The 70,187-nt window shown below is 45.7% G+C and overlaps 4 protein-coding genes and 1 long non-coding RNA gene across 8 annotated transcripts; 1 reads left to right on the forward strand and 4 right to left on the reverse strand.

Annotated features, from left to right (window-relative positions):
* Positions 1-925: 925 nt before the first annotated feature.
* Positions 926-16,233, reverse strand: si:ch211-51a6.2 (neurotrypsin). Of its 2 annotated transcripts, none has more exons than XM_047029552.1 (14): positions 15,751-16,233; positions 14,586-14,625; positions 10,155-10,397; positions 8,457-8,595; positions 8,105-8,283; positions 6,933-7,080; positions 5,979-6,157; positions 5,754-5,895; positions 5,356-5,570; positions 4,824-4,965; positions 4,377-4,655; positions 4,092-4,214; positions 3,601-3,881; positions 926-3,154 (listed from the first exon to the last, which is right to left on the reverse strand). In XM_047029552.1, exons 1-14 carry the CDS (start codon positions 15,832-15,834, stop codon positions 2,835-2,837), a joined length of 2,514 nt encoding a protein of 837 aa, XP_046885508.1. In that variant the 5' UTR covers positions 15,835-16,233; the 3' UTR covers positions 926-2,834. The 2 variants fall into 2 exon arrangements, with proteins under 2 accessions (XP_046885508.1, XP_046885509.1); XM_047029553.1 differs by having other exon boundaries at positions 15,760-16,232.
* A 2,165-nt stretch (positions 16,234-18,398) lies between these two features.
* Positions 18,399-20,444, reverse strand: chchd1 (coiled-coil-helix-coiled-coil-helix domain containing 1). Its single transcript, XM_047029289.1, has 3 exons — positions 20,054-20,444; positions 19,349-19,467; positions 18,399-18,810 (listed from the first exon to the last, which is right to left on the reverse strand). The coding sequence occupies exons 1-3, from the start codon at positions 20,190-20,192 to the stop codon at positions 18,697-18,699; spliced, it is 372 nt and encodes a 123-aa protein (XP_046885245.1). The 5' UTR covers positions 20,193-20,444; the 3' UTR covers positions 18,399-18,696.
* Positions 20,445-25,331: 4,887 nt separating this feature from the next.
* Positions 25,332-28,905, forward strand: LOC124473952. Its single transcript, XR_006956762.1, has 3 exons — positions 25,332-26,196; positions 27,022-27,196; positions 28,136-28,905. It is a non-coding gene; the product is annotated as an uncharacterized LOC124473952 (long non-coding RNA).
* Positions 28,906-32,631: 3,726 nt separating this feature from the next.
* On the reverse strand, positions 32,632-52,708 carry fbxw4 (F-box and WD repeat domain containing 4). 3 transcript variants are annotated; one of them, XM_047029726.1, is made up of 9 exons: positions 52,335-52,708; positions 51,333-51,428; positions 50,581-50,717; positions 50,310-50,442; positions 49,797-49,882; positions 40,552-40,617; positions 34,683-34,823; positions 32,979-33,120; positions 32,632-32,826 (listed from the first exon to the last, which is right to left on the reverse strand). In XM_047029726.1, the coding sequence occupies exons 2-9, from the start codon at positions 51,342-51,344 to the stop codon at positions 32,695-32,697; spliced, it is 849 nt and encodes a 282-aa protein (XP_046885682.1). In that variant the 5' UTR covers positions 51,345-51,428; positions 52,335-52,708; the 3' UTR covers positions 32,632-32,694. The 3 variants fall into 3 exon arrangements, with proteins under 3 accessions (XP_046885682.1, XP_046885680.1, XP_046885681.1); XM_047029724.1 differs by having other exon boundaries at positions 32,636-32,826; positions 50,581-50,766; XM_047029725.1 differs by lacking the exons at positions 32,632-32,826; positions 32,979-33,120; positions 34,683-34,823 and adding an exon at positions 36,012-38,684 and having other exon boundaries at positions 50,581-50,766.
* Positions 52,709-58,028: 5,320 nt separating this feature from the next.
* Positions 58,029-63,125, reverse strand: fgf8a (fibroblast growth factor 8a). Its single transcript, XM_047029608.1, has 5 exons — positions 63,094-63,125; positions 62,966-63,002; positions 61,758-61,938; positions 60,210-60,316; positions 58,029-58,368 (listed from the first exon to the last, which is right to left on the reverse strand). The coding sequence occupies exons 1-5, from the start codon at positions 63,123-63,125 to the stop codon at positions 58,084-58,086; spliced, it is 642 nt and encodes a 213-aa protein (XP_046885564.1). The 3' UTR covers positions 58,029-58,083.
* Between the last annotated feature and the right edge of the window lie 7,062 nt (positions 63,126-70,187).

A 70,187-nucleotide genomic window follows, 5' to 3' on the forward strand; every position in this document is an offset into this window, starting at 1 on the left:
CGGCTCTGCGGATACCTTCCAAATATTCAGAACACATTGCACTAAGTTGTAAAGCTGTCAATTATTATCCATACACTGTAGCCCAAACAATTTTTTTATGCCAAGACACTAAGGGCAGCAATAAGTGTCACTGGAAAGAGTTGTAATTCTTATTACATGTGCCAAAGTGGATGGAAGTATTTTGACCGAGCTCCTCTTGTTTTCAACAATCTAATTAAATATTTGAAGAGTGGATGAGGACACAAGAGCTAACAACCATCTGGAGTTAAATGCACCACAATTAGGTCTCAGAAGTTGGTAGAAGTTGTTTTTACACAAGATTGATGATCTTGTTAAATGGCTTAACACAGTGGTTGAGCCTGTACAATTATTCTCTATCATTGATTTTCTCCTGGTAGCTGTCTGCACCTCAATTGATAGTTTGTTTTTGTGCTGGCCTCAAATCAGATACCGTACCCGACTTGACAATTAACTTCAGATTTCTCAATGATCCTTTTTGCCATCAAGATAAGAAGCCAATGTCTTTAAAGACACAATTTTTCCACTACTTTAATTAAACAATAAATGATAAAGGTCAAATTATGTAGTGTTTGTCAGACTGCTGAATGACAATATGCCACAGCATCTTAACAAATGTGCTTGTTTTTCAAGACATGTGTACAATTTTAAAATTGAAATATTGAATAAATGTAATGACTTTTGCCTGAAGCACTCAGTGACCTACTGCAGTGGGGGTGCATGTCATAATGTAATGTTAGAATAATCCTCCTAAAAGCATGACTTAATTTCCCATGTCCTGAAGCTCCAGTAGCACTCTATCAATGCCAAGATGTCCATGAGGAGAGAGGGCTGTAGGAAAATAGCCCTTTGTACACGAAGGTCTCTTATGGGTACTGTATGTCTCAAACAGGGGAGGGATACTTTACTCCACACAATATAAGACTGAGAAACATCAACGCTGATATTTTATGGCACCACTCATAAAAACAATTTCAGTTATATACATCATATACTTACAGTGCAAGAGTATGTGGTGAGATACTGTATGTATGGATTAGTATTCTGGAAACTGATTCAAACCCTTTGTCAAAAAAGAATTCCACCTTACTTACATCCGTCTTTCTTAATAGGTCAGGGGTTATACAATATGGCACAATTGAAAAGAGCTTAAACTCACTCATTAAGACCACGTCTAAAACACTTCATTTTAAATAAACAGAAAACTATTATAATCTTGAACAATGCCACCCAGATCTTTAGGGCGTTCTCGGATCACATCCTTATTTTTTGTCCAAAATATTGTGTGACGAAGCAACTGTCATTTAAGACTGAACACAAAACATTGTTTTTGACAAAATCTAATTAAAAGCTCAAAGACAATCTGTCGAACAATACATTTTGAATTCATGTAAAGAAAACATTCCACAGGTGTTATCATGTTAGCTAATCATTTTATGTAAAGGTGAGCGCTGACCTGAATGAACTGTCCAAAGTCAGATTTTGGAATCAGTGTTTTGCGTAATGCAGTCTGATGCCAAGGACCTATGAATTAACTATCTAGAACAGGCACAGGTCTGGTCGTCATAACATGTTCAAGTTTCAAATCCCCTCGTGGAATGTGAGCAGGTGAAACTATAAGCAAAGGTTTCTTTTGCAATGTAGAGCTTTGTAAATCTGTAGGTTAAACAAGAATGATAAGAAGATTGCATTAACCACTGGTAATTGCATTGCAAATGATAAGTAAACGATTCATTCTACAGGGCTCTCAAGTTTCACGCATTTGCCATGAGACTCATTTCAACCATTTCTCACGCAACACCTTGTTTATCTCACGCAATTCAACCATTTCTCACACTGAGAAGTAAGGGATAACTTGTCCCGCTATATACAATTAATGGACGAGGCACAGACATATTGAGGGAAGATTTCTGCCGAGTTGATAGTTGTCTCGAGTTATACAGAGTTAAATGCCACCTACCAGCCAATTGGAAACATCCCCCACCCCCATCGCCGGAATTTCTTTACCCAAACGTTGACAAGTATGGTAAACTCACGGCAAACTACTGATCGAACTTGAGAGCCCTGATTCTACTATCATGTGATTTAGACTGGGAAGCTGACAGGATACACACAAATGTCCACACACACACCGGTTTCTTGTAATACTGAAAGGAGAAACTGGTAACCAGTAGGCAGACACACATACGTTATAAGTATTGTAAGCCACATAATTGTGCATATACAGTAGCCTACTGGGCCACGCTTTACATCCAAGCCAGTGGTGTTGTACCAAGAACAGCTTGATTTTTGGTTTCAATTGCAAGTCACGCATACTAAGCATGCACACCTGGAATGTTCCTGAAACAATACAATGTAAGCAACATCTGTATACACTTTCCATATACAATCTTGTACCCAACATCACTCCACTTAACTCCTCAAGACATCAACTCATAATAATCTCCCAATTGAAACCATTCATTGGCTTTGGCCTGCGCAAAAATACTGTCTTTAGATACAGTGCAGCCGTGTTCAAGTGTAATCAAATGGCATGCATTCTAGTGCAATGTCATTCATATACAGTCATTATTTCCGTTAGGCCTCTTACATTTGAAACTTTGGTGGCTCAAATGCAGTGGAAAATTCCCTCTACTGAGAACATGAACAACACCACATACAGTACAAGCTTCCCCAAGTGAGGGCAAATAAAAGAAACAACTGAACATGAGAGCTCAGTTGGATGTGCAACTTTGGGATAAGGTCCAGTAACAGATACCGGGATGCCCTCCCCCTTTCCTCCCATCCTCGACAACACTGATTATCCAATGGCAACGTCAGTTCTTGCTGGGGTTGTTGGTGACCTGCTCTATCCATCGTGTGAACCTGCTGACCCTCGTGTACACCCCTGGAAACGAGGGGTCACCACAGCCGTGACCCCAGGAGATGACCCCCGTTAGGACCCAGCGGCCTCCTTCTCCCTGGCAGACCAGCGGACCCCCACTGTCGCCCTGGCAACTGTCCACACGTCGGCGGTCTGACAGGCTTCCGGCACACAGCATGCGGCTGGTGAAGCGCTCTCCGTAGCGCTTCTTACACTTCCAAGATGGCAGCAGAGGAACCCAGGCCTGCAGCAGGGTACGAGAGTATTCTGAATCTAAAAGAGAAGAGAAAGAGAGGCTGAGGTATTGACAGAGGTAAATAAAGAGGTGGGTGTTTGTGTGGGGCTTGGCGGGGGGGGGGGGGGGGGGGGGGGGGGGGGTGCAAGAAGAAAGATACACAAGAGAGATGAGTAGAATCTAAAACAGGTTGAAATATCAGTACATTCTTTGCAGATAAAAACGTGAAAGAATCCAAATAAATGTGCATAAATTCTATAATTCCCCCAGGGCTGTGCCAACAGAGTGACTAGCACCTGTGATGCCCCACCCGGTGATAATGCAGACAGCCAGTGACTAGTACCTGTGATGCCCCACCCAGTGATAATGCAGACAGCCAGTGACTAGTACCTGTGATGCCCCACCCAGTGATAATGCAGACAGCCAGTGACTAGTACCTGTGATGCCCCACCCAGTGATAATGCAGGGAGCCAGTGACTAGTACCTGTGATGCCCCACCCGGTGATAATGCAGGCAGGCGGCCTCTTGCCCCACTTGTTTCCTGATGCCGGCAGGCAGGCTGCATTGGTGTGTGGATTGAATGACACACAGTTGCCTTCAGTGCCTCTCAGGCGCAGCAGGGCTATATCATACTCCCAGCCCTGGCTGTGGTATTTCCTATGGATGACGATGCGCTCCGGAGACAAGCTACGTTCAAAGTCATCGCGCTCCTCTGTGTGGTAGTCCCCCAAGCGCAATACGTAGCGCGAGGGGTCATGGCCAAACCTGAGGGGGGAAAAGATGGTGGATAAAGAAAGGAAATACAGGAGTTAAAGGACAGGAATTAAATAGTAGTGTATATGAACAGAATACTCCCAAAATGACCAAATAAATATGCACTGCATAACCAATTAAATCAGATTTTCGGTTTTCAAGACGTTTCCATCATGATGGATGTAGTTCCGTCATGAAACACTAGGTGTTCCCCTCTCCCACCTCTTGAAGCAGTGAGCAGCTGTGAGAACCCAGCAGGAGTTAATGAGGGTGGCACCGCACAACGGATGGTTCCCTTTCGACTGGGACTTGAGCCACAGAGACACCTGCCACGGCCAGTCTCCCCTAACAGGGTCGACGCACACAGGAGAGGAAGGAGGATCGTTTTAGAAGTGACGTACCGTATGATGTCAACTGACAACGTTCAGGGTTGTGTGTGTCTTCGTGTGGGCTCATCTCTCTCTGTGTATGTGTGTGTGTGTGTTTTTTTAATCCAGTATGTCTTACCTGAGGGACTTGTCCCCCCCTATGATTCTCCTCCTCCGCCGCTGTGTGTTGGGCCTCAAGCCGCAGGTCTGTGTGACGATGGCGCCGTCGCCCACCGTCTCAGGGACATAGTCGCAGATGACCCCCGCGTCCTCACTGTGCCTGCAGTCGTGGGCGTCCTGGCCCTCCGCAGCACACTCTCCCAGGGACGTCTCGGCCCCAGAGCACCTCACATTGTCCATGTGGATTGGCCCCTGGCCCTCTCCGAAATAAGCCATGGAGCGTGCCTTGGATACACCACTGAGGAACAGACATCATTGGGACCATTTAGGAGCCGATATCAGACACAACACTGACTCGCTCAAAGCCCCAGACATGTCGCCCTGTAAAGACGGTGGTTTGGCTGTGACATACGATAGGAGGTATTCTTATTGACGAGAGGGAGTGTGTGTGTGTGTCTATATTTACATGAAGCCCAGCTGTCTGCAGACCACGGCGGCGTTGATGTCATTCCAGCCGTCATCACAGACGCTCCCCCACTGGCCGTTCAGGAACACCTCCACTCTGCCCTCCTTCCTGCTCTCGCCCGCTACCAGGCGCACCAGAGGACCTGGGCATGCGCAATAACAAACACAACCCTTCAGGAACAATGGGAAATATTTTATTTCCTCAAATGTGTCAGAGTCAGGTTAATTAGGATGTAAAAACCCCAAACAAGTTTTTGAGGTGGGTTAAGTTTGTAAATAACTTCATGGGAAAGATTACGCAACCCTAACTCTACCAAGGTTTTTGCTATTGCACCTCTATTGTAGCACTGTGGGTACTGTATGTTAATCCACACAGCACTGTACTATTCCAATTGAAAATGTCTTATGATGTTGTAATTGAGATATGTCGTTGCCACACGTGTTATACACTCTTGCATGTGGCTTTGGAAATGAATCTATGGAACGTGTCATCGGGAGGTCCGATAGGGGAGCGAGCGGTGGGCCGTACCAACCTGTAGACGGGGGCAGCCCTCGTATCTCGTTGGTCTCCCCCCCCCTCTCGCAGCGCACCCCGACGTCCTCGCTGTGGGAGCAGTCGTGGCGGCCCCACTCGGCGTGGCTGCAGGCCAGCAGGGTCCCCTCTGTGCCCTGACACTGCACCTCGTCCAGCAGGATCATCCCTGCGCCCTCGCCGTACACCCCGTCTGGGGCCACCTCCGCCCGCCCTCTGATGGACGAGACATGACATCACCGCTCACGTGGCAACAGTCGTACACGTTCTCTTTGGCGCAGGGAGGGCCCGCAGTCCTGCCTTTTGACTTGAACTGTGTTTATTGTAACTCGCTGTTAACCAGGGTTGTGGCGGGGTTTGTGTGTGACTGTAAAGCGACCTGACATTCTCTCGCCCCACCTGAAGCCTAGCTGTCGACACACCACCTTTGCGTTGGTTTCTGTCCAGTTGTCGTCACACACCGTGCCCCAGTCCCCAGAATGGTACACCTCCAAACGACCTTCCCAGGGGCTGTCGGCCCCCACCAGGCGAACCACGCCGTCTAAAAACGCAATGTCTGGGTCAGTGTGTGAGTATGTGTGTGTGTGTCATACTGGCTCTGTGTGTGTCGTGTTCCAGCCTCACCTGTGTAGGGGTTGCAGGACACACCGGCATCCTCCATGTGGTCACAGTTGTGTTGTTCCCAGTTGTTGTGGGGACATTCCTCCAGGGACAGCTCGTTGCCTGTACATTGAACCCCGTCCAGGAATATAGGCCCAGAGCCCTGGCCAAAGTGAGCCCATGTCCATGCCTTTGGTACCCCTCTGGACAGTGGACACACACACCCATACACTAAAAACACAGTATAATTCCATAAACAGAATTCATGAATCTGTTGATATTGTACATAATGCTGTGATCTCACATCAAAATGGACACTTCCCAGTCACTAAAACATGTCGTATATATCTTCTTGAACGCTCCCCAGCCCAAAATAGTCAGTGTAATGGGGACATCAATGATTCATGAATGTGTGTGAGAGTGTGTGTTTACACAGATAGCGAGAGAGAAACAGAGAGATGAAGTGAGTGTTTGTTTGTTTGTTTGTTTGTGTGTGTGTGTGTGTCTGTATCTCTGAGCTGCTAGAACTGCCCTGTGGATTACAATCTTTATCTTCCTGAGAAGCTTGGCAACCTGCTACCACAGTGTGATGACATCCGAAAGATTTGAATCAGCTGCCTCCTCTTCCCTCCCAAAGCGACCACCCCAAACACTGATCAAATATTCATGCCTTCCATCCATCTATATTATTAATACAGTTCACTCAGTGAGAATGTCACTGTGTAAATGAAATTTATTCTAGCCAGAGTGCATTCTACCCTGGAAGAGTAGCCCACAAGGAGGGTCGAGTACACAATTCTGGCAACCCTGTGTTGTATGTACACAGTCACAATGAATCCACGGATAAAGAGTGAGATTCAGGTCCAAATGAAATAATTTGATAAAATGATTATCCTAATCACATGACTCGTTTTATTTCCTGGTTTGGTCAGTAGGTAAAATTCTATTTTAAGATTGACATTTTGTATCAAGGCTTACCCCAACCCCAGCTGCCGACAGACCACTTCTGCATTGACGTCATCCCATTGGTCATCACAGATGGTCCCCCACCTCCCGTCATGGTACACCTCCACACGGCCCTCAAACTCCTCCAGTCCACCCACCAACCTCAGGGGGGCGCCGTTGCCTGAGGAAGACAGCAGACACTGACAGTTACTGGACAGGTGACTCTGAGTGCTTATGTTATGCCCTCATGGCAGCAAATGTTTGTCTCAGTTGCCACATATTGCCTCTACGAATGCACATTTAAATAACCTCACAACATAGCACGATGATAAATAAAGAAACAAAAATTCAAGCAACCTAAGGCAAGCGTGGTGACCCCTAACCCCAGCTGTGTCTGGTTCAAAGCTGCGCAGAGTCACTGGAAACTACCCCAGCTATGTCAGAGATGCGGGAAAAGAGCGAGGGGGATCTGTTATCCGAGTTGAGTATGCAAAGAGCCCAGGCAAAACACGTTGCAGGGGAGGTGATAGGATGTGTGTCTCTGTATTTTGTGTGTGTGTGTATATGTGTATGTGTGTGTGTGTGCCCCCCAGGACCCCTGTCTTGCCCCCTGGCAGGGCCTCGGGGCTCTCAGATAGCTCTCTCCCTCCTAATGTTCCAGACTAAATAATTCACTTCAGCTATGCTAAATATACCTACCCTACAGTAAGCCCGTTTTACCAGGCTCTCACACCACACTGCCCTCACGCACGTACTCAAATCCACACACATATGTACCCCCACAGACGCAGCACGCGCGTGCCTCAAGTAAAGCCTCTCTCACGCGTACAGTCTTTGTACACGCAAACAAAAACAGCACTAATCTCTCATACGCAAATCGGATAACATTTCTGCGGCCCTTTTCGGGGATGGCTTGACACGAGTGTGGTGGGAGCCATGAGAGTACGCATGCGAGGTCAGAGCGCAGCTCTCTAAAAGCTGTGGAAGGTGTGTGCGTGGCAGTGCACGTGTGTATGTGTTGACATGAGGAACGTGACGATTGGGAAGATTTGTTTCCCATTTCACCTCCTTCTACATGTCCAATACTATTAACTATATACAGATAGGATCAAGTACATATCCTCGCGGTAATTTTTTTTTGTTGCACATGTAGTAGGAGCTATTTACACCGCCCACGGCTGTTCTACTTTCTCACTCTCTCTTACCCTCAGGTACAGCGCACACCACCCCCGCCTCGTTGCCATGGTTGCAGTCACTAGTGACAAACTTCCTACTCCTGCACTCTAGAAGAGTGTTTTCGTTGCCACGACAGCCGAGGCGCTCGTAGTGGAAGAGTCCGGAACCAGGCCCAAAGTAAGAGTGCTGGAGCGCCGTGCCGATCTCTCTGAGGACGAAAGACGGAAAACGAGACAGTCAGGCAGAGAGTTCACAATCTTAAAGGTATGCTTTTTTCCCCTAACAACTTCGACAGTTGCAAAACTGTCACGGCTCACACATAAATGCATCATGCCGAGATGTACACACATATACGATTACGATGGAGGCGATAAGGCTCACCCAAAGCCAAGCTGTTTGCAGATGACGCTTGCATCGCGGTCTGTCCAGTGTGTGTCACACACTGCCCCCCACTGGCCATTTAGGTAAACCTCCAGACGGCCACTCTTAACAGACGAGCCCCCTATTAACCTGGCTGCACCTGGAGAGGAGGAGGAGGAGGAGGAGGAGGAGGAGGAGGAGGAGGAGGAGGAGGAGGAGGAGGAGGGGGAGGAGGAGGAGGAGGAGGAGGAGGAGGAGGAGGGGGAGGGGGAGGAAGAGAAAGTGGAGAGGTGAATAGAAGAGAGGAGAGAGGCAGTATTAAGCCCAGTCCCACAATGTGTATAAAGACAGTCTACACAGGATTGAACTGTCTCTCCCAGCCATCAGAAACTGACAGGAGACTGTGAGTTAACATTTTCACTTAAAAAATCAACAGCCTACCATGCTGCCAGTCTAGGCAATCATAGCCTATGATTATCCTGGATAGTTGCACAGACTGGCCTTGATTAGTGGGCTTGGTGTCTCACTGGTGTCAACACTCGACTAAATATTTCATACTTCATATCTGACAAGTAGGTAAGATGAACCCACCGCACTAGGCACACATGCAAACACACATTCAAACAAGCAAATACACACACATACACACACATACACACATAGGTAAAAGTAACCCATTTGAAAGAGAAAGCTTGGATGTAAACAGTGGCAGACAGATAATCACACGCAAACACAGATGCAGCTCAACACATTTCAACACCGTCGTGTTGCCTCAGGGCTGCCACTTACAAACACACCCACGGACGTTGTAACACACACACACCAGGTGCTGACAGGTCACTACAAAGCCAGGAGGTTGGCTAATGGACAGACAGTTACAGAGTCCCTGAGGAGGCGGGATCACAATGTCAGCAGCCTGATGGATAGGATGGAAAACACAGGCGGGAGGGCCTGAACGTTTGACAGACATGGGGCCAGGCTATACTGAGGTGCAGACAGACAGAGAGCAAACCTGACAACCATATGAGCACAAAGACAGACAGACAGACAAGCATGGAGACAGACAGACAGACAAGCACAGAGACAGACAGACAGACAGACACATGGCAGGATAGACACACACACATGTATTTAAAGAGCATTAAACACAGAGACATGGATACGTCCTGCCAGAGACAGAAATCCATACTGTGAGGAGAAACTCTAGTAAGCTTGTGTGGAGGACCCCCTCGAAGCCAAAACACTGCACCTGAAAGCACTTTAGGTTACCATACATTTTCACAGCTCTTGATTTACCGGATAGAATTACTTGAAAAAATATGAGATAAGTGTTGGTCTCAAGAATTCAATGAAATACACATGGCTATTGTGACCGCATAGTAACCCATTGTTTTGAATAGCTTGGTGTAAACAACAGGAAAATCCCCCCTTTCCATTAGGTTTGATAGGATTGGTAGCTAACAAAAGACAACAAGATCTAGGCCTGCCTGTGAAGGCCTACATTCTGAAGGCCTAGTTCATAAAGAAAGATGAACTAAAATGTGATTTGTCTGGGAGAGTATCGTTGTACATTTATTTCATTTCACAACAAAAAACTATTTATAAAGGGTTTTCACAGTAAAATAGGGACTTATAGGAATAAAACAAGTCAATACACAAATATAATGTGCACTAAGGGTTCAAAGTTAGCAGTGCCAGTGCCTACCACATAGAACTCACCCTGGTGGCAGTCACAGTGAGCCCAGCCGATGGCTCCGGAGCTCTGTCTGAAGAAGCACCAGGGGTTGGACTCTCTGTCTGGGTTCCTGCAGTAGCTGTGCTCCCCCAGCCCTCGGCCCGGGTACTGGAGGACGTAGTCTGGAAACTCGGTCCACTTAAGACAGAGCGAGCCTGAGTCGGTCTGGGACACAGAACCATTGTAGTAGCCCAGTTCTGTGAAGCCCTCTGAACAGGAGAGTGGGGCTGGAAATAAAAACAAACCCGAGTAAGGCTGTGATCTTATGGAAATGTTGTGCTGTTGGTGTTAGCTATCCGTACACAGCCTCTAGTAACAGACGTGTCACAAGAATTAACATTTTCCTTCACTATGAAGTTACAGGGTAGTGTTATGTAGGTAGAGAGAGAGAGAGAGAGAGAGAGAGCGAGAGAGAGAGAGAGAGAGAGAGAGAGAGAGAGAGAAAGAGAGAGAGAGAGAACGAAAGAGAGCGAGAGAGAGCGAGAAAGAGCGAGAGAGAACGAGAGAGCGAGAGAGCGAGAGAGAGAGAGAGACATATGTATGTGAGTGCATATTTGTTGAAATACTACCTTTTTACATTTTAACAGCACAGCAATCACCATTGAAACAAGTTGAATTAATTTTGCATTGTCTCCTTTCAAAGTTAAATTAAATATTGAAACCTATCCTCATCTCTCAAAAGGATGTGTCTGATGCCCAAAGCATACAGAAAAAAACAAAAATCAACCAGGCTTTTGATTCAAACTACTCATTCTTGACAGTCACATGAATTTACCATAAGAACATGCTGTGCTCATTGAATCATAAGGGAGGGACAACTTGCATCAGAAAGATCCTGTCTTTTTCAGATGCTTTTAACTGGATTTATCCATGCCTCTTTCATTTGGTAAGTGTCTTGGCGAGGACGTGAGTAGAGTATGATAGAAGATGTCAGAACTCTGAAGGAAATACGTCTTATATGCTGAATAAAACATCCCCCTGGCAACAATGGAACAAGTTTTAAGTTCACTTGCCATTCGTACAAGTACAGGCACACTGTCATTTACATTTAGTCATTTAGCAGACGCTCTTATCCAGAGCGACTTACAGTAAGTACAGGGACATTCCCCCGAGGCAAGTAGGGTGAAGTGCCTTGCCCAGCACGGCTGGGAATCGAACTGGCAACCTTCAGAATACTAGCCCGATTCCCTAACAACTCAGCTACCTGAGTCCCTATTCTCCAACCGACCATTCTTGGTCCAGCTCTTCTCGACTGTTTGCTAGTAGTCTAACCTATGACCCACAGGGTTCTGAATCTTAATTCCTTCTTGAATTAATATGTGAGCTAACATTCTTAATAATATCTCCTAAATAAACTTAAATCCTATGTAAAATAGGTATCCAACTTCTATGTGAATGCGCAAAGTCCAGTGCAGTGACTAGTATTCAAGGTACACTTGTGACGGGTAAAGTGACAGATACTGACAGTTGTGGAAAGGATGGAGTTGTACTAATGCAGTTGTACCGATACCTCATGAATTGTGTGTGTGTGGATGGGGGAAGGGGTACATTTAAGACACATGAATCTGGTGTGCAGATTGGGTTTTAAAGAGGGGGAGGGTCTGTGGTTTTCATGTAGAGGCAGACCTTTAATAGCTACCAGGCAAAGTTAACACCAAACCTTGTCTATAAAACACATTACCAACACACACACTTAGGAATGTGTCGGTAGGTAAACAATAAATATCATGGTTCCACACAATGTTACCAATCTTAATGTGCCAACACAAGGCTAATGATTATCACGCCAACTTATCAATATTTCTTAAAGGAACGACATTGAGCCTCTGATGTCAGTAACTGATATTATGCCTGCTATGGCGAGAGGGCTGTGTGGGATGTAGAGGAGATGGTGATGGGGAGTGAGACGTGCTAACAGCACTCTGGGAGCCAGGTGCTAAACCCTGAGGCAAGTGGAGGGAAGGAGATATGAGCTCATGGGTCCAGCCAGGACAGACACCCTCCTGTAAAGAAAGTGCATGAGTGCGTGTTCACACACACACGCACACACACACATATGAAAAAACACACACACACAGACGCACGCTTCTGTACAGCGGTGGATTAAGCAGCCTCGCGTCCTCGGAGGTGATACTGCAGCGGGTAAACATTCACACCTGTGAGTGATCGCTCGCAAATCCACACCCGTCCCACTCGCGCTCTGACCCTCCATCTGTGTTTGCTTGAGGGACTGGCTCACTGCTTTCACACCAACTGAGAGATTTAAGACTGGAGCAGCTATGCCCAGATTAATGCCAGAAAAAACCTTGCATCCTATTGCTTCTCAAGTTTCTTTAGTCTTTTCCATGCACACGCTGGGGAGAGATAAATAGAATTAAGTGTTAGAGCTGGTTTGGAAACAGCCTGCTTGTCCGGAGTTGTCTGTCCAGAGCTCGAGTTAGAAACCTTTACAAATACAGTGAAAAGCTTTTTGTGGGTCAGCGAGAGTCCCAGCCTCCCAGGTACAGTCAGCTCTTCCTTTGATGTTACATCGCTGTGGCTGTGATTGGCAGGTTCTTGTCTCGACTCCCAGCCTGCATGACTCATCAACAACAGCGTGAGCCAAACGCCTTCTACCGCCTCAGACGACTGTCTGTCCATTTCCTTTTAAACTAATAGGCATTCACTCACATTTCAATAATGTCTTTTTCATTATTCAACTGTATTATGCTACAGCACTCCCTAGGGGCATTGAGTAAAAAAATGTGTCTGACAAATGGTGAGATGTGCTTATATTTTGAGGGTACCAAACCGAACTAGGCCTCTGAGTCATCACTTAGGCTGTGTTTGTTTACTTTCAACTTGCATGCCCTCTACACGGATTTCACCTACAGTAATTCATTTCCGATGCCCCTGGCCCTCTGACTGGTGATTAATATTTGATATAGTTCACACAGCGAGATGAAGCCAGAGGCAGAAAGGTCATTGGAGTTCCGGAGGAAAGGTTACAGACCATGTTCTGAGGAACATGCCATGCAGCCACTCTCTCTTCCTTACGCAAACACACACATGCACCCATGCACGCACGCACGCACACACACACACACACACACACACACACACACACACACACACACACACACACACACACACACACACACACACACACACACACACACCACACACACAAAATTACACATGCACACCTTCAGTGTCTGGTTCCTAAGCGAAAGAAAAGCAAACATGTCGGTTAATGCTTGTAATAGGAATGCGACTATCAGTCAAACGGTTTAAGAGTAAGAAGAATATTCCACTATGCTGCTTTTTTGTTTTGTGCACATTGTATAATAAATAGCTTGAGTTCTTGATTCATGACCAAGACTCCATCAATGTAAAAAGTCCCTTTCTGCACAACAATAACAAACTTCACTATGGACAAACTCCATTTTGAGACAAAGACCAGACCAGTACACAGAGAGTGGGAGTCAACTACAGTTGTGTCCGTCAGAGACTGTAAATGCATGGCATTGTTTAAATAAAAACCCATTTCATTTGCATAAGTTAAAGCCTGAGCATGAGACAATCTAGAAGGAATCTCAAGCTGTCTCAGCATGAGTGCTCAGACCCTGCAGAGCACATGGTGCTCCAAGGCTTAACGTCCTGCCCAGGGGAGCTCGAACACCTTCCTCTGTCAAGGCATAGAGACGAAGGGCCCCCAAACCTAAAAACGGGAGGTGAGATAATGTTGTGTCTCTGAGCATATCCCTGGCAAATATTGCCATATGTAAAGTACATGATGTATGTGCTTTGTGCTGGTATGATATTACAAGCTAAGGAGACGTGTGGAATGTCATCTTTGTAACCATCCAGGACGCTGTGTGATTCCTGCTATTGGGTTTCTCTGTCTGCTGCAGCGGCCAAAGCCGCATGAATTCCAGAGCAGAGCAGTATGGGAAGATAAATTGTGTTATTTTTCTAGCCTAAAGCAGCTTGTTCAAAGCTGTTGGGCCTTTTGAATGCCAGCCCATAACATAGCGGCCTTTGGCTGGGGAAAATTTGTTTTTGGACCAAAGAAAAGATTGACATTCATTTCCAAACTTGGCCAAAAAAAGGGAGTGAAGGAGAGAAAATATGACAGGAGAGGGAGTGTAGGAGAGAGAGAATGAACGGAGAAAGATAGAAATCTATTATATCCGACTTATCCTTCAAGTGACCTGAATCCAAAATATAGTCTAATTATCTTTGATGTGATGCTTTCCCTAAGTAGACGACTTGTGCATAAGGGTGTTTTAAAGTGATTGATATAGTAGGAATTCTTACTGAAAATCTATGAATCCGGTGCCCTTCTGTACTCAGAAAAAAAATCCCAAATATTGGTAACAAATAGGAATGTAACAAAATCAGAGCAGAAAGAAGTAAATTGATTTTTTTCATACCTGCACTTTGAAGAGTATTTAAGTAGCCATCTTGGGAGTCCTGGAAGACAAATTATGAAATCTATAAGAACTGGTTGCTCTATCCGTCCTTAATGACTAAGCCTCAATGGATGCTTGGCACTGGTTATTAATGGTGCAATCAATGGAATTATGGAGGGGTGGTAATTCACTGGAGCAACTTTATGACACTAACCCAGATCCGAGCATTGAAATATAAATGGACAATTAGAATTGATCAGTAGTACTTTGATAACAATCTGCGATAAAAACTCACTTGAACTCTGGTTTAATAATCGCATGTCTGCCTATAGGTGCGCATTAGGGGGGCAGCTGGCGTTGGTGCTGAAGTGCCTGAAGCATCGAGCAATTTATCGACATGAAAAAAAAAGCCATGGAGATCGAATAATCTCCCAGTAATGACTAACATCTGAAGCAGTCTACTGCATCCGAGTGCACAAGAAAAAGGGCAAGTTAATTTTTGTAAATGTCATGCAAATGGGGAGCCAACTTATTTTTTGAGGTGAGATTTATGTATTGATGCACTGTCCGTGTATTCAAAAGGACTTGAGTTAAAACCTCCCTTCTTAAAACAGGCATTAGTCTTTGTAGACCTAGATCCAGATAACGACTGACCATTATTTATCATTTCACCATTCATTTTGACTGCATATAACGTTAGGCTACCAAAAAATGTTTATAGGCTATTATTTGTTTATCTATTACATCATAAATTGAGAGGCTAAACGCTACTCGAGAAGGATATTTTGACAGCGTTAAATTGATTTCCTTCAAATGATGATTTCACTTTCAATGATATGATATTCGTTACAACTTTCACAAGTGCCTTAAGTCGACAACCTAATGAATATAGACCGCCCAAAATGTTTTCAGGTTAAAGCCAAATCAATCTGTGACACAATTTTGTTCTTCACCTAGAGTAGCCTACATATGCTTGATGCCAAGCAACTGCAGTTAACATTGCACTGCAATTAAGCAACGCAAAGGTGAATTCACTTAATGTTGATAAATCCAGCATACATTTGTAGTCTATGTTGAATAAACATTTAACATTTCTACTACTCTGTCACGATTAAATAAGAGCAAAAACATTACGGAGTAGCCTATTCAAGAAATCCGCCCGTAGGATCATGACAGAAACACTCACATAGCCTACCTCTCCAAAACCCGACAGCAGTAAACACGATGCAATGGCCAGCAAGAATAAATCGTTCACGGCTTTCTTGTCCATGTTGAAAATGTGTCATTGCCCGCTGCTCCTTAACTGACATTGCTCATTATTGCCTCTGATTGACCGCAAAAAAAGAAGCCTTCGCTTGCGTGGGACTCAGCCCACTGTCAAATCACAGCGAGCTCACCCCACTATGACCATACAAAGTTTACGCGCTGAAGAAGACAATTACGATATTCTTAAAAATGAGTTAAAATGTTTTATCACACGACCAATTTGGCTTAAGTTGGTCCGGCTGCATGCGCACTTGGTCCGGCTGCATGCGCACGGGATCCCGATTCCTGTCTATAAATTACGAACACCTCATGAGGTAGACTCAGTGAAAGCAGACACCAGTGAGAAAGACACCACCGTCTCTCACGGTTTCCGAACAGCGCATTTGTCAGGAATACGCACGCACGCACTGGGCTGCTCCGGTAGAGAGGGGCGTAGTTCAAGCGCACGGGATGGGATAAAAGTGTAGGGCTAGTCTAGATATGAGACTATATAGACTGCATTTACAGCACCAAACACAAACAAAACTGTACTAGTCACTGATTTCACGAGACGCATATTTTTGTGGCATTTACGCAAACTGATTGGCATAACCTAAAATAAATATTAAATTGGTAACTGAAAATTGTATCACTATGAAAGATCAAATAATGTGTTTGGAGTGACATAGCCTACAATGGCATGATTGTGAAGAGTTCACTGACTGAATAGTTACAAAGCAAAGGTGTAAATTCAAATGTGTTTCGCGAGAACTTTAATTCCAAACTGCTGTCTGCGGCGGAAAATAAGGCAGTGGAAATGCGTTACGAGCGTCTGAAGCCAAGTGAAGCCACATGTTGGCTTTAGGCAAGCTATGCAGAGTCGGTTTGTGGCAACGCTTTTTAAAGGAGCAGGTAGGTTATGATTGAGTGCAGTGTATGTCAAAGGTAAGGGCGTGGTCACCATTCGTATTTGTTATCTGCAGCGAACACCTGCATAGGCTCTGAAAGTCAAAAGGTCAATTGGTAAAATGCCATATGGCCAATGACCTTGGCTTAGCCTACATGCAGGCAAATATATATTTTACGTTTGGAATACAACTTAGAGCCACTATCAGGATAGGGTACAGGGAAGACATTCAGTTTGAAGGTAGAGATCTTGTGTAGATGGAAATTGATACAGTTCCAGCATAACAATAACCGATAAACTGTTTACTTTAGCTATGCCATACAAATAAACATGAGCTGGATAAAACGACTTCTGTGATGATAAAAAAAGAAAATGCTGCCATAGGAGAGTTTGCAACGTTCCAATGAATGGCAATTTTTTTGAGATGTCAAAGATACACCATTTTTTCACATATCCTATTGACAGCTGGGTATTTTCTTAAGTTCTATTCTCGTTTTAACAAGGCATCAAAGGGCTCTCAAGAAAAGCGGAAAGGCCCTGGTCCTGATATAATCTTCAAAGGCGCTATTGAGCCCTGGGCAGCTAATTATTTTAGTGGTGTCAGACTACAGTAAATATAGTCTCATTTTGATGTATTTGGAGTTTCTACAGACATGACCAGGCATAGCTGGGTTTCAGAAGAGGTGAGGGGTCAGCCATTAGAAATGGTGTTGAATACTTTGACACCAGAGCCAAGACAGAGGATATCTGGAAGCCAAGGTCGGAATGTTGAGAAATGGAGGTCCAGTTTCTTTGTCCAATGGGCAAACAAATACATTTCAGTATTAACTATATTAGGAAACATAATTGTAATCCACCCCAACTGATACCTTCAAGTGAGTAGTTATTAAGTAGTACCTACGCCATAAGTAGTTATTTTGTACTGATTTGCAGGTCAGCATTAGTGGCTTTGGGATAGCACTTGTAGACTTTTCAGAGGAAGTGATAAGAGGGGTGAGGAAATGGGGGAAAGGCTACATTCTGTGCTATAATGAGGGGCTGAATAATACTTAACTCTGAAATACCAGAGTCCAGCAGAAGGCTTTGCTGTGGGAAACACCATAGAAAACCATTTCCTGAACAGTAGACCAAACAGAATTAAAATGTCCGCTAAAAGATTCTAATACTGATTTCTAACGTAATCGTAAAATATACTATATTTGTGTATTATTTACAAAACACTAATAACCATAGCATACCCTGTTCTTTCTGAAATGAAATTGGATTTTAACTACTGGCTGAGTGGAACCAAACTATATTTCCAAAAGCTTTTGTGCGGTACACCGAACTCAACTCAGAAATGATTATCCGGTGATACACCTCCCTGGGAAGATGCATGAAGTAAATGACATATAATTCAATTGTGGTATGAAAACGAATATCATGCTAATGACACTAATGACATTAGGACCACTGTGCTAAACTAGCATCAGATACATGGAAATCACTTTAAGGGAGTTCATTCAGGACACTGGGAAAAGCTCTCAATTTCAAACCATGACGTAACAACACGTAGGCCTAAGAGTTTTGGGTAAGGCAGGACAATATGATAAACACACAATAGTCATTGAACACTTAATGAAAATGACTGAAATAATGAAGCTAGACAAGAGAAGCTACATGAGGGTAGGGATCACTCTGGGTTACTGGCACAGGCATCTTTTTAATTGTATTATTGTACTGATGACCACTAACAAAATACTCTTAAAAGTAGCAATCACAAAAAGTGCATCTGCAGTCCAGTATATCCACTTAATTCACCCATTGATTAATCATGGTTGGCATTGCCAATGTTCGTCAGAGTGATTGAATCTGGATCCCCAAGGTGTGAGTATTTACCGGAACACCCTGGACCTCAGTTGACCACAAGGGACAAGCCGGGAACAGCACCCTACCCCACTGCTTTCAATGTCATAGTCTCTGGAGGGGTGGGGGGGGTTCTTAGATTTCAATGTCTCTGTTGGGGTTTTTCTTCAGGAGAGTTGTGGCTAGTTTAGGGGGTAGACGTCCTGACTGGCCGATGGTCTTCTGGTCCATTTTTGTTTTCATTGCAACCTAGGGGAAACAGTTGGAAAGAAACAAGGTTAGTGTGAAATTAAGGTCTTCTTGAACAAAGACATGGCTATTTTGAGTAACAACGGTGAAGAGATAAAGGTGATCGGGGTGGAAGGAAAGCTGGAAAAGTGCTACAGCTGTGAAAATGTCTAAACTACCCTGCAGTAGGAGCATATGGTAGGCAGTAGAGCATCCAAGCTTGGGAGAAAAGGAAATGAGCTCAAAAACAAGATGACCTCAGCGGATGCTGTAGCCACAGCAAAGAGTGGAAAAACGAGGAGAAAAGCAAAACAGGACGGAAGACCCTGAAGGAAACGGCGTGAGGAGAGTTTGCGTTATGACCGCTCCCTACAAATGACAGGAAGTATGTTACCCAGGCTGTCTAATTACCTTTTCCCTTGTCTGCTCGCAAAAAAATGTTTTAATAAAGGACATAGCCGTCCTGATCCAGTTGGAAACAGGGGTAGGGGAGGAACGGATGAACTATAAGCCTGAGGCATGGATTTCTTGGCAGGGGGGAGTTGTTGTGGGAACATACCTGGGCATTCTCCACACACTTGAAGAAAGCTTGTGTTTCATTTGGGCAGAGGGCATCCACAAAGTTGTTCTGTTTCCAGCAGGCCATCATGACGGACATTTCCGTGACACATGTGGCCTCTGTCAAGTCAAGTCAATTTATTTATGAAGCATGCTTAAGAACAACCAATGCAGAACAATGTGCTGTACAAAGTTGTGCTCCAATCGAAAAAGACATACCACAATGTATAACATAAAACATAAAGCAAACAAGACAGGTAAGCAAAAGTGACCCTAAACTAAAACACCACAGAATAAAAAAAAATTAAAAAAATAAGACGAGACTTAAATGTCTCAGTGGTGGGAGATGTTGTTTTCAAGGGTGGCAAAACATATGATCAGATTCTCTGTAAAAAACACCTGTTATAAATATTATATAGATTATTTGCGTTTGTCCTTCCAAAGTGGTTGCGACAGGAAAATGTGGGAATTTAATAAGCCTCAACAAATCGTTATTTAAAACAGCACCAAGTAGTAAGGGTCTCATATAAATCGCTGATTTAACGTGGACAGTAAAGTAAGGGATCTCACTTCTAGCCCATGTTATGTACTTTAGCCTACTGTACAGCTAGAGCTAGCCTAGCTATCCAATTCTGGGTGCGATTTAAGTTATACAACATAATGTTCGCTCTGCAGATTATTTCAAATAGAAGATGGAATATCTTACCTCCTTTTTTGATTTTCCGATTAGCAACCTCATCTTTCAGAACAAGCGGCTTGTTAGGTTTCAGCACAGGCTTTTTCTGGTGTCTACTCAACATCCGACTGACCTTCTGCTGAAACGCGGTCGCACCTTGCATAGACATTTTGACGCCTTGAATGACAAACAACTAGAGAAAGCTTGCACCTCGTGAAATACGGCTTTTTTGTAATAAACCCCGAAATAGGCGTAAATACCTGTAGTTATATTAACCGTATATACATTTAAAATAGTACCTCACAACACACGGATGGGGACCGCCATCTTTGACTAAAACGGTGGAGCTGTTATTTACGTCAGTCTGCGACACTAACGTAAAACGTTCGTAGTTCTTTCTTTGCTGCAGTTTCATAGGAAAACTTGTAATTGTTTTCTATATTGATAATTATTTAGGTAATGTAATCTTACCTGTAGAGTGTCACTTGTTTTGCTCAAGATCTTGTTTAAAGGTAAAGAAAAAAAAATCCAAATGGAGGCAGAAATATATCCACTCCAGTATGACATCAATGTTAGAATGTAGGGCAAGTCATAACACTGGCCTCTTTCTCTAGTCACATTCAAAGATACAAACTCAGCAGAAAACTGTGGTGACATGTTAGATCTCACCCCTCAATTCACTGACAAAGAAAACAATATGAACAATAATTAAAAGATGGCTTTCTTACTCAGGACAAATACATTACACTCTTAAATAAATACATGAATACAGTTTAAAGTTGTCTTTTCGGTCATTGTAAACAATTTAGCAACATTTGGTCTATTATTCATTAAAACACATAAATGCCCAAGTTGGCCAACCATATAACCACTTCCCTTCACAGCAGTTCAAGGAAGAATACATGACAAGTGTTGGGAATCAGCTTGAAGGGACATTTTCTTCTCATTAGTTTTATTGCGCTGTCTACTGCCATGCCTGGCAACCAACACGGCTATGTAAACTGACATGTTAGACCCTTGGGGATCAACCTCCAAACAAGTCTGGGCTTTAAGTGCTTACTTATTTGAATAATTTCAATTCCTTTATTTGCTTTAGTAATGCTGTAGCAGTGATGTTTACTTTTTCCCTCCTCCTCAAGTTTCCATAAGGGTAATATTTCAGCAGATGGGCACCTGGAGCTAAACACGCTGGCACATTCCACTGAAGCAATGTCTCATCTTGGAAACGTTCCGGTATTCTCTCTGTCTCTGCATGCTCATACCTGGAGGAGATGCACAGAGGACCTGGAGACTCGCAGCTTGATATGCAGCCAGATTTGTACTCAGTATTTCATTGTTACATACTCATGTCCACATTGTATTTTTGTTTTTGTTTTTTACTTGTGGACATGATAAAAGATCTGGTGATCAGTTTTTCAAATGAACTCCTCCAAGTTAGTCCTATGGAGATACAAAACTGTGCAGAATTGGACAATGACATCATGGTGCTATACAGACCTGTGTCAGACGAATCTAAAACACTATGTCTTGATGATTTGGCAGAAAGTGAAAGAGGATTTTGATTATAATGTGAAGGAGGCAACTGATGGCATGGCACCACTATGGGGATAAAATGACCCTGGCTGAACTTTGAACTCTGAACCATATAACCACCCTATTGCTTGACGGAGCAGCCTAAATGGCAATTACACACACCCTCAAGTGCACAGTCTGCACACAAACACAAGTGCATGCACACACACACACACACATTCCCATCATAAATCAATCTTGACATTTTCTGTGAGAACATCCTTTCAGATTTGTTGATGAAGCAGTCTACCCTTTTCTCACTTTCTCTCTTCACTAACACACAATTACACTCCTGTCAGCATGTGGGAAGTTTATTGATGAAGTCAACAATATACATGAATGAAAAACCACAAGTTATATTCAACCACTGACATGTATCAGTATAATTATCGCAATGATATTTAGATTAGCAAAGCTGGAACACTTTTGTTGTGGAACACTGGTGTTTTGTTATGGTAATGTGGCATGCATTGTTCAAACCCACAGCATTGGAAAATTTACTTTCAAACATGAACATGTCTTTGTTGTGGTTACGGGATGACAACCAACTGAACAAGCTGAACAAGATACACAAAATGAACCACAGACCAAAATAATTGAAAAACGAGACAACCATAAAAGGAAGATGTTGAAGAACATTGTCATCTCTTTTGTTCAAAGCTTCCATCATTGCTGTCAGGCGCACCGTCTCAAGGGGCTTTTTCCGTGTTGTCAGAGCCCACTTACTCCATCCCCCCCACCCCAACCCTCCCTCTGTCTAACAAGAATAGAACAGCTCTGAACTGTCAATTAGCACACTCTTGGGATGGAAACAACTAAAAGAAAGCCAGCGATGGTGACTGATAAATGATTGAAGCCTTGGGGAGTCCTCCCCTTCTGTTCACTTGCAGTGTTGCCCTGACCAACAATTCAGCTGTGGGTGAAAAAGGTAAAGAAAATCCAAAAGTTTGAGTGTTTTTTGGGCTAACTGTTATAGGGGAAAGGTTAGTAGAGGGTTGTTGAACGATGAGCTTTAGGAATGCCCACGCTGTAGATTGTGTTTGTGTTTCTGCCTGTGCAGCTGTAGAGGAACCTTTAGCCACTCCTGTCCTGTTTGGCCTTCCGCCCAGCCGCCTCTGAATCCCAGGGAGACCCTTACTGGTGACCTATCAGTGAAGAGGGGGGGGGGGGTGAGGTGTTGGGTGCGTTACCAGGGTCAACCCTGCTTTCTTAGCTCCTCACCTCACCAGTGCGTCAGAGCCAGAGGTTGAGTTCCCACAGACAAAGGTCTAAAGAAACAAGGATGATTCAACTTTCCCATCAGTCCATGATAGAACCAATCTGAAGCTGTTGTCGGATCACGTGAAATCAGCTTCTCGTGAAAGCTTTGCACCTTAACTCGGCATTTTCTTTCTCCACGTTATACGTATGTTTGAAAGATGTATGCAGTGCAAAACAACAAACGTTTGAACATGAAAAACCAAGCAGGGATCAAGTAAATGTCTGCTTAACTTCCGACAGGTGGCCTTTGTTTTCACACCCTGAGCCGACCTCCCTGTTACCAATGTGAGTTCAAGCCAGACAAAGGAGTGGGGCTCGACAGAACACCTTCCATCTTTGGATCATTTTTCACACGACTCGACAAACTACTTTGGAGGACAGCAAAGACAATCGAACATTCAAATGAAAGCAGTTGTAACAATGGAAAACGGACACTGTCTTTGTGTGAAGGGGTTTGCGTTCATGTATGCTTGTTTGCATGTATAAGTGAGGGAGGGAGGGAGGGAAGGAGGGGGGGAGGCAGGGAAGGAGGCAGGGAGGGAGGGAGGGCATGTGTCAGAGAGAGGGAGGACGAGTCAGGTGCATGGGGCCTCTGTGAGGTGAGCCAGTCCTGCTATGTGTCTGGCTGACACCAGCGGCATGTTAACCACTAATCTGATGATCCCAGGTCTTTATTTGCCCCCCCACACACACACAGAAGAAGTATGGGCCTGCAGTTGCCCAACTGCTGAAATTTAAAAATAGCAGCACATTGTTTTCCTTGTTCCCCTGAATTATGTTTGTTATGTTCAAACCCGTATGAAAGCATCTGCTTTGTAAGGATGAAGCAGATCTGGAGTTCACTGACGAGAGCGTGTGGAAAACCTGATCTGAAATGTTCCAGTTACCATGACACAAATAATTGCAAGTAGCAAGCTTGACTAACTGACTTATTAGCATGTACTACATGTTTCCCATTTGTCTACTATGACATCTTACTTCCTGTCTCGAAAGCTCCTTAGATTAGTCCACGTGAACAGAAAGATCTGCATATGGAAAATAATTCTGTAATGAAGGTACAGTAGAAATGGTGTGTAAATTAAGAGGCTGCTAAGGAGATTAAACTACATTTTCATGGCAGATAGACAAAAGGCTTCTGGGGCTAAAGGGACTCAAGCCCCTTCTGGAGATTTCAGGAGATCCTAGAACAGTATACAGTAGCATCAGGCATTTACAGTAGCTGCCATTAGCAAAGGCCAAAGTCCTGGCACAGTAAATCCACAGTAAAGTTTTAATTTAAACTGCTCAACCTCTCCAAACATTCACATAATGTTTGAGGACTTGAAGGCTTGATGCTTTAAACATATATTAATATACGTTCTAAGGCTTAAAAACATCACACAAGTTTCATAGAATATGATTTCCCAACATACAACTTAATGTTTAGATTTTAGTGTAGACTAGACTGTAGAGTCCTGAGCGTTAAGAAGCTATCCAATGTTATTTGAGAGTGTTGGGATTTCAGAGTGTGTGTTAACATCAGAGGATTGGAGTTTGGGCTTGGAGGCTGTGAAATTAACGACACAGGATTTGCCTTAACTGAGTGATCAGTTCAACTTCATCTGGCAAGACAACAAACAGATGTGGTTTGACTCTCCGCTTGGCAGACAGATCTGTTGTGAGTGTATGTGTTTGTGTGTCCTGCTCAACAGCTCTGACTAAACACACCCTGCCTGCAATCTGTCTCACTCTGATCTTTCCTTTTTTGTCTCGCCCCTCGGGTCAGAGGCCACGATACCCCCCGCCCCCCCCCCCCCCCCCCCCCCCCCGAATCCCCTGCAGCACAAACTCCTCCATACAATCTTCAATAGAATTATTCAGTCATGAATATACAGTGGAAGTCTGGATTAAAATAATAAAATGCACCACAGTTGGTTCCCTCCAGGGAATGATGTGGGTTGTCTGTGTTTTGGGACCTCATTCATATTTGATGAGAGCAGCCCAGGGTCTGGGGGGGGTGGTGATCTCAGCTGGCACAGGGGAGGAAAACCGTGGCAAAATAAAAATAAAGATGGGGAGGGGGGGTTCTTTTACTGACCCCCTGTGGATTGCTGTTCCAAACTCCTGCTGTTGTATGAGAGTGAAAGAGAGAGAGAGAAAAGTAGGAGAATCAGGAAACCGGTAAGAACCCCACCCAGCGACAGCAGAGCAATTAGTTTGCATTTTCTGTGAAAATGTTGATTTTGAGAGGAGTCTCTAGAAAAGTTCCAAAGATTTTCTCCAAACTGCCCTCCTTAGGCACTGTCCTTTCCAATACTCCATGGACAATTAGTCTCATGTGAAAGACAAGTGGGTTATTACATTTACGAAGGACCTGAACCAGGACGACAAGCCCCTAGCGGGGTTCTGCAGTAAAAACACACAAACACTCCCTCAAAGTCACGGCCGACTGTGAAATACAAACAGAAATATAACCGATTGTGTGCGTATGAGATGAAACTGGGTGAAGAAAGGAAATGAAAAAAGGAGGGGGAGTAAGGGTGAGAGAGAGGAGAAAGAGAAGTTGACAGTCACCGTGCGGACTGTCTGGATTGTGAGAGGGATGTCTGGCCGACTGAATTGATTAGCTCTGGACAAGACCATTAGCTAATGAAGACCGTCTGGGGAGGACAACAGCGCCGCTCAAGAGAAATGACCTTCCTCCTCTAAGACCTCATCTAAGGACTGCTTCCATAGGAGCCAGGGAGTGCAGACAGCCTTGCATCCATCATCTTTTACTAACACCAGAAGTATAGCCTGGTAAAATATTCACAACCACTCACAAGTGTGGACACGTTTTTTTTCCCTTTCGACATCCATGTCAAGGAGGGCAGAGGCATGCTGCATGCGTGCCTCAGACTGCTGTTGCATCACGATTAGGGATTGTTTTCCTTTCCAGCTCAGCACTGGCGTCATTCACGATTAATTACACAGTTGCCCTTAAGCTCTGGTGCATCAGCATGAATAATGATCCTGTTATGGTCTCGGACACCAGGTTACTACTGGAATATGAATAACAGCCACCGTGTCATATGAGCCCATTCGTTTGGAAGTGCTTTGGAGCCGTCTCCTTGAATAACACAGAGGCAGCCGCTGCCCTGAACGTGCTCCATTCATGAAGACGAGTTATCTAGAAATGTGATTGGAATTGGATTGTCTGCTCTGTAATTGAGTTACTGGTAGTCTCAGGGGCCATAGGCACTTCCAAAACTCTCTGAGCTTGGAAAGAATGTCCCGGTATGTTAACATTACATTTATCAGTTGATCTCACTGCCGTTTGGTCAGTTGACTTCTGAAAACACCCGTGGAGGGCAAAGGAGCAGGTAAGGAGCTTTTTCCACACAATGCAGCGATCCCTCCTGCCTCCGGTGTTGCTCCCATGTGTGCTCCAGTAATGAAGAACATTTGATAAAATAATTGTGTTCCCTACAATGATACGTACATTACCCAGACACTATGTGAATGTGTGTATATGTATGGTAACCATCTGAACAGGGTTGGGGTTAATGGAACTGTGGAATCTGAGTGAGAGGTCACCTAGAAAGTAGACAACAGCACTCTGTCACTTAGTGGTCTGTTAACAGACAACAGAACAAAGTACAAATTGAGTTAATAATACATACTAGCCTTTCCTAATCTAGCCTTATGTACATAGGCAACACACCATACTACCAAAATAAAGTACATTCAAATTTTAGGGAATATTCATGCCTTATTGAAATGTTAAACCCATAAGAGAATTCAACCAGATATTTTGCCAGGGAGCTTTGGTGCCATCTAGTGGTCAATTCTATAGTTGGCGTTCAGGACTGTCCACTGCAAGCAGGTCATGCTCCTGTGGGGTCGGCCTTCCAAGGCCACCTTCTCAGCATCATCCCTTCCAAGGTTCACTATGTTGGAACAATCGTCCACTTTCTGGATGAGAGGGCAATAATGTATCTGCCTTGTTTCATTTTTGGTGACAAATGACCAGTTTGGTGACCAGTTTTATGGATGCCAAAGACACCTCGGCACTCATTAGTTGCATACGTTTTCTCTTAAAAAGATAACTGTCAGTAAAATGGTCTCTTCTGGTGAAATAAAGCTGAAAACCGTTCAAACACTACTTAAATGTGACTATACCATACTTGTCTTGTTTTTTCCCCCAGATGATGGAGCTTAAATGATGGTTTTGTTTCCTGAAGTCAAAGCTGGTCGTCATATGCAAATCTTTTGGCCTAAAGGAAAATAAATACACTATTCTGCCCTCTAGTGGTGAATATGTGTCATAATGGCAAACAAAGATGGCCCAAATCTACTCCAAAAAGCAATGTGATCTCATAGGTCAGGTAATGTTTATTGTGGTTGGGAACATTTATACTGGTAAAATATTTCTTTTAGATATACTCTGGAACATTCTATTTTTTTATCTCCTCTTTGATGTTGATCATATTCATAGGCAATGCAGCATATACTTTTTGTGAAACATACATTTTGGCCAATAGTAAAAATATATATATATATGTTCATTCATAATATTTTTAAGTGGATCCCATCTCAATCCCAAAGGGAATCCCCAAACCCTTCATAGACATGCACAACAAAAACATTAGTCTGCATAAATGTTTTCTCCTTAAAGATAATGTTGTGCTGTCTGTCTGCATTTCTATGGAGTCTTTCACTTTGATGGGACTATTGTCATGTTGAACAGAGATCAGCATGAGAGCTGGGGTGCTGAATAACAAATAACAGCAAAGCTTAAATATAATGTGCATGAGATTTCATTCCAGAATTGATGATTTAGACTATTTTTCTCTGTAGTATTTTTTGCAAAAGTACACGACTCAAACATCTTCATCTTTTCTCTCTTTCTGTCTCTCTCACATGCAAGCCATCTCTTTCCATCTCTCTCTCTCTCTCTCTCTCTCTCTCTCTCTCTCTCTCTCTCTCTCTCTCTTTCTCTCTCTCTCTGTCTTCCCATCCTTCACCTACTCCTTCCCTCTGTGGCTCCCACTGTTCGAACCTCTCTCCCTACATCTCTCACGTACCGTCCTTCACCTTCTCTCTCCCAGCCTGGCTCCCTCCTTCTCTACTCTCTCCATCTCTCTTCACTCCTGGCTGTATCCTCTCCTCAGGGGCAGCCCTTTGAACCTTTCAGTCCAGTTAAAGGGGGAACAAGAGCAAACAAATCACATTGTTCTTCCAGGAATTTTTCTTGTCCACTGCCTTTCATTACCTCTTCTTTAGGCACTCTCTCACTCTCTCTTCTCTCTCTCATTCAAGGCCCAGAAGTCAATGGCTCCTTACATCCCGGCTTGACAAGTCAGGAGGATACACGCTAATCCCCTTAATCTGGCCTTTCTCCTGTGCGCAGCCACAGGGAGAGGGGGACCACAGAGAGTAATCCTGTAGAGGGAACAATAGGATTAAGGACCTCGACCCCGCAAGTGACAATCAGGTATCCACTGACGGATCTGCAAAAGCAAGGAGCACCGAAAAACTCTCCTCAATTTAACTTATTTTGTCAGGGGGCCCGAGAAAGAGATGGAGGAGGGGGGGAAAGATGGAGTAGAGGGTGGGCCATGTGGGGGTTCTTTGAGGAGGTGCTGGAGGTCCCACCCTCCACCCACCCTACTCCAGTCATGACAGGTCTGTGGTCTCTAAACACCAGTGACCTGAGCTTGAGTGACAGGTGTAGGTGGAGTCGGGGTTGGAAGAAGTAGAGCGGGGCAGTGATAGACTGTGATGTGTTTATGTCATGTGTGCGTGCGTGCACACACACACACACACAAATACATGTATATTGAATTGAAAAAGTATAATGATGTTGTATTCACAGGCCAGATTGATATTGGTAATTGTGTACAGTACAATTTTGTTGCGAAAAATCTTTGTCTAAGAAATACTGTAGGATTTCAGACTCTGTCCACTCTCTAAACTGCAGCGACTGGAGTGAAATGTTGATGCAGGACTACTTAAAGACTGCTAATGGAATAAAGAAACGCCATTGGAATACCGAATTTGGAGGGTCATATCATCACTACCATCAATGTCTCTGTCCACTGTAAGAACAAGGTGTGTATCTTTATGCCCAACTCAGATGGGGAGATAGGGAGTCAGATGGCTGAGCGGTGAGGGAGTCGGGCTAGTAATCAGAAGGTTACCGGATCGATTCCCCGCCGGGTCAAATGATGTTGTGTCCTTGGGCACTTCACCCTACTTGCCTCGGGGAGAATGTCCCTGTACTTACTGTAAGTCGCTCTGGATAAGAGCGTCTGCTAAATGACTAAATGTAAATGTAACTCCACGATGGTGGAGTGCTTGTGCTTATCCCACATCACCTCTAGATGGCGCCATTGGAGTAGAATTGCAGGTTAAGTGAGGAATGTTTCAAAATACGTTGCAAACCTTCGGGAACTTTTGATAGATGACACCATATTGGAACAAGAAATATGAGACTAATTTGACTGGACCCCTCAAACTGTTTTACACAATCCTTGCAATTACAAAACCATTTTAACCCCAACTTGTGAGGCACATGGATGCAAACGCTGCCCTGATATCCGATACTCACTGCCGTTACACCCACAAACCCTTGCCCCATCCCTCCCCACTCTCAAGGAACCAAGGCTCACCTCCAGTGAAAAGGGAAGGCCTCTTTTCCATTCAAGTCCAATGAACTTGGCCAAAGAAAACACCTTGTGATTCTTTACATGTTCTCATGTTACGGCGCTAGTCTTGCTAAGTGCCGAGGGTAAATTACAGGTTAGTCATTGTGTGTGTGTGAGAGAGAACAAAGTCGCGAGGATGGCAGATTCTATTCCTTTGAAACAGGTGCTCCGAGTGGCAGCTCTGGGTTCATCTGTTCCAGTTGTTTAGCTTGACCAGCAATATCATTACATCCAAAATGTTAACATGGACGGTTGCTCTTCACCAGTGGTCTTCAAACCTGGTCCTCAGGGCCCACTGTCCTGTATGTTTGAGATGTTTCTCTGCTCCGGCACACCTGATTCAAATGAATGTGTCGTTCCCATGCTAGGAGCAGGGTTAAAGACCACGGCTCTAAAGCGTACAGAAACACATAGAACTCCAGTTTGAATTCTGCACTTTGGTTGGAGTCTGAGGCAGCGACAGCACATTCTCCCTCAGCCATATGCTTCAGAATTCAAGAGCGAGTGATTTATGTCCAACGAGTGGTCTGCAGCCACAGACGCACCACGATGCTCTTCGTACGATTTGCTCATCCTAAATACACCCCTGTCTGTTCCAGCTGGCTGTTTCAGTTTGGGGTCAATAAGGCTGGGCTCCGCTCGCGCGCTAAATGTAGCCTCCCAATCTAGCCTCCATTTGACATTCAGGGTTCCACTTTAAAGCTGAATGATGAAGTGCATTCTCACAATGACTTGCATTTGTCCTGCAGGTTATAACAAACGTATACATATTTTCAAAGGTACGCTGTGATGCTCTGCCTGAATTTCAGTTAAGTTATTGGGCTGTCAAGGACTGCATGACTATCTCTTGACTGAATGACCCAAAAGTTTCAAATCCTGCTGTAACCCCATCAGGATAACTAAGGTAAACTAACTTAGGTTTGTGCACCCCCAGTAAAACAGTGATGTTTTACTGGGGATTTGACAGTGTGTTTCAACATTGATTCAAGTCTGCTTACATGAGCAGGAGACACCGTTTTAACAGTAACAGCTGTAGCCGTGCCTTTGTAGTTTACAAGGTAGCTTGGTATGCTTGGATGATGTTACGAAAACATTCATAACAATGACACCGAGGATGACGGCAAGCTACTATCTTTTGTCCTGCAGCTAAGCTCCTATCACCTCTGTGGCTAGGGAAGGTTTGTACAGGTGCCCTCTGCACCCCAACTAGACACACGTGCAAACACCCACACACCCCCCAATCTCTAATATCCGCCCCATAGTCCAAACTGACACAACAGAGGGCGAGGGGCACGTACTAACAGGTACCACATCACTCACTGGAGTCATAACACTGAATAAATGATACAATTACTGTGCATGTGTGTGTGTGGGAGAATGTCGCACCCGCTGACTCCTTCAAGAGCAAATGCATTCCAGAAACCCCTTTCCCGTCTGTGTGTGATGTGTCTCAGTGAGGTTTCTTTAGGTGTGGGAGGTAAACCGCAAATACCCTTCCTGCGACCCCCAGCTACACCCCCCCCCCCCCCTCACCACTGTCCCAGCAGGAGGTCTTCATTTCAACCTTGTTTTCAGAAGGGAGGGGTAGAAGTGTGTGTGTGTGTGGTAGCAGGAAGGATGAGGGTCACTGGTGACCTTGTGACAGGGCCCGTGACAGGAGCACTGTGTCACCGATACAAAGACTTGTGGTTTTGACACTCGGGCCTGTGGAAGCTTCAGCACCATCATCATCCAAATCCCCATCAAACACCACCTTTCGAACGCAAACGTATTCTTCTCGTCAAGGAATACGTTTCGATGATTCGATTATTAGTAGACGTCTTCTTCCAGTGTCACACAGTGGTCTTTCTGAATTTCCCATCATTTCCCCATCATCATCATCATCCTACATCAAACTGAGTGTCAACCACACAACCCAGACCACAGTGTCCTACAGTGTCCTATCTGATTCCCACCCGGCCACACAGCATGTCCGACAACAAAACCTAGGCCTGGCCAGCCACTCAGCATGCCTGGTGCCCCTCCCTGGGTCCCTATGATTAATTCAACCCTGTGGGGCCCCAGGGGGCCACATCTCCTGCATGGTTGTGCAATATCTGCACGCTGCCTGGCCATTGCTCTTATCTCCCATTGGCATATTAGCTAATGGAGAGCCTCGTGTCGCATATGATCTAATATATGCCATTAATGGCCGGCAGGAAGGGTCTCTCGCACACACACAACAAAATGACATGGGAGAACTACAACTTGTCCCTGCTCAGACATGTCCAGTACCAGGTGTACAGTACAAGGGGATTGTATATAGTTCAATAACTTTGATATGCCAGATGTGCGCGTGCGTGTGTGTGTATATTTTGATCTGTGTCCGTCAAATGGATCCTCATATTGTCACGGGTGGATTTACAGGTCACCCGCGCTAATCCCCCGAACGCGTCTGATCTCAGGTAGAGGGGGTCAAATGGATGTAAACCCAAACATGGTTTCCACAGAGACGTGAGGTTATTGTGGGCTAATGTGGCTTGATCCCTTCAAAGCATCCTGGCAGATCCTCAGCTACTCAGAGCGCGGTGGGATATGCACCCTGTGTGTTCCTCTGTAGTTTCATCCAGGGGTTTAGGCAAGGTGCGTATGCGTGTCAGAGTCTGAATACGAGTGTGTACGTGAGTGTGTGTGTGTGTGCGTACCTGTGTGTGTGTGTGTGCGTACCTGTGTGTGTGTTCAGCCTCAAGGCCAATGGATTAGACCTTAAAACAGCAGGTTGACGCTTGCTCCGAAGTCCATGAGCTGTGTTGCCCTGGCAAAGCCATTTCTATAGGTACGTGTAAGGGTATCATTGAATGTTGGGGGGGGGGGGGGTCAACTGTGTGGGAGTCAATGTATTCTCCAGTGACTCAACGTGATAATGAAACTCAAACCTGTCACGGAAGCAACACTGGAGCTTTAGATACCAGACAGACTACGAACGGAATCCCCGCCTGTTCTCACCTGCGTATCGCAGAACGCCGTGTCCCATCTGCATCACCTGAGGAATTCTGCTGAACATGCATACGTTAAAATCACCACGTCGGGTCTCGAACGCAAACTCTCGTTTCAACAAAGGGAGACGTGCATTGTCAAAGTAAATACTTTATTGTGGCGGGGCGAGGGGCGGGGGGCGAGGGGCGGTGTGTGTCATCTGCACGGCTGGCTCCCGTGTCTGAAGTCGAGTGCGTGGAGCGCGGTGGCCAGGGCCACGTACAGGTGGGAGGAGTTGAAGCGGAGGCAGTACACCGGACTGCTCACGGCCGAGGTCAGCTGAAACGACTGGAGAAGAAGAAGAAAGCGGCATATTGTAGCATGTTGTATCTTATGACCTTCTTTGCACCCGTACACATTCACATGCAGGTGACGGGAGGGGTCATTCGGTTACGTTTTGAAGGGAATGTTGCCCGATGTTGCCGAACTTTGACACACACCTGCAAGCAGCGGGTCTGCCGATTGTCCCACAGTCGAACAACGCCATAGTAGGAGGAGCCACTGGCGATCATGTGATTGCCGTCAGTCTGGATGCAGTATAGGGCACTGTCATGAGGCTCCTCCCACTCCATGACACACTTCCTGTTGGGAGATTAAGAGATAGCACCACTTCAAGGGATACACATCATATTGGTTTCCCTCATCCAACATCCACAGCTGAAAAACCAAAGTTTGAAGACACCCAACAGTCATCTGAAACAAATTGCTATCGATATCATATTTGGTGGATGTGGTAGGAGGTGACGGTGGAGAGGGGCTGGAGGTGATGGTGGTGGGGGGTAAGAAGTGATGTGGTGGGGGGTAGAAGGTGGCAGTGGTGGGGGGTATGAGGTGATGTGGTGGGGGGTAGGAGGTGATGTGGTGGGGGGTAGGAGGTGGCGGTGGTGGGGGGGGTAGGAGGTGACAGTGGTGGGGGGTGTGAGGTAATGTGGTGGGGGGTAGGAAGTGGCGGTGGTGGGGGGGTAGGAGGTGATCTGGTGGGGGGTAGGAGGTGGCGGTGGTGGGGGGTAGGAGGTAATGTTGTTGGGGTAAGGAGGTGATGTGGTTGGGGGTAGGGGTTGGAGGTGGCGGTGGTTGGAGGTGATGGTGGTGGGCGGGTAGGAGGTGAAGTGGTGGGGGGTAGAAGGTGACGGTGGTGGGGGGGTTGGAGGTGGCGGTGGTGGGGGGAATATTCTAGGGACTCTGCCAATAGAGATCGATTCTCCATTAGAGGCTTCATCAATAAGTGATGGAGCTGAGAGTAGGGGCAGACAGCAGGGCAGCAGAGATTGCTGGAGTCACACACACACACACAATGTAAAATATAGTCTGTTATTATTGTTGTGTTCACCATCTCTCAGACATATGATTGGTCAAAACTGTGGCTGGTAAGGTGACAGCTGGGAGAACAAAGGGTCGAGACCCAGGGACAGATTGGGAACGAGGAAGAGAGAGAGATTGTGTCTCACCCTGGTCAGTAACACTCATGGCGTCTCACTCTCAATTGCTTTCTTTCTTGTATTTTATTTTGGTGGGCTGAAGCCCCTCTTGCAGACAAGCGGTCCCACTTCCCTGTCCTGGGGGAGCCTCTTGGGGGCTCAATTATTCATGTCTAAAGAGGAACCCTCACCCTTCATCCACCCAGCCCCCACCCTCTCATAACTCCCCAGGGCCATTTGCCAATCAGATCTGATTTGTGATACTTGAATGCCCCCCCAACCTCCCCAATATACCTAACCAACACAAAATGCATGCCACCTCCCCCACTTGCAGTCTCCTCTCACTGGACCATGTCTGGTTGTTGCAGATATTTGTTGGTCTGTAATATGGGGCCACCGCCCAGTCCCACCAGCACTCTTGGAAGAACGGGCAGTGTGTCTATGAATGTGTGTGTGAAAGTGTGTGTGTGTGTGTCTGTGAGACAGATAGAAAGAGTGTGTATGTGTGGGCAGGGGGAGGTCTGCTTTGGAGCACATAGGTGCTATGAAGACGGCCAGACAGGCAGACAGACAGACAGACAGGCAGACAGGCATGGAGGCCACCCCAAAGTTGAGCAGACAGACAACCCCAAAGACAGACAGACAGAAGGACCACCCAAAAGACAGACAGACAGACATACAGACAGACAGCCCTATCTAAAGTCAGACAGACGGCCAGCGGCGTACCTGGGGCTGAGGCGGAGGTCCCAGGAGCGGATGTAGGTGTCGTAGCCGCAGGTGAGCAGCTGGAAGGGGGACTCGTACACCATGTCCAGCACACCTGCGCCCCGCCGGAACTCTGAGCCCAAGCAACACACACACTCACACCTGGGAGAGAGGGAGAGAGAGGGGGAGAGAGAGAGGGGGGGGGGCAGGGAGAACGAGGGAGGGAGAGAGAAGGAATGAGAGAGAGAGAGAGAGAGAGAGAGAGAGTGTGAAGAAGAGTCGAGGCAGGACGAGGCAGATAGCAGGAGGAGGGAAGAGAGAGGAGAGATTGACAGTTCAGGGAAGGGGAAGCCCGTGGAGCAGGAACTACCCCGTTCTCAGTTGTGTCACCTGCTTTTTAACTGTATACCCTCAGCCCACTACTAATCTGTCCAATACAGGAAGCCCTGGTGCTGCCGAGCGAGGATGTGAAGGATATGCTTACACCCCTTCAGCAACCTTGCATAACCAATGAGCCTCTTTACTCATTGATGTACGGTGTGTCTTTCACATCTGAAACAGCATTTCACCTGTTTCAAAGGCCTTTGTGTGAGTTGATCCCGTTTTCACATCGAAAATGCATGAGAGGGACTGAGTCAGATGTTCGGATTGTGATAGTGTGGTCCTTGTGTGTATCTGTGTGTGTACGTGCGCGCGAGCACATCTTCTTGTAATTAAAGGGTCTCTATCAATCCGTTTGTTCCCATGTCGTATTGGTTCCACTAGACTAGACCACCCTGGGCAGATCCAAGTAAACAGCTCTGTATCTAAAGGAGTGGGCTTTAAGACAGATTACAGGGTTCCCCCGTGGTACAACACCATTAGGGATGTAAGTATGTGTGTGTGTGTGTGTGTGTGTGTGTGTGTGTGTGTGTGTGTGTGTGTGTGTGTGTGTGTGTGTGTGTGTGTGTGTGTGTGTGTGTGTGTGTGAGAGTTTGTCTCAGGAGAAAACGTGTGTGCTACTGAACGATGGCTTCGTTTGTGTGGAAAAGTGTGAATCTATTTAAGGGAAGGTGTGTGTGTGTGTGTGTGTTTATGTGCCATGCTCTTGTGATCACAGAGCCCTGTTCCCTGGGCTGATTATTGGAGAATAACTCTAACTCGGCAGGGCAGATTATTGCAGAATAACTGTCTCTTTGTTGCACTTTAATTCCTCCATGACCGTGACTGTGTGCAACTTGCAGACCTTTGATACCTGCCCCATAGCAACCATTTAAAGGAGGCCGCTGGCCTTAGCGACCAAACACCCCACCCCATCGACTCGTGCCCCCCCCCCCCCACACACACACACACACACACTCCCCCCCCCGATTCGAAAAACCCCAGGGCCGGCCTAGTAATCCCCCCAGCCTAACCCCAGGGGGCAATCTTATTGGACGAGGGCTTTCCCCACGGGGCGTCTTATTGGATGAGAGCTTTCTCAGCGCCGGGGTCTCATGACTAAGCCTTGGCCAATAGGGAGTCCGTGATGAGGCTCTCTGTCCAGGTCTGTGTGGGGCAGCAACCTCTCATTTTCTCCTCAGGGCTAAAACCAAAAGCTTAATGCATGCCACACAAAGCAAACCCCAGCCAGCACGAAAGGCCAGGGCCGTCTTATTGAGAACTCAATAGGGGTGTCTTGTTGAGATCCTAGCTCCCCGGCTCCACCCTTAAAGGAGATAATCAATTCATAACTGGGCTCCAAAATCACTACTCGGACAAACAGAGCGGGTAAAAAAAAAAGACAACACAAAAGAAAAAACGCCACCGTCACCAGGTTTCTTTCACTGGCTCTCCAAACATCCAAAACAGACCAGAGCAAAACCACGAAGCAAGCGCCAGGTCCATAAAAGCCCTCTTGACATCTGCCGGGGGATCTTAAAGCCAGTAATAGCACTGTAGCGATGGGATAGCGAGCTGCGAAAAACAGCAGGGATTCTCAAATTGTTAGGTCACCTTTTATGAGGCCGCACAAGATTACAGGATGGGTGCGTAGCCGTGTAATCTGTCAAAATGACTGTATCTGCAAGCGAGAGAGAGAGAGCTGCTGCGGTGCGTTCTGACCATCGCATGTCTGGGTTCATACCATCGTCTCATACCGAAGCCGGGCCCCCTGAGCCGGGCCCCCCGAGCCAGGCCCCCCGAGCCAGGCCCCCCCCATATAAACCGTCACGTGGTCCGCTCCGTAGACGGTCGTGCTACATGAGTCAGCGCAATTACGTATCCGGGGCGTCTTGTCCTCGACAACGCCAGCATATGAACGCTCGTCGGCGTTCGATGCTTCAAACCTGCATGGACTTCTATGACAACAGGGCGCTCGTCAAAGAATGTTTGGAAGCCAAAAGAACATGATAGGAATTCCCATTTTTTTAACTGTCGTACATTGGGTGGAGACTTGGCAAATGTTTCAAAGATGAATTGAAATATGTTTCATGTGAGCGCTCTTTCTGTACCAGGGCTACCAACATTCTTAGGAATACAAGAGTTGGACAAGCAGGCTGAGGGGAGCTATTGATTGACTTCGCTCCATGGAGTGGAAGAGCCATAAACAACAGGTACGGGCTATTACAAGTTAGCTAATGCATTTCTAAAGGCTGCTTTCTGTCACGGCATGCCTTAACGGGTGATGCCTCCAATGTTTGTCTAACAAACGCACACGCCGGAGTCGAAAGGTCGGCGAAAGACAAGAAAGGGACACTGGGTGCACGGTCAATCTGCCAAACGCATCTCACGGGCCGTATAGCCCAGAGGAGGAACAGAGAGGAGCCAGAGGAAGGTGGAGGGGGGTCCTTCCTTCGGAGGACACAAATGTTCCGTGACACCACCACGACCACAGAGCACCGCTGTGTCCGGTCGAGGAACATTTCAAGACTTTTATCGGTGTCCGGCTAGGACAGAAGAATGGCCCAGACCGGTGACAGTCAAATCGAATGGAATACATAAATAGATTTGAAACCCTTTTAATGGCTCTACACTTTTTCTATCGAGACCCTGTTCAGTGCTGAATTGGACCCCAACCCTGCTGTTTGGGAGGGAGGGTAGACAGTGTGCCCTGGGGGGGAGAGACTTACTGATTGTTATGAGAGGCTGCTGACTGTGTGACACAGAGGGTGTAAGTCCTGATTTAAGCCTGTCTGGTCTCACTGCAGGAGTCAGGTTGGCTTTAAGGCCACACACACACACACACATACACACAGAGAAAAGGACCATTAATGAATTGACGGACTCCCCCCCCCCCCCCTCAAAAAAAAAGAAGCTAAGGGGCATTCTCTTCGTTGTTATTGGGGGGGCCTATAGAAAAGCAGGGTGTTTTTTCTTCCCTTATGTAGCAGGGGGGGGGGGGGCTGCGTGGCTCTTGTAAGGTGAAGTCTGGAGTCTAACCCAGGGGCCCGGGGAGGCGCTGGGAAACAGGCCCTCCGGTGAAAGGCCGTCAGACAGGTAGAGAAAGAGCCCTGCTGGGGTTTTCATCCGCTAAAACAAACAGACGGGAGCCACGCTGCAACCCCGCTGCACGTCCACCCAATTTACCCTCAAGACCCAGCCACAGGGGCACAAGACAGCGGGCAAGGAATGTGTGTGTGTGTGTGTTTGGGTGTGTTTGGGAGGTTGAGGGGGCTGGGGAGGGGGGGGTGGTGGGGGGGGTGGTGGGGTCCCCGACAATGCCCACCTTTAAATGTCACACGAGTTGTCGCGGAAAAACAAAACAAAACAACAATACGGCAGCAATTTGTATGACAGAACGACCTCCACGACGCAGACATTTAACCCCGTCCCTTTCAGCGGCGGAATGCCAGGAATCCGCCCGGCGATTGTGTTTAAAGAGGGGGGACTTCCTTTTGACGGGAATCTCGGGAGCGACGGCTTGGGATTTTCTTTGATGCTTTTTTTCTTCTTCTTCTTCTTCTGTTTAGCCGTGAGCAAAGGCGGGCGTGAAGAAAAGTCGGGGTGCCACATGGAAAGGCGCCACTTGTGTGGGATCCTCCTCTGTATGGTCGATCATAGGCTCTTTGTGCGCCACAGAGATGAAGCAAAAGAGACACAGAATTAATTGCGACGGAGGGGAGGATAGAAATGTGTTAAATTAAATTAAAATCGGAGTCACAATGGGTGAATGGGTTGAGAGTTCTATCGCGTCGCCCCCCCCACCCCACCCCCCCCCCCCTCCCCTGGGGTAAGTGGGGAGGTTTTTGACTTGCATGGCAACACTTAAAAGGGTCAACAAAGAGCAAGTGATTTCTAATGGGAATGGGCTAGAATGGTGGCACATTTATTAGAATGTGCACTGCGGCCTGTGCAGTCTCTCGACCCTCTCACTGGTGACGGACGAGCAGTTGGCGGAAAATCGACGACTTCGGACCTTGTCCCGGAGAAACACCCCGTTCGTCTTCCATCTGATCCAAGTTCCCTATCCTTCCCTCAACGTCTACACCTCCGTCCGTCTCCGTGTCTCGATCCGTCCCCCTCTTCGTTGCCCTTCGTGAACCTTCTCCTTGTTCTAACACAAATCTTCAGCTCGACGCTCGACGCATTCCGGTGTGTGGCATGTCTGGATGTTCTCTGCAATGTGCCACTGTTTTCCATTATGCGATGGATGACAAATCACAAATGCTCACTGGATATGATAAGTGTTGTTATGACACGTCTTCTCAGATCCAGACTGTGTGATGTAGCAGCTGTTTCGAGGGCGGTGATCTCTGGTGCAGGTGAAACTACTTTATGATGTTTTGGTTCGGATGTGTGGGCTATCACTTTGGACTTGTGGTTGCCCTCATGCACAGGGTTGTGAGGGTTCATTCTGGTTGCTGCATGTGTGTGTGGATATTTGTCGGGCTCTGGAGAAGTGCATATGTGACAGGGAAGACATGTTCAGCCCCCTCTACCCCCCCCAGACCGCCCTGTGTTGAGTCAGTGAGTCAGCATGGGACAGACAAGGCAGGACAACACAGATGTTAGTTAGTCCATCGTTCCATGGCCAGCTGGTCTTACAATGTGCCATTCGACATGGACTTAAGTCCTGTTACCTGAGCCCGACCTAACGAGACTTCTAACTCTACACCTGAACCTAGACAACAGTCTTCTTGAGGAAACGGATACCATACGAAAAAAGAACCTTGTAACCCTGTCAATTTGCCAAACACCTGCAACTCACCAATAACCCCTCTCCCTCTCTCTCCCCCACTCTCTCTCTCCCCCACTCTCTCTCTCCTCCACTCTCTCTCTCCCCCACTCTCTCTCTCCCCCACTCTCTCTCTCTTCCACTCTTTCTCCTCAGCTCAAATTTCCATCTCATTTAGAGGCAGGAAGCCCCATTCTGTCTCTGGCCGTGACACAAACGTGTCAGGGGTGTTTAAATTCAGGGCAGGTAAAGCTGGGAATTACAGCGACTTGTCATGGATGTATCAGATTTAAGCCTCTGTCTTTCAGAGGAGGCCAGGAATTCACCCACCCAGGCCCCCTTTGAACTTCTCCACCACTCAGAAAGGGCGGCTTCTTCGGAGAAAGACACATGATGAAACCACGACTATCATTATCGCTCGTTTCCACACTTTCGTTGCTTTGTGATTGGTTACACAGGTGTGTTTGCGTGTGTGTATGTGTGCGTGCGTGTGTGTGAGAGGGGGGAGATAAAAGTTGGAGCGTTTCGTTTCTGTCAGTTGGTAATAAGGGGCCAGGGAGCAAGTGTGTGTTAAGTGCCATGAGTGAAACTTGATAGTCAGTGACAGGGTGTGTGTGGTGGGCTTAAATCCTTTGCCGTATAGTAATTGTTTTTGTGTATTGGTGTTTTGTATATTCTGTATAGAGTGCACAGTTAGCTTAGCTTGTTTAGAGCACAGTGAAGGGTGGTGAAGTGTAGCGTGCGCGCGTGTCTCACCTCTCCACATCCCAGATCCTCAGCGGCGCAAAGTTCTCACAGCAAGCCGTGCCCGTCACGAAGGAGCTGCGTTCAAAAAAACAACAACAACACGAGACAAAACATTTGAAATAAGAAGAGGAACGTTCAGGAGAGGCAGCCACAGAATGACACACGCTCAGCAACCCCTCAGCCTAACACACATTCATTGTTTTGCAGGCGACAGAAGAGAGGGGGGGGGGGGGGGGGGGGGAGGGTGCAGGGGAGAAACTAAAACACTTGTGATCGTTTGATTCGAGTGACAGGTCGGAATTAGAGGTCTAGGTATGCATGGCGATGTATAGGCCCGGGGAGGAGGAGGAGGGGGGGAGGGGGTGAAAGGAGAGGGGAGGAGTGGGCTAGGAGGGGGGTGAGGGGTGCAGCAGGGTCTGTGTAGAGGGTGTGGCGGCGGCCAGGGGTGCGTGCCGGTGGGGGGGCTCGGGCCGGGCCCTGCCCAGATCTCAGAGCTTAGGGACTCCTGGAGGTTTGACTGACAGAGGGGAGGTCCGCCATTCACATCGAGACACATACAGAAACACACACACACACACACGGTAACAAACGTCAGGGCTAGGTGAGCCAAACAGCACTGTCCGTTCTCCCACAGGCAGAGCAGCGGCAGCAGACACTCCTCGGCCATCCTCTGGCGGCCTCATTTCAACTGACAGGAGGGAAACAAACAATTGACCCCTGCTGGGGTTGAGAGCCCTCATAGGGTGGCCCAGGAGCGGCAGGAGCCCCCAGGCACATCTTACCCTTCTCTATTGTCCCTCTTTATCCTCCTCACTCATCTCACCCAAACGTTGGGTTTTCAAATGCTCTGGGGAATCCCAGCGTCCCAGGAGCGGTGTTACCACAGGCGCGTTCGGCTCTGTGGCTACCAGGGAAGGGTTCCAAGAGGAAGTGCTGTTTAGGTGCACAGCACTTCCTGGCTGGGGCGATCAACGTCGTCGTAGTGGGGCTCGGAGGCACAGCGGGAAAGGCCCGGCGTGGAGGGAAAGACAATCTTTGCCCGAATGATCCCGAACGTGGGAAGAGAGCTCGTGGAGAGGAGGAGGGGCGAAGCCAAAAAAAAGGAAAGGGAAAAAGAGGGAAAAAGCGTCTAGGGAACCAATCAACCCGCTTCTGGTGGTGGAAACCCTTTGTGGCCTGTTGGCGTTGGGACAGGGTGAGGGGGGGTCGGTGGAGGTGCGGGCTAGTGCGTGAGCGTGGGTGTGTGTTGGAGGAGAGGGGGCTGGGACAGACACGTCAAACCGAGGCCCAGGGGGCAGCTGTCAGGGCTGGAGTGAAGTGCGGTGCCCGTTAGTGACGGCTCTGGCCCCCCTGTTAATTAGTGTTGGGTAAACTCATGTGGGCCCCGTCGGCCTGTTCAGGGGGAGGTGGGGCGGGGGGGGGACGGGGGACATGGGGAGCCCCCGGGCGAGTATGAGCGTCGGTCTCAACCTTCGACCCTCGCTGACACAGGATACAATAGGGTTAAGGTCACACACTCGCTCCCTGGCCCCTTATTACTCTCCATTACTCACATTACTCACCCCTCACTGGGCCCTGCCTTGGGGGGGGGGGGCACATACAATGAATAAACAGCCTCTGCCCCCACTCCTTCCCTACGACCTTCATTCAGCACTAAGGCCTGATCTGGGGTCAGACTGGCGTACTGATATCATAGCTGCTAAGGTCAGAGCCCCCTCTCGCCTTATGTGGGACAGGTGCCCCCCCCCCCCCCCCCCCCCTCCACCCCAACTCGCTCGTCCCAATCACCTCTCTTGAGAATCCTGGTACCCCCTTCTCCACTGTGACCCCCCACGCCCCCCCCCCCCTCCCCCCCTCCCCCCCCTTCCCGCACCCCCCTCCCGTTCCCTCCACGGTCCGCTCCTCTCCTCTCATCATTAGTAGCATGCTGAGCCTGTGCTGCCGTTTGGGTAACCTCATCAGCTGGCTGCATTATCTAAGGGCCTGTGTGGCAGGGTCACACAAACTAACTCAGACCCCGCTGGGAACGCGGCCAAACTGACACACACACACGTACGCACATGCACACACGCGCGCACACACACACACTCACACACACACCTAGTAAAGAGTACACACACAGATAAGCAGACACATCCACACACACAAAAGCATAGGCAAGTGCACGCACAAATAAACACAGTCTCGCACGTTCACACACACGGGCAGTGCAGACAAGTGCAAAACGCACAAACACACACCCACACACAAACACACACACACACAGTGAGTTCCTGCTGGGAGATGAGCCCAACAGTACCAACATTGTTAGCTTCCAATCAACAAGCTGACCGCACAGGGCGCACCACACGTTCCCAAGACCACCACAAACACTCCAGTCCCTGCTCCCAGTCTGAGAGCCAGACCTCCAAACAAGCATGTTCCACATTCACTCTGTCGAAACCCACATATTAGACACATTTAGATGACCATTTATAAGGATATAGTGGTATCAGTAGTATTTTCTTGGCCTTTTCTTCTGTGGTTCCTGCAGTTATATCATCACACAATCTTGATATACCTCGTTTTGGAGATAGTGAAAAATAGCTTGGGATTAAAAAAGGTATACTTTAACAAAGCATTTAGGATGGAGTCATACTTTTGGACAATTCGTTTGTTTCTTTACCTTTCTCCTCATACATATATTTGAAGAAGTCATCTTGACATAAGAGAGCAAACTGCCTCTGTCCCTCCTGAGGGAGCTGTGTTTAAACGGTCTCTGGTCTCTGCTTCCGCCATTGGTGTTCTAATGATATGTCCATCCTACCACAACGGAAGTTCACTGGTATTCTTTGGTGTCAAACCTTGAGTTGGAACTGCACATTCTGAGTTTGTGTGTGTTTGTGGCTACAGCATTTGGCTTGCATCGCTAGTCCACTGCACAAATTCCCTATGTCTGACCAGAACACAGTGTCGATGACTGCTGTACTAAAGAAGGAGTTTGCTGGAATCTTTTAAAGGTTCAACATGAATTAACCCACGACTAAAATACCCTATTCCATTACAGAATATAAATATGATTTCGTTTTTTAATACTATTATATCTTCATATTTGTAGGATTTAAACAACTATTTTACATTTATAAATGCCAGCCGACTGGATAAAAAAGGGGGAAAACAGTGTAGGATAATTACTTTGACTCTTTCACTTTTTCTATGGCCGAGGACATCAATAGCAGACTAAACTTGTGTGCAACCGCGAGAATTCCAAGCAGCTCTCCCTGATGTTTCCCTCCATTGGGAAGAATACAAACACAAAGTAAGTCACCAAGCATTTATCTCAACTCAGCCCCCTAGAGCCAATTACAGAAGAATAGTCCAAACTGCAGAAGCAGCCGTCTATGGGCTAGGGCCTAGCCGCTAGGCGGTGGGAATGTGGAGCCATGGCCCTGGACTCCAGGGGCGGCTCAGCACTGGCCCCCTGCCTCCCCCCCTCTCCCACCGTCCACCCCTCCCGCCCCCACCCCCCTCCAGCCCGAAAGAGGTTGTTAATTTGTTGCGCTTGACCCTGGGCTTTGTGCACGGCGTGTATCTAGTTTGTAAAAAGTGCTTTTATCTGCTCTCTAAATATGTCTGAGCTCAAAGGGTTATGATGCTTTTATATCGTCCTGGAGGGGAACAATGGCCAAGGGGGCTTGTGCTGACCCCCGCTGACACACACACACACACCCACCCCTGGCCTCCAAAGCCTGTCCCCCCCAAATTTGTGCCCCCCCACCCCCCCACTCCCCTTTCCCAACCCCCTCCCGCCCCCCTCCTGGCCCTTTTGGCTTCTGTTTGTGTCCCTCCTGTCTGAGGTCACAGGGACAGCACTGGGGACATTCCACACACACAGCCTCTCTGCTTAACCGGCTGGAACGAAGCAGGCCAACGCTGAACGGGCCACCAACACGTAACACCAGAATTCCCTAACAGAGAAAAATAACTGCAATTACTTACTGCTAGACTGACTCGCGATTGGGAAGAAAATGGCTAGCTATATATCCCAACAATGGAAGGCTGCGCTTGGTGGCTCAGAAAGGAGGGTTCAGAGTGATGCGCGACAGACGGGTTGTAAATTGGGATTTGCTGCTGGTATGGGAGCGCTTCCCTTGAGTGATAAGACACTCTGTTGTGTCCCTCACTCTGTATGTCTAGAGGGAGCCACGTTCATTAGGATCATATGGCTGAGGAAATACCACTGGAAAGCAACATGGTAGTAGTAGTGGAAGTACATCGGCACCAATGGGATGTTTTAGTGGCATTTCACGCGGATGTCGTGTTGGTTGCGATCCAAATCGACTCAACATAAAATGTGAAATAAGTCCAATCAATCAGAGTGGTCACTCCAAACAATATTAATACTAATATATAATTACATGTGATGAAACAATGTCTCAATAAACTTGACATCATATTGAGACATTGTAGAGAACCTTTTTCATTATTAATCCACAATTCTAATTGAAGGCACCCACAGCACTGTTTGAAGGCACCCTAAATTGACATAAAAAATACGACACAAAAAATTGCTGTCTTTAATATGGGTAATAAGTAAATCTAGTAAATTCCAGCCCTGTCACCCAAATACAGAAGTAATATACTGCATACAAAAGTCTAAGACCTGAGACTTTACAGCACCTGTATGAGGCCAGTTTGTAATGAGAGGCTTTGAAAGCCGTGTATATGTGTGTGCGTGCGTATCTCTGTGTATATGTGGGTCATGTCAATTCCCAAGCTCGCTTCTGCGTATACAAGATGAGTCCGCAATAGAAGTAGGTTCGGGTGTGCGAGAGTTTGAGGTACTGTATATCTGAATGTGCGTGTGCATGCACCGGGGATGCATGTCTGTAAGGTGGGTGTGCGAGGAATGTCTCGTGAGGTGTGTGAGTGTGTGTGTGAGTGTGCGTAATGAGTGGCTTCAGAGGAGCTGTGATTATTCTCTCCTCCTGTGGTGTGGGTCCTCCGGCTCTGTGGGCCCCAGAGAAAGCGCCCTGTATTTAACGTGTGGGAACGTACATTCAGACCCTTATCGCTGCATTGTTGCAGGCTCTCTCTTTTCTTCCTTTTTTTTTTTTTTTTAACTAATTGAATTCTTGACTCCAGAGCCACAGGGCCGGCCTCAGAGACGAAAGAAAAAGACATGAATTTCAGGCTTTTTCTTGCGGTTGAGTGGGGCAGAGCAGTGGGGGTGAAATTGGAGTGTGGGGGTGGCGGTGTTGAGCAGGGGGGAGGAGAGGGGGGGAGGGTGTCAGTCTGTACTTTGATACCGGGGGTCATAGGTCACCCCCTCCCCTCCGCAGTAAGAAAGTGGCGAATCGGGCTGGTTTATCCAACAATCATTTTCTTTTGGAAACTTTCAAAGGCAACTCGGGCCCTGCTACATCTTTGTAGTTGTGCTTGAAGAATTCTACACAAAACAAGCCTAACCCAAAAAGGTTCCCCCCTTTCTCACCTCACCTCAGGGTAGCTTCTCCCTCCACTGGTTTCAACCAGCCCCCACCCCCCCTCCACGACAACACCCCCACCTTACTTCAGTCGGTCAGTGTAGCCCCCACCCCCCCCCCCCCAAAAAGAAGCTCTTTGAGCTCCTGGGATTTTTTTGTGTGCAGAGTGCAGACTAACGGATCAATCTGATTGGCTCTTTGGAGCAGAGTCCAATTGGCCTTCACGGACAAGGCCTTGACTCGTTATGCTCCTATTGGCTGAGCTCCACAAGTTAGTACTTCCCTCAAGACCTCAGGCACCCAGGTAGTTCTCTCGTGACTCTCCCAAGAAATACAACCCAGACCTACAAACACATAACCCGTCAACGCAACGGTAGCAACGAGCAATTCCAAAACAGCTGTGTGGAAAAACTCTGGTCTGAAACCCTCTCTTCAGCTCCCCAACCTACGACCAGCGAGCTCTGAGACCCCAGGAGCAAACGGAAGAGAGAGTCGCTGCCGTGACTTATGCCAGGCAACCATATCAGCCGTGACTCGCCGCTCCCTCTCCCTGAGTGGTGACCTGCCACTGCAGCTCCAGCCGCCCAGACGTGACCTGTTCAGTCTTGTTGGCTCTCGGCCCCACAGGAAACGCCTCAGTCACCCATTAACCACCTGCCTGCTTCCTTCTAATTCTGCTCTGCCCCCAAACACACCGTGCCGACGATGAAGGGTGAGAGACAGCAGTGGAGGTGGGAGGGATGGGGGGGAGGGGATGGGGGGAGAGAGAGAGAGAGAGAGGGAAGGAGAGACAAAGATACAGAGAAAGTGATACAGAGAGGAATACAGAGATAGATACGCAGACCGATGGGGCTGTATTCGGCCATGTCAACACACCCCCACTCAAGCTAAGCCTTTGAATCCAAGTTGTTCATCATAGGTCCGTAATATTATGAAAATTCCACCATCTATCTATAGTTATTATGACAATCACAATGCTACAGTACTTACAGAAGTCCGAACCGACACGCAAAGCTGTAATTGAATGTTGATCAAGTCAACACCATGATAAAAGTAACCGTCCGTGCTATTGTGTAAACGATGACCTTTTAAGCAATTTGTCACTCGTATTGTTAAAAGGATTGTATAACTACTTGCTCTGCGAGTGTCAATGCTGTAAAAACAAACGCAGACCTTTCAGAGCCACCCACCTCGTTCCAAACTATATCTGTCTGACCGAACCCTTCTCTGGAGCGGTCACGGTCACATTTCAATAAACCTCCTCAATGCCATGCTTGGGTCGGGCTCCAGTATCGCACCGTATGGCGTGGTGGAAAAGTCTATCCGAGGGAGAAAAGCAATCTTGAGGAAAAGGCCACGGCCAGAGGCTGCTGCTGGGATCAATCTCCCTCCACGCAGGCCTGGGCCAGCACGGACCAGTGCCTCGGCCTTGGCATTTCACATGAGCCACGATACGCCACGCTAACAGGCCTTGAGATGACACTCGCTGGAAAGCAGGCAGAGGGAAATGGAAAGAAAGGAGGGAGGTAAATCAGGTCGTGAGATAACTTGAGGGAGGCCATGGAAGAGAAGAGGAGGACCATGGAAAGAAGGGGGGCCGCAGCTCTGTTTGGTGTCCACAGCTTGAGTGCTAGAGGGTCGAACAAGCGGGTGGCGGCGTAGCATTGGCAAGGTTGAGAAGTATTTTGTACCATATTTGCACTGAAACAAATAAACTTCAAACATTTGCTGCCTATCCTTTCTTTCCATCTGAAAGTGCTACAGGTATCAATGTTGCTTTGACATCGTTATATTTACGTGCTCGGTCAAAACTGTGAATCTGCGGTTTGTAGTGTAACGATGAGTTAAAATTCCGCACTTACAGACTTTGCTAAATCCTAAAAAGGTCTACTGGCCAGTGGTAGAGCAACTACACAGTATGGCAGCAGTATAGCCACATGAGCATCAAAGTATTATGGCCAATAGGTCAGCTCTGTAGTGTTAAGCCCTGTTAGCAAGGGGGGGGGGGGGGTTCTTTCACCCATCTACCTACCAGCCTCCTGCTGTCCTCTTCTTTCATCTCTGTATTCCTAGAGCGTGACGCAGGGACAATTGCATTCATAACAGATGGAGCGCCTCTCTCTCCCTTACCCAGTCACAAGGAAAAAGTCATAGTAGATAAACAATGACAACTTCACTGCGTCATTCTCAGCTACCGTTAAAATAACATTGAACAAACTTTTCCAGAGTGGTTCACCGAGTCACCAAATGTCCCAAACTGACCCTTTAAGGGCTTGGGACGTGCCCAACATCATACAGCTGTGAAGATGATTTAGCTATGAGGTATTTACCACGGGCAAACCATTTGATGCAACTTTGACCAACAAATGTACATCGACTTCAACAACCTGCACTAAACAACAAGCATCCTCACCATGAAAGGCCGCAGGTTTTGAAGACTCCTCTCTATGCCCTCAGTATTGGAAAGTTAAAGAATAAAACTGCCAAAAAAGACAACCTGTTTTGAAATATATTCTCGTCAAGCATTTTCTTTCAGTGCCAATTCACAATTGTTTTCTTATAGATAAATGAAAAAAGCAATACGTCAAGACCAATGAATGAATTTGAATTTCCATAATCACCGTGGCTGCATCACATCTCTCTCTGTGTCCACGTTGGCTGCCGTCACCTCACGAGGCTGAAGGGACGATTTGTTTTAAGGGGGCTAGGTGGGTTTACAGGTTTATCAGTTAGTTGACACCTCCGTTCCAGAGGAGTTTTAATTAACCAGCCCGTTGGTCAGTGTGTGGAAGGAGCAGCCTCCATTATGAGGGTGCAGCAGACTGAGGCGCGGCTGCTATTTCAGCCAGCAAATTGGATAGAATTAATGATGTGGATAATCGGGCCGTACTCTCAGATCTGGGCACACAGGCTGGGCCACCGGGGACAGGAGTGTTGGTGTGTGTGTGTGCACTGAGGAGAGTGTCAGATGTGTTAGGAAAGTGTATACCATGTAGAACAGGTGTGTGTGTGTGTGTGTGTGTGTGTGAGGGACTATCTGTGTGTGACAAGAAAATGGAGGGGTTTATGGCGTGGACCTTTTGAGGTGGTTATGAATATGAGCAAACCACGTCTTGAAAGGAAAAATAGCTGTTCTTCTACCTGTTGTTCTTTATCATTCACTTCGACAGATGGCCCAATACCACGGCCTAGACTTCATTATGAGATCAGTGAACGGACATTGAAACAAATAGATTGATGCACAAAACCCTAACAACTGCTTACTTTATAGTTAGTTGACAGTTAGCTTAGCATATAGGGTGATCACCCCCCCAAAAGTGGTACTGTACCAAAAAATGAATTGAGCCGACCCTCTGAGAGGTCGTGAACGAGCTGCTCTCCCTACAGCACCTGTAACTCTGGGTTTCCACTCACAGGCTCTGAGGTCAGTCTGACGGATCAGCTGCCTCTGAGTCTGGCCTGGGGCAGGTGGCGAAGCAGGGATATGGTTACAGCCTTGTGTGCCTGTCTATGTGTTATTACGTGTGTGTGTGTGTGTGTCTCTCTCTCTCACTTAGTGTGTGGGTGTGATCATGGCTGAGAAATCAAAAGAGCTCCAATGGCCACCCTGCTTGGCTGTGATATCCTGTGTTTCCCCCCCTTTAAGCCCTCATCCATTCTTTATCTTTCACATCTACAGGTTATTCTTCAGTAGGATGGTAGGAAAGGTCATTCATCTACAGTATGTTTGGAGAATGGGGGTGGATATCTTATTATTATAGCAGTGACTGGGTTCTAGGATCTGCTTACCTCAGTGTGGGACTAATGGCCACGGACCACACCCTGTCGTACAAGGGGATTGTATACTTGGGGCAGTTGGAAGACAGGCTCCATAACTAGAGAAAAACATAAAAAGCCAATATGAATACTGTTAGATATTCCAACATGCTATACCACTAAGGACAATGCATGGAGACTGTTTGCATCACATTTTTGTTTTTCAGTTTAGACATTTAGAATCTGTTTACGTAGGATCATCTAATTATAAAGCAGGAATTCTGTCTGTGGCACAATTATTTCAAGAATCAGGTACAGTATGGAATTGAAATTTACCAAGTGTACTGCTCAGGACCAAAGGACGTGCAGTGTGAAGTTATTTGGATGAGCAGTTCACAATAAATAAATAGAAATACATAAGCACATTCGCTGGCATGTTAAGCTGCACTAAACAATGGCCAATGGGCTAGTGGTAATAACAATAAGACTTACGCTAACCATTAGCTTTTAGGGAGGTGTTAGAACTACATTTGTCTGTTGTCTCACCCTGGCTGTCCTGTCTCTGGAACCACTAATGATCATCCCTCCTCTGCAGTCAAGGCAGTTCACCTCCTGGTTGTGACCAGAATACTCCACAGAGAAACCACTTCTCCTGTGATGGACCAGGATCTTCCCATCACTGAGACATAAAAGCCCATTACGAAATACAATTAAAGTATACAGTTAATCTGAAGCTGAAAGTGTTTTTTTTTTTATATATTTGACATATTCTCTATATGCTTTCATCCATTCAGTTAGGTGACATTTTTCAGTTTACCTTCCCCCACTCACGAGGTGTGTGTCCGTCACAGCGAAGCGGCACACATCGTCCTGGTGACCAGAGAACACAGCCATTGGTTTGCGCAGGAGCTTCCCTCTGTCTTGTCGTAGAGGATACGCTGCAATGTCCGCAGCCTGAGACAGATACAGCACATCATCGCTCAGCTGGATCCATGGCAACAAGCTGTAGGGATAACTATGTACTCACTAAATGTTTCCCACAAAAGCGTTTCGATACAATGGCGATTTTGAGAAACTATGATTCTGAGTTGCAATGACACACCTTGACTTGTCATTTAAGGTTTTCGGTCTGAATGTCGTCGAATCATTGCGTTCGGCCCAAACACAATAATTGGTCGTGTTTTTTATGGTCATGCGACGATCACGCATAACTGATTTATTTTATTGGCAAAGCATTCGATTTATGGATTACTATCAGGATGTGAAGTGTATTTCACATTTTATGAAAACTATAATCCAAAATGTCTATTAGGCAAGTGTACTCATACAATTTTGTATTCTAAAACTGTGCTTATGGCACATTCTTTGTGTCAATACCAAAGCCTGAATTGGCTGGACTGACTTGTGTTTTATTTCATCCAAAAGGGAGAACATAACCAAATCTAATCATATGAATCTATTCACTAGTATGTCATCTGTCAATCCTTGTAAAATGCTGTTCAGTGGATCTAACCTTCAGATCAACATGTCAACATAAACATGCGTTGAAAGGAGTCTAAGCTCACTCACTTGATCTTCCATTTGAGGGGGACATGTTTTCTACACATCCCGTGGCACCAGTTCTGAGACACCTTCACTCTTTCTTTCAGGGGCATATGAGGGTAACTGTAAAACAAAACATCATTTGAATGATCTGAGTGATTAAGTACCACTTAAAGTGCTAAACTGTCAGTCATAACCTTCCTTCGAGGATGATCAAATAGTGTGAGGGTTCAAGTTTGAAGAAAAACGTTATTTGTAAGCATCAGAGAATAACAAGCTAAAAGGAAACGGGCGAGTGATTCCGTAAGCCAGACTTGTTTGATATGACAGGGTCTCATCTCAGTGGGCGACACAGTCATCCAGAACAGTAGCATATGCATTCACATGTGTTGGGGAGCACAGTGCCATAGGGGGTGGCCACAGCCTGCAGGAAACAGCCTGCTCCTCTCACAGAGCTGAGCGATGTGGAGCCTCATAGCACTCAGTAGGAAGGCCAAGTTCAATTACACTAGCTTGAGCCTGCATCTCAGAGGACACAGCCCACGGTTTGTATAGAATGGCTCTGTGGTGAGTGAGGAGGCTGAGAGGGAGGAAACTGTTCTGCCAGGCTGGCTCCCATCCAAACTGCCATGTTGGGACCACTGGACCAAGTCAGTCATGGCTAACAATCTTGGGATATTGTTAACACGCTGATACGTAGGCATAGATTTCCTTCATAACTAATGCTGTGTGTGTAGAAAATGATTGGCATTGACTGTTTACTGATTTTAAAGCATTACACTCAAACAAGTTTCAAGCAAACATTAAAAGGATAATACTGAACAATTGAATCAAAACTGTGTCATGATCATCCATTCATGATAAGAAATACACTTTACTAAATGTTAATGACGACCTAGCAGGCAACTGGTACTGCCATCAATGTGTACAATTATAGGTCTACTGGTTATAGTACTAAAGTCTCGTAGGCATTATATACAACCTCACATGTAAACACTAAAACGGAAGCAGTAAGATCACCAGTCTTACAAGTCTGTTCCTTGTCGTGTTATTCCAGTGTTTATGCTCTCTTTCGCTATCTCCCTCCATACTGCGTCACGGTTGATAAAATGATTGATTGTTTTGCAAACTTGAGAAAGGCGAGTCAAAGACTTGCAGTCCAAATACGACAAAATGTGGTAAAGGACATCCTCTGGTAACTGAAATAACAACATTTTGAGTTATTTGAGAAGTTTGCTCTTTTCCCGTTACGTTTTGTCTTGTGTTTTTCTCTAGGAGGTGTACTGCCTCGTCTGTGGTAATTTCCTATAACAGGTTTTGATAACGATAAACAATATTCCATGTTTTCAGAACGCGTGTTTACAAGCGATACAGGAAGCCATCCCCAAGCTGTCTACTCACCACGTGGTAACGTTGATGACGTAATGACGCAAAACACAAGCATTGCCAAGTAGCTCAAACTACATTATGCAGGTTAATAATAATTGTACCATAAGTACTAAATTGAGATCAAAGAGATGTTTCATACTAGAATGTATCTTTATTAATTACTACAAACCAGTATTATTTACCCTTATACTTTAACGAATGGGGTACTTTCTACCTTCAGTGGATTAAACTGAATAGAACAAAATAGCAATGCCAAAATGTGCAGTGTCTGACCACAAAACAGAGACATACGGATTGTGATCATGTGATAAATGACTTAAATAAGCAATGATTGTACAAATATACAAATTGATGTTTATGTCCAGCAGCATGGTACCTTAGGCTTGGAGACATTGGGCTGTGTTCCAAAAATGTGATCATAAAGTTTGCTAAAGGCATATTGTTGTTTTCACTTTTCAAATGACATGGGTGCCTGAGATCCTGAACCATAATAACTGCTTTCTGTGAAGAACATTTGTAATGTTTACATATTGAGAAAAATATTGCATGACTTAGCCTCCATAATTGTATTGTTCTAATGTGTTGTCCTTTCTTAGTGTGGCTCTGAGCAGCCATATAGGCTGAGCAGTGTACAGGCCTGTGGCATATGGCTTACCCTGTCATTCTGATGTTTGGTCGGCCTTTTTTGATGTCGAGTTTTTTTGTTATTACTGGTTGACCCCCATTTCATGTTGACATTCAAAACCATCATTGTCTGACATGTTTTTCTATTACAGCCACAATAGGGTCTGCTTGATTAGGGGTTATGGCATGTGATAGGTTGTTTGATCAGGGGTCACGGTGTGTGATTGGAAGATATGCAGCTCCCAGGTGGCGGTTTTTGTTCGAACCAAAGTGGCAGCATGACCTCAGCTCATTCAGCACAGTGACCGTGGTGCTCACAGAGAAGTGACCGAAGGGCGACCACATCCCAAAGAGGGACTTAGGGACCAAGAGTTCCTCACACCGACTCAACTGTGACCATGGCTGACAAAGCGAATACATTCTTAACAACAACTGTAGGACCATAGAACTGTAGAGAAGGATACCTGTTTACTTTTGCTTTACTGATGGGTCTTTGAAGGATGCAGTGATGTTGGAATAGCGCCTTTTCTTCTATACTTTGTTTCATCCCACCCGTGTATCTTGTGTGCAGTTGATCTCATTTGGGATCTTTTTATTATGTTTGAAAGAAAATGTATCTACAAATTGGGCATTGTCTATTTACCAGGAGTATTTGAGTGAGTTGGTTTTGTGTGGGTGAAACAATGACTAAAAAGCACATGAAAAAACATACAATGCTTGACGTTTAGCATCAGTAGCACACGTTGGTGCACATTCACATCACGACAGTCCCATTCAGTTGCAACTGGCAGCCCCCAAAAGTCTTTGATCAGCTGTGCACGACGGCACATAATTGAAATATGCAGATCGTTTTTGAGAGACCTGTCCCCTTGTTGAACGCTGCACACAGTGAAAGGACACGTCCTAAACACTGGGACGTCGAAAAAAATCATTTATGGTCGGCTTTCCAGCTGAACTGTCATGGCTTAAAGGAAATGAAGAGGTTGGGAGGAGGGAGCTGGGGGAGAGGAGGGGTGCATTGGGGGTTTGAGGGGGTCTTCCCTTTTGATCTTTTTAGGGCAGAGCAGAAAGGAGGGGGGGTGGTCTCCCTGAGCTGGCAAACACATTTAGCTGGTAATTGTTCAGATCATTCTGACAATCAGTCTTGGAAATGCATGGACAAACAAAAGTTTACAGCTCCAATTGGATAAGTCAACAGGTCTCCTGTAAGGCTGGTATATATAAACAATGGGGCTGCCGACTTGGAACTTTACTTTGATCGGTTGTTTGTCATTCAACTATCTGGCCCCATTTGACAGATTTTATAAAGAATTTTTTGAACATGGCGTTAACGTTCGAGGAATGCCAAAATCTAGTGTCTTGCACTGTATCGTAATAAGGAGAACCGAGAAGTCTGTGGTAATCTACCTCTGATGTTTCTGCAAACTGGACACAAAAAGGGTTTGTTGCAATGTTACTATTTAATAGATTACCATGTAGTAGTGCCACATAGTAGACAATTATATAATTCCAGTTTTCAAGACATTTTGTAATTCAAAACCAAATGTTGATGAAAATAGCCTTAGGAAAGTGAGTACATGTATATGTATGGACACAGGCAAGAGCTCCTAAAGGACATTTAACCCCTTGGAAACCTCACATGGAAGGGCAGCTTCCATGTCTGGGCCTGATAATGAGGTCAGCCTGGGCTGATTGTGGCTATTGTGAATGTTTGCCAATACCCATTAAGCATTGATAGGCAGGATAACCAGCTTCTTTTTTTTCAAGCATTCAAACTTGCTGTCATTTCCTCAAAATGGTAAAACCGTGAAGATGTTTTAAGTGGGTTTTGATGGGGGCAGTTTGTGTCGGCCAGCGGCATGCAGGGCTGCTTAAGGAGACAGGGTCGTGCTCCCCGTTCACCCCTGCTATTCTATGGCCTCCACAGGGGAGGGAGGGGGGGTGGGGGGAGAGTTGGAGCAGGGGCTAAATTGCTCCCTAAGTAAATGAAGAAGGTAGCTCTGTTTGTTTATCTGGGGTTAAGGATGATGGTTGAGGCTCAATAAAGCGGATGAAAGCGATTTTACCCCCTCTTTTCTGCAGCCGAATTGCTCTGCATTTGCATGGCATCACAGGCTACGTAGAAGGTGTGATTTTTCCCACAACCTAGTTCTTCCCAGGATCCATTGCGGCACCACAGCCATAGAAGCCAGCACCAGTCGTAATGCAGAAGGCAGACTAGTGCCCTAATTCAATTAATTAGCACATAACAACTTTTTGCAAAACAATCCAAAACTTGCATTGCAGAATAGTGAACAGGTTGGTGGCTAGGTTCATATCTTTCAATCAACACCTTGTGAGACTATGTACAATGAAACTGAATATGCCATTATTCTTGCAAATTGTTTTTAATCATTGAGTTATCAGGAAAACATGTTGGCAGTAATTGATTGATGTGGGGTTACGACAGAGAATCCAGAGAGAACTGTTTTAATCCGTTGTGGAAGGACTTAATCAGATTAATGTCAAGTATATTGTGTGGACCAGTTAATTCAGCACTCCCGGGTTGAAGGGCTTCTCAACACCTAAGCACTGAATGAAAAGATCAGTGGAATTAAGACGCGGGCAAATCCATATACAACATCTAGATACTCATTTGTGGCTTTCACAAGGAACATTGAAAAAACTCCACATGAAGGACAGTAAACACTTAACTTTGTAACTTGCACTCATTTTGGCATCACAGAGTAAAGAAAGTCTAGGATCAAAACTGTGACTTAAAGATGTGAGAGGTGGCCCAAACGAGGTTGTACCAGCTTTCAGATCCAGACCAAAAGTAGAGCTAATGATAACTTGAATTTAAATCAATATAGGACACTACACACTGTTTAATCCAATGGAATAAACATCCACAGGGCTCCCTCAGAGAGGTTCTTACACTGTGAGGCCTTGTTCTACTAATGACGCCCTGTCATAAACCTGCTACACTTTATCAGTTTATTCCTGTGTATGTATGACTACAGTATGTACACAACTGATTCCAGACAAAATAATAGAATTGAATAGGATCCAAATGCAGTTTTTATATGACATTGTGTAGTCCGTGCTGTCAGCTATATACTGAATCTCTGATGGAGGATGAGCAAGGTGGTTAACGTTTTAGAACCAAAAGCATCCTCCGATGAGATGGTGTTGAAGAAACATCAAAACCCTTCACTCAGCACCGCTTCAAACATCCCCACCTTCCAAGACGTGGTCCACAAATAAACAAACATACACACCGGGGCTGTCCAATCAGATTACAAACACACACCAGGACTGTCCAATCAGATTAAGCCCTTGGGTGTTAAAGGGGAGGGAGATGAAAGAAAAACAGCCGTCTGCACAAGAGGAGACACGGGGAGAGACAGTTACTGAGGCCAGGGAAACCGAAGCCTAAAACAAACACTGCTATCAACTCTACAGGACCAAAGCAGTGCTATCTTCCATAAGAGTGACACATAGCTATGTGCCAAAGAGGCTCTGATGTCAAATTACTAAGAGTTGTCCCAGGCAATGTAACCTGACCAAGACAAATGTCGGGTCCTTGTCATATAATGTTTGTCTGTTTTTATTCTTGTTCAGGATGGTCGAGACAAGGTCATTTTGGTCAACAGCAAAAGGTCCTTAGTCCATCTATGCTTTAAAATCATAAATGACAGAATCAATCAAAGTCACTGATTAAGTCAGGTATACAATAACATTTTGAAGAAATGCACCTGCAATCTAGTGTGTCTGTGTGTGTCACAGCATTAACGGGAAAGTATCACTATGAGTTGCTCTGGATTGACTGTAGTCATCACAGAAGTGCAAAACAAGATGAGTTTGAAATGAAAAAGAGTCAAGGATAATACAACAACCACTTACAAACAAGCGTTTAATACCAGTATTCTAATGTACATTCATTACACATTTTAAATAAATACTCCATCCTTAAAATTATTTTTTTTACACATCCTCAAATAAAAATATATTTATATATGTATAAAAACAGACAGACATGGGGCAACAAAACAAAGGGAGTTCGCTACACTTGAATACATTTTTACACCTAAATTTACAGTTTTAGCAGGAAACCTGTAATTATCCATGTAGCTGCCACATTTTCCATTAAACAAACATGGTTTGTTTTAACTGTTTGTATAGAACTTCAGAAGTAGCATAGTCACAACACAGTATTAATCAGAGGTGCGGTGGCATTGTGTGGTACTAAACACGCGACATGACCATAATGTCATGTAACGTTACGGTAATGAATCATTACAAAAAACGTTAGGCAGCATTACTGAACAGTTATACAAGGTTGTACACAGCCCTCTTGAATGCAGCGTAGTTGCTGTGTGAGTGTCTGGGCCTTTGAACGCTGCATTCTTTGACAGTGCGGTCAAACTGGGCCCTTCAAGTCTCCTTGAGCAGCAGGTACGAGTCCAGAACGACTCTGAAATGGCTCTAAAAGTCAACGTTCTATTGAAACGCCAGCACCTCAAATGTCCATCATTTAGGTTAGGTGCGTCTAAAAAAACAACTTTTATTTTACAGGTCAGTACTAAAAGTCTGGAGTAGAAAAATAGATTCCTCATTTGTATGTTTTTTTTTTTTTTTTTTTTTTTACTTTATAAGAAAAATAGAAAAACTAAAAGTTAAGGGTATAGTTATGCTCAGTAAAAAATGACTTTAGTAGACTAGGGGCAGAAGAGATTGCGCCTGCTTTGTCAGTCAGTGTTTCTCTCTCCTTCTGTCTTCCCCCTCAGCGCTCAGCTGAGTGGTGTGTGCGTTTAGTCCTCTTACTGAAAGGGTACTGGATGAAGTCGAACGGCCGTTGGTGGGCCTGGTGGATGGGTTGATGTCCGCGAGGAAGTCTCTTCATAAAGTGAACCTCGCGTTGGTGCTGGCGCGTCCGTGAGCCTTTTCGTGGGCGACCGCGTCGGGTAAAGGCCATGTACCAATTCTCGTAGCGAGCGTTCCTCAGCGCCGTGTAGTTGTTCTCCAGTACGATCTCTGTGAAGATGCAATCACGGCCTTGCCCATTTTTCTGTGGGAAACATAAAGACACACACATAGGGTTAGAAAGAAAGCAAGCAAAAGAAAAGCGAGCACTCTCTATGAAGATTTACAGTTGGGAGATCAGATATATGAAGGCTACCACGCACTGGGTCTCTGCGTCCACACACACACATTCATCCCAACACACACACACACATTCATCCCAACACACACACACACATTCATCCCAACACACACACACACATTCATCCCAACACACACACACATGCACGCAGCCTTCCTCACACGCATGAACCATATGCTACAGTCATTACAGGCCCAGATCAGAGAGAGGGGATGACAGTAAGCGATGATCCCCCACGCCCCTCCACCACCAAACACACCGACAAGGGCAACTCGCGTCCGCCCTGAACCACTCGTGGGTCAGCTGCCTGAGTCACGCCATCACCTTTGCAAAAACAAATACCTCTGAAGTTACTATTCCTCCTAGTGCTCAATCAGCTTCTAGTGTGGATTTCCCTCTGCTTCGATCGACTACTGCTTTGGCTGTCAGCTTGTGGTTAAATATAATCAGAGTGCTCCTTGGGTTGAATATCAATCCATCGACCCCAAAATAAATCAAGTCTGTCTACTGGGGAGCTCCAATTAGGAACCTCCTTGATTTGCTCCTTAATATAGCCCCACAGAACTTCTTAATTGAAGGACAATGGAATGCAGTCATTTTGTAGTTGTATCCTCAGCCATGCAGGACATGCTGGTCAGAGAACATGACCATTATGTAGATTTTACAGGGTTATTGATTATTAAGTCTGGTATTATTATATTTTGGTGCTCTGGTAAGCCCTGTTTCCAAACCCAGTTAACGGACCTTTCCTTTACTTCTCTAGGAACGTCACACACCGGCAGCACTAACTTAGCTCACTCCCACCTTTGGACAACATGAACCGTTAAAAATAAACCTAGCGTCTTGCATGTGCGCACACACACGCACGCGTACGCACACACACACACACACATATAGATACACATATTCAGACGTATGTACACATTCACTCCCACACACACACACACACACAAAATACCCTGATTGCAACAACACACAGATACACACGCACACACACACACACTCACACACAGACCAGGCTGTTGCTGAGCCAGTATGGCAGAGAGAGGTAGATCAGGGCAGATGGTGCACCTGGCAGGGTTCTGGACCGGGGAGGCGGGGCTGGCATCCCTGTTTATTAACCAGCACAGCAAGATAGGGCCACAGAGACACCCTCAGACCCTCACCACAACACTCACATACTCACCCTTTGAACCACCAAATACAACCCTAACCATAGAAACTATAACCTTTTTTCAGAGCATGGTTAGAAATATGGCTATATTTTTTATAAATGTCATAAATGTCATAAAATATGACATTTTTGGAATTCAGTTGTGGATCTACTTAATAGGAGAATTTGGAGCTCAACAGCACCTAAACTGTTCTTGACAGAACCGGGTCTATAACACCGAGTTCTGCACACTGCAGAAAGGTGAGCAGAGAATGATGGAAACCGTAGGATTTCATCCCTCGCTGTAGCACAACTCTAAAGGAGACCTATATGAACCAGCTCTAAAGGAGACCTATATGAACCAGATCAGTTCAATCGATTTAACAAACAGGAAACCGCTCTCGTTCCATCAGGTCCAAACTTTAAAGCCTTCAGTAAGAGTGCTGGAAATGTCACACTTACAACAGCACCGTCAAAATCTACAAATACTAATTAAGTTCTGAAGCTTGCTGGTCGTCTGGACAACTGTACCAATATCGTGACATGATCATATACATATATTCCTACATATGACAATTATTTTTCTTCCTACCTTTCCAATCAGCTTCCCCCTCTTGTTCATGCAGATATAGAATCCAGTCTCGGCTCCCTTGATCCGCACGCGACTTCCAAATGTGTCCGTCTCCACGACAAGCTTGGCTGGGGTAACAAAAGAGTTTTATTAGCGATCAGGGCAGAGAACTTTGGCACCGTTTGTAATGACATGTTGTTCAAAGACGTGGACACACACACATACAGACTGTAGTACACACCCCACTCATCAGTTTCTCTCTTTCAAACAGAAACACACACACACACACAGAAAATCTACAGGGACCATTCTTGAGGATTTATGTAAGCTTACATTTTTGCAAAATGATAAAACCACGTGTGTCTTTGAAATTTAAAGAGGCTATCCTGGAGAGACTATCAGTATTATTGTATTTTTAAAATAAATATCTATACACTTGTCATTTCAGTGGTACCGTTATCTCTATTCTAAGACACACTTTTAAACAGAACAACAGTGTAAACGTCCCTGCATGGTGTTCAATGTGTAGACTCCATCTCAAAACATTTCATTGATAAAACTTAAATAAAAACATTTGTTATTTGACTTATTACTAGAAAATACAAAAATAAAAAGATTAACTTTTATATTCAATGAATGCAGTAACTGAACTACTCAAGTAGATTCTCTACTTCATATTCTTGAAAAGGAAAGGCAGATTGTCACTCTTCAATTGGTAGTCCCAGCCATGGTCAAACTGACTAGTCTCTGACCTGCCACTTCACCACAGCCCAGTAGTTCAGACTAAGGCTGGTGGTTGTGGTCACATTCTGAGGTTTGGCAATAGTAAAAATGGCCACAAGTCCTGAACCCCCCCCCCCTTCCCTTCACACACACACACTCGGACACATCCAGTTACATTAACACAGATCGGGAACCTCCACTCTCTAAGGGTTAATACCTTGCACACACACTCGACTCATTAGCTGTAGAGATCCTTCTAATCAAAATCCAACAGCAGCTGCAGTAGAGACACACTTGTGTGTATATTTGTCCGTTTATATTAAAGGCAATGCAGCATAATGCACCATATTATTGGCCTGGATTTTAAAATTGGGATTCAAAGGAACATGTTAACTTCTACGTGTGTGTGGGCTTCATGAACAGATTAAGCCAGAGCGGGGGTAAAGTTGTGCGTAAAAGGCAGGCAGGGGTGGCTATGATTCGGCCGTGCCTATTTTGGTTCTTAGCTAGACAGAGGGAGAGGGAAAGAGCTATGCAGGAAATGTTCAGGAGGTTGAAGTAGGATGACTTCTAATGGCTCTTCCAGACATGCGTCTCTCTGGAGAATCACCTACAGCACAATCTAGAATCCATTTTTACATTTTTTGGACTTGGCGCGCACTCCTCTCTCAACAAAAGCCTTCCAGATATCAAAGGTCATCACATATTGTCAGAAAAGACGTAAAAAAGACTACTTGTAATGGAAACATACGTCATGTCAACAGGTTTAGTTGGTGTAGGTAGATGGCAATATTTTACGCGTTTCTTACTAATTGCTGTGTTAATGTAATATGATCTTAAACTTACCATGAACATCTCCATCATCCGCCATGGCGTTGATCTTCTTATTGGGGAGAACTTGCACGTGCTTCCCACTGGTTCGGCTATAAAGTTGGTAGGTCCGAATTAACCTGCGGCTCACCCGGTCCGTCACTTTACTCTGGTCGCTTACATGCTGCGTGAAATTAGGCGGGGACTGATTGGTTACCTGTCAGAAATTAGATGTCATACCAATCAGTGTCTGCAAAAATTGCTTCAATGTATTACAGGAGCCTAAATAACCTATGCGTCACAAAAAAGTGGAAGCCAATTTGGGGAGATATTTGCAGTTGGCTGTCATAAAACCTCAAACTGCAACAACCTTAGGGAAATTAGATATTTCCAATTGTCTTTCTATTAACTAAAGCCATTTTTTTTACTAATAATTAAAATACATCTGTTCCCAATAGGCATCCTTTCAACTTGAAAAGCAACCACGTAATGTAAAATGAGAGATCCAATAAAGAAGATTACGCAAGCTCCATGATAACAGCGTGTGCGTAAAATAATGATTCTGAGAATGTACGGTAGTCTATTTTATACATATATAGGCCTACATATAAAATATTTAAATTGCCAGGGCCGTCACATGTATGTACAATAAAAAAGAGATCAATGCGCTCAACTTATTTTCAATTCGAAACATTGCCCTCACTGGGGGGGACACAATGTGATGGAATGACGACGGACACTTTGGCCCTCGATTTTTACCCACACGACATTTTTCACAGCCCTGCATTTCCCCGTGCGATGCCCCTTCTGTGCCCACGCATCCTGCACGATGGCAGTATGTTCGAGATACCTGCCAGGCTGTGACGCGGGCAGCATGCCGCGCACCCGCTGCCCCTCGCGCCGTGGGCCCCATCTGATATGTTGTTGTATCACAATGAAATGATATGATCTCTCACCTTTCTCCCTCACTGCTCGCTATTATTACACGTCACTCTCGCGAACCACTACACCAACCATATGTTTAAACAATTTAAAAGTGGACTATTTGTAAAATGTAGACTATGTAAAATATGAATGCCGGATGAACATGTGCACTGATTCTCCTCTCGATAATAAATTATGAATGCATTGATAGACATTTTAAAACAAGATTGGGGTTTTCCAAAATAATATGTGGACCTAACTAACTATAACTAATGATAATTTCTAAACAAAGAGGCCAAAAAATACATATGTGAACATACCTGAGCATAGTAGCAGAATGCAAAGAAGTGTAGGAACCTGGAAAGAGATTTAAATAACGGGTTAATATATTGACACACTCAATAGATAGTATAAGAATCGAGTGTAAGCAAGTAGGAAATATACTTACAGATAACTCAAGGGAGATGGGATTCGTCGCATGTTGATTTGGTTTAATGTTCCTTTGATAAATTATTTTCCAAATTCGAGTTTATTTAGTAAAACGTAAAAGATGCAGGGTTCAGTTGCACTTGAAATCCTGGATTTCCAAGGAAAGCATTAAAATCCAAAACAACCAAGGGCGAATGAAGAGATGGATATGACCATAATTTGGGTTACATTCCTAGTGTAATCATTGTCCATAACCCTTCTGCAAGAGGTTGCCGCACAAGACTGTACTACATTGACAGTATATGCTATAATGTTCAAAGATACTATAAATTGTGATAACTGATAACAAGTGTCTGTCACAATGTAAGTGCACTTAGAAGTAGCCTAACTGAAATATGTCTTCAAGTTTTGACAAAAGCGCTTGGAAGTGTCCTTGCGATAAATATCTAAAACAAAAACGAGGTCGTCGGATGCCAAGTAAGATGACAGTTCCAGCGCGGCGGTGTCTTTATTTGTTATTCCTACAACCGACACTTCAGACGCTGTCTTCTAGGTTTTATCCCGTTGCTGAGTGCGTACAGGTCGGCCTCCTTCGTGGTGAATATGCCGTGCGTGTCCCGTGCGTTCAGAGAGGGTGATGTTGCCTCTGTGGTCGGTAGTGAAGGACTGGTGAACTCTACCCGTCTCCCCTCTACTCCCATCCCAAGCTCCAATGTCAACCCCTTGTTCGCGCTCACACCCCTGGTTAAAATGGAAGGGCGATCTGCAAGGAACAAGCCCTCTTTCTCCAGAACAAAAGCGACCCCCTCCCCCTGCATTTAAAACATATATTCACCTGAGGAGAAGTCAACACTTGCAGGGAGAAAGGAGGAGTCTTTTCTAGCCAGCGCGCATTGACGCTTCTGCGCCGAACAATGCTTGGAATTAATGAAATAAAATGTTGACTTGTGATTGACCAGGCTACCGTTTATAATGTCGAGTAAGAAAATATGTTTGTTCAACACTTCTTACGGAGCTACTCTCTGTATAGCATATGCTGTAATCACTAAAATGATTTTATTTGCTTATCTTCATTGAAATCATAACTGTTATGCAAAGTGTCTCTTACGTTTCTAGGATGAAACTGGGATGTGCCGCAGGGATGCGACATGTCAGTCTTTGTAGCTAGCTTCATGTGTATTGCCGGGATAAGTGTGAGACATATTAAAAGGATTACAGGCGATTAGCGTTTTTAAAACACCCCCTCCCTTCATTTGAGAAAGAGCCGCATTCTTCACAAGTCTCTAAACAGGAGCTTCTCGTCTTAACGAGGTGGGCTTTCACGCATTGCAGTTTAGATTCTCATTAAGAAATGTATGAAACTAAAATGTTGTACTCATTTTTTGTCAATAGAGGTCTTAATGTCCCTAGTGTGCTCATTTTATTACCATTGACCCGAGACAACAAATGAACAATGACTTGCTCTGAAACTAAAAGTAAATCTAAAGTGAAACAGACTTCTTCCAATGAACGAAAACGAAAACACACTTCATTATGGATCAAACAGAACACTTAATAATGAACAATGATAAGACTCGCTCACTTCAAGGGGTCAGAGGCGAATGGGCCATTAAAGCTCTTCAAATGAATCACCCTATTTTGTTGTTGTTTTTTCCCTTAAGAGACAGGCCAAACCACCTCAAATTAACATCCACACCGCCTACAGGGGACGATTTTAACCTCCATCATCAGAGCGCTTCGTAGTTATTGATCGTCAACCAATTAATTATTTTAAGCGCCATTTCTAATGTGGTCAGTATTGGGCAATGCGATAATGAGACAAGAGTAAGCTACTGATCAGAGCAATTCAATTTATTAAGACTGGCATTTCTTAAATTGTCATTGTACGCAAACCATGTAGCCAAGTACACACTGTATTAGCCAATGGCCTATTTTCGGAGCAGCTCCATATAGGCTAAAGGCTTGGGATACTTCTACCAATCGAGCAACATGCCGAACGCCATGAAATCATCTTAAAATGCATCCCGAAACCTGACAGACATCACCTTTGATATAGTAAATCACATGATATCCAGTCAAAAACTTTGCATCGTATGCCTTTAATTCTACAAACTACAGTTGGATCAACGCACTGATTGATGACTTTTCAAACTGAGGTTAACCATGATGGATTTGGGAACCTAAAGTTGATGGATTACTCCCCGCAGCGTCACTTAATGACAAATCATTATCATTTCTACCTTGTCATCCTGCCAGTTTCAACCCGACTGAACCACCGGGGGGCGCCACAAATGTTTTTGCATAACCATGAGATATTTACTCGCAAAAAATAAAATAACATACAGACATGTAGGCCTACATTAAGATCATTTGCCGCTCTCACACCTCTAATTTGTCTTTCTTTGTGGTACATTCTCTAATCACACTATAAAGTAACATGGATGGATCTCATCAATTGTCAGGCATCTAGTTGCTTGATGGTTTATTTTTCAGCCTCCACTCCTCCCTGTGTTTCACCTTGTGGTGTATAGGTTGAGAGAGTGAGAGTGTTGAGTGTGGTCATTTGAGTGGCTTTGCTTGTGTGCACTTGTGTCTTGATAGTGTGTGAGCGTACATGAGTGTATGTTAATATCTGTGTGTCTATTTGTGTGTGTGTGATGAGCGGCAGGTAGCTGCCACTCTGAGGGCAGGCGCAGGGCCTGGCTGCCCTCCCCTGAACCCCGGGAGCCACACATCCATCAGCAGCCCTGTGGGGGGCCCGAGCCCTCCCCCACCTTCTCTCTCCTTCACTCTCCTTCCTCCATTCCTCCCCAGTACTCTCTCTCTCTCTCTCTCTCTCTCTCTCTCTCTCTCTCTCTCTCTCTCTCTCTCTCTCTCTCTCTCTCTCTCTCTCTCTCTCTCACACTCACGCTCACTCTCTCTCACGCTCACTCTCTCTCATTCCGCTCAGCTACTTTTCTTTTCCTTTTCAACCCTTCTTCTCCTTTCCTCCCTGGGCTACAACTTCCAGGCCTCCTCTCTGCCACTCCTCACCTCAGTTGATGTGTGTTACGGGGCCCAGAAGACCAGAAATAAGTCCTCGCAAAGCACACAACTTCACTGAGTTTGTCTGGTGAAGAGAAACACCACATACACCCACGGGAGCAGCGGACATGTGCCCTTCACGACAGCCAAGAATAGAATAGTATCAGATCGACTAGTCAAATGTGCATTGAGTTTATGTTCCCACTGTTGTACTATTCTGAGGCCTGTACGTAATAGCATTTTGCTACAAGTGTCAACACCAAAGTCATTACATTCCTGATAGTCATCCTTTTTGTCACACATTTAGCAAGGAAATGGTGAGGTGTTACTCTAGCTGGGTTATGTTTGGGATTGAGTTGGTGGTTTGAGTCATATTAACCATGTGCGGTTATGGGTTAGGGATGGCCATAAGACAACAAAAAAGTTTGACACTTCACTAGGATTGAACTCAGGACCCTTCAATTACAAGCACAGCACTTTTATGCTTTCCCCAACCCCCAGTCACTGGGCTGAGAGCTCAAGTGACCTAAAAGAGAGTGTTATAAAGTAGCTAAATGAAGTCACAGCCCTAAGGTATGTTTGTAGCCCCATAGTCCTCCAGACTATCACCTAACTCATTAGGTGTGTGCTTTCCAACGCTTTATCCATCTGGATGGATAGAGCGAAAGAGAGAGAGGGAGAAAGAGAAAGAAAAGGAGAAATATCACAGCCTGAGAGGCAGGAGGTTAAGAAAAGGGAAGGATGCAATGAGAGAAACGGTGATAGAGAGAGACTAAGAAAAGCCAGAGGAGAGGGAGCATAAAAGTACAGAGAGAAAGAGAGAGAGAGAGAGAGAGAGAGAGAGAGAGAGAGAGAGAGAGAGAGAGAGAGAGAGAGAGAGAGAGAGAGAGAAAGCTTAAGTGACAGAAGTGTCTCCCTGGCATCTCCAGTACCTCGGAGACTCCCTGACCACAGCTCCACTCACCAGTCTCAGAGCCTGGCCAGGGGTGCTTTCATGGCTCCGTTGGGCCCATCCAGATATATGTGTTTTTCGACCCAACACATACTAGCAGTAATACCAATTCCATATGAGTGAAGGCATAGCCCAACACCAGGTTTTCGGCATTAGGCATCAGACTGGACACTCTGTTTCGCCGTATCTGGAAGCTTCTGTCTGCTCATGGAAAGGTGCTAACCTTGGTGCAGGTCTGCAATATTCACGTAGATATGGTGTGGTCCATTTGACCATTTCATGCTTGACATGCAGTACCAAGCAAACATGTCTACACACGTGCTTTCACTAAACATCACTGTGCCTTTTGACACACACACCCTCCACCACACACATACACACACTTTGGGGTTCTCCTGCATGGTTCACACGGTCTGTGTTTGATGGTAGAAAAGGTGGGTTTGGACTTCCTCCAAACGTTGCCATGTTCTCAGCCCATTCACACAGGTCCGCTGTATGTGCTTTTCACATCTGTCCTCTGCTAACACCATCCATGCTATGACTGCGACACAGACACGTGGGGGTACAGCCATAAAATACCTGGCAACCTGCCGTTGCTGAGAATTAGCGGGACTCACTGAATGAGTAAACGTCTGAAAACACTCGAATGACCAGGCTCAGCTAACACACACACACACAGGCATATGGGCCATTGCCTGGGCTGAGCCTAGACATAAAAACACGCACACACTGTAGTGGGGTAGTTGGGGCAAGGAGGAAACGTCCTGCCTTTATGTGAAGTGGAAAAAAGCGTGGGAAATTGTTCCCACCAGTTGGCAAAGATCATGGTGCAGACTTGCGTGGGTTTGACTCCCAGATCGACGGAAGTCTTCCTGTTCATGCTGATGTGCTCATAGTGTGAGGTGGAAGGAGAGGTATTCTAGTGATTAAAATCCCAACTGTTTAAGTTCCTCCTGTGTGTGTGTCCAGGCACACACACACTTGTGCGTGCACACACACACACACAGACACACAGACACACACACAAGCCCATATTTGCTCCCATCCTGCATGAGAACCCAGCACCAGTCAACACATCACTGTGTAAATACAAAGTTCAAGTCATCAGGAACACAATGTCCTGACACCATAATTAAATTAAAGATTAATATTGTCAATCAGAACTTAAGACTTCATGGTAACCGAGAGTGGTTGGTGGACGAGTGTTAAATTTGTGTCCCACCCACTGTCCTTATTTAACCTCATATTTGGAAAAGGAGTGCAAATGAAGCCAGTTTGTGTGTGTGTGTGTAAGTGTACATATGTGACATTTCTGATAGTACATGTTGTGTGTGTTGTGTGAGTTGTGGTCACAAGGTGGTCACCTGTTACATTGTGAGTTCTGTGGGAATAGCTATAATTATGATGTCCCAGTTGACTGAAAATGAAGACATACTGTAGGTTAAGAGATGTTATCATAGGCCCTTCATGAATTAGAAGCTACTTCTCAGTCAAAAAGATGTGACATCACTGCTTGCACTATCTGCAGGTGTTAATATTAATGTCATAATGATAGCTTTAACTAGCCAATCAAAAGCCAGAATGAAAAGGAAAAAAGGGAGGTTTCCCCCCTTACCAGTCTTCTGATTGGATGCCAAACCATCTGATCAAAACATCTTTATAGTACACTGTAGATCATTTAACAAAGATAATAAAATGAGTGGATGGAGAGAGAAAGAAAGAGAGAGAGAGAGGGAAACAGATGACTCTGCTCCAGTCAATATTTAATCCACATTCACTCCGGTTTTTCTTCCCTTGTTCTCTCTCTCTCTCTCTCTCTCTCTCTCTCTCTCTCTCTCTCTCTCTCTCTCTCTCTCTCTCTCTCCCTCTCTCTCTCTCTCTCTCTCTCTCTCTCTCTCTCTCTCTCTCTCTCTCTCTCTCTCTCTCTCTCTCTCTCTCTCTCTCTCTCTCTCTGTCTCTCTCTCTCAGGCTTGAGGTGTGGATATGGGATGGGAGGGGGTGGATATGGAATCTCTCTCACTGCTAACCCGTCGATATAAGTCACTGTCTGTGTATCCAGAATAAGACATAGATGACTGTAAAGAGATATTCTGATCACCCCACCCACCTTGACAATTCTATCAGAGCCCACCCTAGTGGACTGGTCTGAGGTCAGCAGTACCGTCTTCACATTCCTGGGACGCCAGGGACCATATGGACCAGGAGCTGAGTAGAGCAGCATGTGTGACGTCTCCGACAGACGCGGACACACACACACATATACACACACACACACACCTACACACACGTACACATGGACACACGTAGACATGCATGTGCAGGCACAACTATAAATACACATGCATATACACACGCATATTCGCATTCACACACGTGTACACACACACATCATCATAGTCCACTGCAACGGGGGTTGGGTCTACAAATGTCACCTCTGGACCCCAAATGTCACACACACAGAGGACCTCATGGGTCATCCCTGATGGTGTCATGTGGTCAGGAAAAACTCCAGGCCGTATAGGGTGAATAATCCCAAAACATCACAGTTCCTTACAGTACAACCAAACAGACAGCAAACATTTTCTACAGGCACCATGTCTCACCATGAATCTGCATGGGCAGTGTGGACGGCAATCACGGAATCAAAGCTTGTAATTGGTCAGATTGAGACACAAATCAAGCTGTAATTGGTCCTCATGCAGTATTGTCTTTCCCCATTGGCTCCCCTGTCACCGTACCGTCTGACAGCCAGACAACTGTCCAGCACTGCACAAGTCTACAAAGAAGGTCTGTCGACGTTCTTTCAACGTTTCTCGCACCATATCAATTTCCACCAGCACTCAGACAACCGTGCAGTGTGACCTGTCTCTGCACTCAGCAACAACCAGAGCAGGAGGAAGAGAAGAAGGAGAGAGTGAAGGAGGAGGGAGAGAAATAAATAAAGTGAGAAATGGGAAGAGAAAGAGAGAGGTAAGAAGGGGGGGGGTAGCATTAAGTGGAGTGAGTGACTGACTGACTGAGACAAGACAAGGAGGGGAGGGGCACGGGGAAGGCAGAGAGAGGGATCAGCGAGCGAGCGAGCAAGGGAAGAAATTGAAAAAGCAGAGGCGGCGCGGGGGTCTTGCAGGAATTTTCGG

The sequence above is a fragment of the Hypomesus transpacificus genome, chromosome 11, assembly GCF_021917145.1.
Source record: "Hypomesus transpacificus isolate Combined female chromosome 11, fHypTra1, whole genome shotgun sequence".
Classification (NCBI taxonomy): domain Eukaryota; kingdom Metazoa; phylum Chordata; class Actinopteri; order Osmeriformes; family Osmeridae; genus Hypomesus; species Hypomesus transpacificus.

Bases quoted from the DNA above. Each gene is read 5' to 3' on its own strand.
- fbxw4 (XM_047029724.1), bottom strand. From the start codon at position 52,519: ATGTTGTTATTTCAGTTACCAGAGGATGTCCTTTACCACATTTTGTCG. The intron at 51,429-52,334 runs GTAAGACTGGTG...TTTGTTTTACAG, and splicing joins ACACGACAAGGAACAGACTT to TTACCCTCATATGCCCCTGA. The intron at 34,824-40,551 runs GTGAGACACGCG...CCTCTCTCCCAG, and splicing joins AGGATCTGGGATGTGGAGAG to GTGTGAGTGTGTGTGTTGCT.
- si:ch211-51a6.2 (XM_047029552.1), bottom strand. From the start codon at position 15,834: ATGGACAAGAAAGCCGTGAACGATTTATTCTTGCTGGCCATTGCATCG. The intron at 10,398-14,585 runs GTATGAAAAAAA...TTTTATTTCCAG, and splicing joins AAATACTCTTCAAAGTGCAG to CCCCACTCTCCTGTTCAGAG. The intron at 4,656-4,823 runs GTAAATATAGAC...TCTGTTCCTCAG, and splicing joins TGCAGACAGCTGGGCTTCAT to TGGTGTATCCAAGGCACGCT.
- chchd1 (XM_047029289.1), bottom strand. From the start codon at position 20,192: ATGTCTATGCAAGGTGCGACCGCGTTTCAGCAGAAGGTCAGTCGGATG. The intron at 19,468-20,053 runs GTAAGATATTCC...TTGACTTGACAG, and splicing joins TCGGAAAATCAAAAAAGGAG to AGGCCACATGTGTCACGGAA. The intron at 18,811-19,348 runs GTATGTTCCCAC...TGTTTCCCCTAG, and splicing joins AGTGTGTGGAGAATGCCCAG to GTTGCAATGAAAACAAAAAT.
- fgf8a (XM_047029608.1), bottom strand. From the start codon at position 63,125: ATGCGACGAATCCCATCTCCCTTGAGTTATCT. The intron at 63,003-63,093 runs GTAAGTATATTT...ATCTCTTTCCAG, and splicing joins CCATCTCCCTTGAGTTATCT to GTTCCTACACTTCTTTGCAT. The intron at 61,939-62,965 runs GTATGTTCACAT...AATTTCTGACAG, and splicing joins CATTCTGCTACTATGCTCAG to GTAACCAATCAGTCCCCGCC.